At 43.2% G+C, this 71,722-nt stretch overlaps 1 protein-coding gene and 1 non-coding gene across 8 annotated transcripts; one reads left to right on the forward strand and one right to left on the reverse strand.

The window, feature by feature from the left end:
* Positions 1-8,288: 8,288 nt before the first annotated feature.
* On the forward strand, positions 8,289-52,826 carry LOC126063051 (asialoglycoprotein receptor 2-like). Of its 7 annotated transcripts, XM_049861159.1 has the most exons (9): positions 48,180-48,385; positions 49,153-49,253; positions 49,959-50,075; positions 50,847-50,942; positions 51,029-51,100; positions 51,433-51,519; positions 51,777-51,928; positions 52,186-52,292; positions 52,411-52,826. In XM_049861159.1, exons 2-9 carry the CDS (start codon positions 49,187-49,189, stop codon positions 52,565-52,567), a joined length of 855 nt encoding a protein of 284 aa, XP_049717116.1. In that variant the 5' UTR covers positions 48,180-48,385; positions 49,153-49,186; the 3' UTR covers positions 52,568-52,826. The 7 variants fall into 7 exon arrangements, with proteins under 7 accessions (XP_049717121.1, XP_049717115.1, XP_049717118.1 ...); XM_049861164.1 differs by lacking the exons at positions 48,180-48,385; positions 49,153-49,253; positions 49,959-50,075; ... (2 more) ...; positions 51,433-51,519; positions 51,777-51,928 and adding exons at positions 8,289-8,355; positions 12,737-12,853; positions 13,489-13,584; ... (1 more) ...; positions 14,455-14,547; positions 14,627-14,772; XM_049861158.1 differs by lacking the exons at positions 48,180-48,385; positions 49,153-49,253; positions 49,959-50,075; ... (4 more) ...; positions 52,186-52,292; positions 52,411-52,826 and adding exons at positions 8,289-8,412; positions 12,737-12,877; positions 13,489-13,584; ... (3 more) ...; positions 20,106-20,212; positions 20,485-20,793.
* A 6,246-nt stretch (positions 52,827-59,072) lies between these two features.
* Positions 59,073-59,197, reverse strand: LOC126063367 (U6atac minor spliceosomal RNA). The gene has a single exon (XR_007514307.1). It is a non-coding gene; the product is annotated as a U6atac minor spliceosomal RNA (small nuclear RNA).
* Positions 59,198-71,722: the final 12,525 nt, after the last annotated feature.

Genomic DNA, 71,722 nt, shown 5'->3' on the forward strand with positions numbered 1-71,722 from the left:
AAGTCCACCCAGAAGAACCTCGGTAGGAAGTCCTGGTGATCTATTTCTGAAAAACCAACCATTGAAAACCCTGCGGAGCACAATTTTACTCTGACACACATGGGGTCGTCATGAGTCCTTGTCAACTCCATGAAAACTGGTCTGGGTCTAGGTAATGAGCAAGGTACATTCAGAAAACCCAGTAAACAAGTGGGTAAAGGATATGAAAAAGCAATTCATACAAGGGGAAATCTGAATGGCTAACAAATAGATATAGTCAAATTCAACATTGACCAGTGTTAAAAAATAATCAAAACTCAAAGAAATTGAAACATAAAGTTTATCCTAGCAGTCGTTCTATATTCATGCTGGGAGATCATTTTGCTTCTAACAAGTGGCTTAAAATAGGCCAGTTACGGCTGTTAAAAATAAATCTTTGCATCAGCTCAAAGCAATAATACACGATTGTTTTGTAAATTAGTAAGCAATCTACTAATTGGAGGAGCACAACTCCCTACGTGAAGGAAAAAATGAAAAAGAAACATTCCCTAAGACTGGAGAATTCCCAGAAACTTAAAAAAATTAATTTTTTTCTTATTCAATACAAGTTTCCATGGTGACCACATACTTAGTGGTTACCGAGTTAGCATTGAAAATGTATCTCCTGAAGATTTGGTCCTCCACCTACCTGCAGCCATGAGACCCCCACCATCTTTTTCATTAAATCACGATGTAATTTTTTTTTTTTTTTCCTAGCTGGAAAAGATCAATTTTCAGTGCTGCAGAACAGTTTCTGGTGGAAAACAAGTCAATGCTCTTGCAGTTTGAGTCAGGCTTTTCTGTGGATAATTTTTGGTTTCGTGGGTGAGAAAAAAAAACCCTAAAATCAAAGTAAAGATGTCTGTCATTATTTTCTTTCTTTCACACCAAAAATGCAAAATAAAAGAACAATGAGATGCCATCAGATTGAGAAGTTAAATAATGCCACGTACCAGTAAGGATACAGTGAAAAGCCTTCCTATACTGCTGGTGGGAGGGTCAACTGTCACAGCCATTCTGGAAAACAGTCTGGCAGTACTTAATGAAATTAAGTATGAGAGTACCCTGTGACCTAGAAATTTCACTCCTGGATATACTTTCCAGAGAAATTCTTGCCTAGGTACATGCAGGAACATGACGAAGCATTAATAGCAGAGATAAAACAGTAAGGTAATTCCTAGGTTATTACCCTTAACAGATGAGACAGGGATGGAAGGGTGGAGTTGGAGGAGGGAGGGTGAAGAAAGTTGTGGGGTGAAGAATTAACTTTACCCGAATAATTTGGCTTTTGTCCCCAGTTCCTGGAAGATAACCTCTAAATCCATAGAATTTCCCCAGTGATTGGAGTGGCTTTGTTATTCATGGCCAGCCTCAGGTCACAGCTGATAGTTTAGGCTAATGAGGTGACTCAAGATGGGTGCTGGAGATCAAATTCAATCATGCGGCCAATGATTCAATCAGTCATGGCTACCTAGAGAAACCCCAATAAAAACTCTGGACACTGAAGCTCCAGTGAGTTTCCCTGACCGGCAATATATTGATGTGCCTGGAGGGTGACACTTCCTGACTCCATGGGGAGAAGACATGGAAGTTTCCCGTTTGGGGCTCTGAAGACATCAGCTTATGTGTCTCTTCTGGCCAATTCTAATTTGTGTCCTTTTTTTGATAGAACAAAACGGTGAGAAACAGTTTTAATTTTCCTGGAATCCAGATCTCTGGGGTCCGTGGAGGTTAGGGTAACCCACCTAGGCCACTGCTTTTGACTTTTTTGGGGCCTTGAGTCTTGAGAAAACTGGTTTCCTAAGGTCACCTTAGTCAGACAATAGTCTAGTAAGCATCTTAGGGAAGACCGTGTTGCCTTCGGCATTAGGCTCTTTCGAAGAATTGTCTGTGCGCAGTCAGTTCTGAGAAACAGACTTCAAAGCTCAGACTAGAGTTACGTTTTAGGGTAAATCAGTAATTATTTTAATTGCTCTTCAAGACAATGCTGTTCGAAATTCTTTCTGAACGGAAATTGTTTTATCAGTTTTGTTCCGGCCTTTTTCAATGGCAATGTCGATAAGACGGTGTATAAGAAGCATTGGAGGTTCTCATCTTTGCAACATTTTTGACTCCCTGGTTGAAATGTTACCTTGGTTTGCAAATTGTATGTTGCGGTGCAATGAATCGCTTTTATATGGCCTTTCTAGCTGAGGTCTCCCATTAAATGATTGGCTGGGACTATGCAAATAAGGTACGTCGAACCCTTATACGGGATTGGTTAGTTCGTGGTCTTGATGGGGCGGTGGGGTGCTGGTGTGTACACGCCTTGAAATTGGAAAGGAGCTTGCTATAAAACCAACATCCCTGACAGAGCTGTTAGAAAGAGACGGGGAGGGAGAGAAGGATATGTAACGTTGAAGACAGGGAGAGACAGCGCAGAAGCAAGAGTGATAGGGGCGCCAGACAGCTGTGGTGACGCTTGGTGACTCATGGAGCTGTAACACTTGCTTGAGAAGGTCCTGAGCAGGGCTCAGCGTAGCAGCCAAGAAGCTGTCCTGATAGAACTGTATCCTGAGTTGTTCCTGTTACTTACCAGTTGATCCTTATCCCGAGTTGTAACCTATTACTTCCCTAAAAAGCCTCAAAATCGTAAGCACAGCTCTTGAGTTCCATGAGAAGCTGCAGTGAATTATCAAACCCAAAGATGGGAGGAAGAGTGCTGAGGGAAGGGGGGAGTAGCTGGTGTTAGAGATGGTGGAGTGGGACAGCAGTTTGGTCAAGTTGGACATTTGGGATATCTTTAATCTCCTCCTCGTAGGAACCAGCTTTGTGCTAATTCTTATGAAAGACCTTATTCATTTATATATGCGATAGATTTCAATCAATTTCTATTATTGGATTAATATGATTTTTGTTTTAACAATGGTAATCATAGCACAGTGCTTCCAGGATTCTGTGGGTTGTCCTAGTGAATTATTGAGCCTTAGAGGGTAATGGGAACTCCCAAATTTGTATCCAGTTGGTCAGAAGTGTGAGTGGCCTGGGAATACCTGAAAACACAGCTGGTATGTGAAGTGAGGTCAGCCTTGTGGAGGACTGTGCCTTTAACCTGTGAAGTTTGCCCTAACTCTGGATAGTTACAGTCAGAATTGCATTGTGCAAACAAAAACAAAATGAACAAAGGCTGTACTAAAAAGGAATACTGTAGATGTGATCTCTTCAGTGTAAAACTGTGTATGTGCAAAACTCAGTGTGAGAATATTCTGTGACCCAGCAATTTCATTCTTGCATATACCCTATTTTTACACAAATAACGTGCACCTTCTACATTTGTTTGCCAGACACGACCTCCCCTCCCCCTGTGAGATATTTTTGTAAGCACGTCTGCTAATTTTTTTTACAGCAACTTGTAAAAAAAAAATTGGCATAGCAGCGTCTATGAAAATACCTCATGGGGAGAGGGCATAGTTGGCAGACAAATGTAGAAGGCGTGCATGAAAATATGGTATTTCCAAGAGACATTCTCATCTGGGTCCGTATGAGAACGCTAATCACAGTGTTAATTGTGGTAGTTGGGTGTTGGCAACGACCCAGGGTTCATTATTAGGGAAATGGAATCCACACACCACTGAATTCTATAGCAGCAGTTTATAGAAACAAACCAGATATACATATTGCAACATGGATCACTCTTAAAGAATTATTATTAGGCAGAAAAAGTAAGAAACAAATGGGATTAATAAGACTTCCATTTATACAGCTATATGTAAAGAACATATATGTACACAAACCACACTACTTATTTTATTTATTTTTGGTAGCTGTCTTAGTTATCTTGTACTGTTATAACAGAAGGTTCTTGTCTCTTCAGCTTCTGCTTCCTAGTTCCTTGGAGATCTCCATGTGGCTTGGCATCTATCTTCCCCTATCTCTGCTTACGTAATCTACTCCTTTTATATCTTGCAAAAGATTGACTCAAAACACACCTTACACTCATCTTGTCTCATTAACATAACAAAGACGATCCATTCCCAAATGGGATTATAACCACAGGAGTAGAGGTTAGGATTTACAGCACATATTTTGGGGGGACACAATTCAATCCAAAACAGCAGCTCCTAAAAAAAATATATTGTTGTTGAATATATACACAGCAAAACATACACCAATTAAACAGTTTCTACACGTACAATTCAGTGACATTGATTACATTCTTCAAGTTGTGCGACCATTCTTACCTTCCTTTTCTGAATTGTTCCTCCCCCAATGACATTAACTCACTGTCCACTAAGCTTTCTATCTAACATTCAAATTTCTGTTGTCAATTTGATCCCATACAGATAGTTCTTTAGAAGAGCACAATGCTCAAGGCAGACGTTCTTTACTAATTAAGTTAGAGTCTTATTTGGTTTAAAGAAAACTTCAGGGATATTTTTGGTTTAAGGTATAAGATTTAAAGATTATCTCAGAGCAATACTTAAAGGGGTTCATCCAGCCTCAATGGCTTCAGAAAGTCTGAATTCCATGAGAATTTGAAATTCTGCTCTGAAATTTCCCTGTTTTGATCAGGATTTTTCTATTGAAACTTTAATCAAAATGTTCAGTAATGGTACCTGGGCACCATCCATTTCTTCTGGTCTCATGGCAAAGGAGGCAGTTGTTCATGGAGGCAATAAGCTACACATTCTATTTCCTCCTCCTGTTCCTGACTCTCCTTCTTCCTCTGTTGCTCCAGGTAAATAGAGACCAATTGTTGTAACTTGGATGGCCACCCGCAAGCTTTTAAGACTCCAGGCAACAAACTAGGAGGTAGAACAAAGCATTAAACATGATATTAGGCCAACTAACTGGGATGTCCCATGGAACCATGGCCCTAAACCTCCAAACCAAGAAACTAAATTCCATGAGGTGTTTGGTTATACATAAGTAGCCTTAGCAACTATTCTTCTCTCACTCTCTCTCTCTTTTTTTAAAATATGTATCACACAACATTTGCCAATCAACTTTTTACAGGTATACAACTTAGTGACATCAATTACACCAATTGGCTGTACAACTATTATCCTTAATCAACGTGAGTTTTCCACCACTGTAAACCAAAACTCAGTGCTCCATAAGCAATGACTTCCCCTTTCCCTCTCCCTCCTGTCCCTGGGAACCACTAATAAACTTTGGTCTCTATACATTTGCCTGTTCTTGTCTTTTTATATAAGTGAGGTGTCTTAGTTGTCTAGTGCTGCTATAACAGAAATACCACAAGTGGGTGGCTTTAACAAACAGAAATTCGTTCTTTCATAGTTTAGGAGGCTAGAAGTCTGAATTCAGGGTGCCAGCTCCAGGGGAAGCCTTTCTCTGTTGGCTCTGGGGAAAGGTCCTTGAAATCAATCTTCCCCTGGTCTAGGAGCTTCTCAGTGCAGGGACCACAAGTCCAAAGGACACCCTCTGCTTCTGGCTCTTTTTGCTTGGTGTTATGAGGTCTCTTTCCTCTCTGCTCAATTCTCTCTTTTATATCTCAAAAGAGATTGACTCAAGATACAACCTAATCCTGTAGATTGAGTCATGCCTCATTAACGTAACTGCCTCTAATCATGCCCATTAACATCATAGAGGTTAGGTTTATAACACATAGGATAATCATGTCAGATCACAAAATGGTGGACTACTGCACAGTACTAGGAATCATGGCCTAGCCAAGTAGACACATATTTTTGGAGGGCACAATTCAATCCATGACATAGGATCATACAATATTTGTCCCTTTGTGATTGACTGATTTAACTCAGCATAATATCTTCAAGCTCCATTCATGTTGTAGCATATATCAGCACTTCATTTCTCTTTGCAACGGAGTAGTGTTGCATTGTGTGTATGTACAACGTTGTGTTTATCCATTCATTTGTTGATGGGCATTTAGGTTGTTTCACCTTTTGGCTATTGAGAATAGTGCTGCAATGAACGTTGGTGTACAAGTCTGTTCGTGTCACTGCTTTCAAGTCCCCTTGCACCCCATATTTTATAAGGATACATATTTATGGGCAGATATTGTTTCACTTACTTATTGATGGAAAACAAAGCACCCCAGACCTTAAGAGATGTCTTAGTTACCTAGTTCTATTGTAACACAGCCTTCAGTATGGATTATACCTCAACATAAAGAAAACAAAAACCCTCACAACTGGACCAATAAGCAACATCATGATAAATGGAGAAAAGATTGAAGTTTTCAAGGATTTCATTTTCCTCGGATCCACAATCAACACCCACGGAAGCAGCAGTCAAGAAATCAAAAAACACATTGCATTGGGTAAAGCTGCTGCAAAAGACCTCTTTAAAGTGTTGAAAAACAAAGATGTCACCTTGAAGACTAAGGTGTGCCTGACCCAAGCCATGGTATTTTCAATGGCATCATTTGCATGTGAAAGCTGGACAATGAATAAGGAAGACTGAAGAAGAATTGACACCTTTGAATTGTGGTGTTGAAGAAGAATATTGAACATATCATGGACTGCCAAAAGAACGAACAAATCTGTCTTGGAAATACAACCAGAATGCTCCTTAGAAGCAAGGATGGCGAGACTGAGTCTTATACACTTTGGACGTGTTGTCAGGAGGGATCAGTCCCTGGAGAAGGACATCACGCTTGGTAAAGTACAGGGTCAGTGGAAAAGAGGAAGACCCTCAATGAGATGGATTGACACAGCGGCTGCAACAACGGGCTTAAGCAAAACAAGATTGTAAGGATGGCGCAGGACTGGGCAGTGTTTTGTTCTGTTGTGCATAGGGTCGCTATGAGTTGGAACCGACTTGACTGCACTTAACAACAATGATCGTCTCTTTCCACAAATGTGTTTAATTCGATTCCTGTGTATTCCATCTGGCAAGGTCCATATGTATAGTCACCACTTATGTTGTTGAAAAAGGTATTTACAGTGAAAAAGTTGTTGGTCTTGCAAATTACGTATGTACGTGTGTGTATATGGAAACCCTAGTGGCATAGTGGTTAAGTGCTATGGCTGCTAACCAAGAGGTCAGCAGTTTGAATCCACCAGGCACTCCTTGGAAATTCTATGGGGCTGTTCTACTCTGTTCTATAGGGTCACTATGAGTCGGAATCGACTTGACAGCAGTGGGTTTATATGTATGTATATATATATGTGTTTTATATATATATATATGTATGACTATTGCTTAGCCATAAAGTGAATGAAATCTTGATGCATTTCACAACATGGATGAACCTTGAAAACATCATTCATGCGGAGCGAAATAAGTCAGTGACAAAAGGACAAATATTGCATGATCTCACTTACATGAAATAAGCAAAGATACAGAACTCAAAGATTATTAGTGTTTGCCAGGGTGCTAGGGAGGGGGAAAGTGGGCTTTTTTTGCTTAGGGGGGACATGTGAGTTTACATTAATGGTCCTTTGATCCTGGTAGGGGTGTTTGGAGACACTAGGCAATTCTGGGAAATTTGGAGGCAGGAAGTGAGGGAGGGGAGGGAGGGGGCAGAGGAGAAAAAGCAAAACCATACCCCAGTCTCCTGGCCTGGCCCCCCGCCCCAAATCACATAATGAGAGCATATCAACTGGCATGGGGGGGGTGGCAAGACGGTCTAGGAGACCCCCTTCTCTGTGGATGAGGACAGAGAAGTCCCTATTCCCCACCCCCATGGCCCTTTGCCTGAGTTCCAACTCCATTTCCATTTCTGTTTACTGTCCAAAGTCCTAGGGGCAGGAGATGCCAGGTGAGAAAACGCCTGAACACTCAGACACACTGGGCTCAAGGCCCTGCATGGGCCAGCCCCCTCCTCTCCTGTCTAGCACCACCTATTCCAGTCCTCCAGGCTTTAACCCCCTTCATCCTGGAGCCTGGGCTGCCTGAGGGATCAAGGAGTCAGACTTCCACACCTTTAGCAGGTAATCAAGTGTGGGGAGGCAGGTCGGGCTGGAGATACTTGTGATTAAGTAAGCTGGTTCAGGGACAGTGGGGGCTGAACAGGAAGATATGGGTGGTTTGGCTCATGAGAATAACGGGGAAAGGCTCAAGGCTCCAGTCAAAGCCCCAATACCCTGAGAGGGGAATAGGCCCCAGCTGTATTTCAAGCCTCAGCCACAAATGAAGTCACCTCCAAAGTCAGATCCAAACCAAACCATCATCTCAACCTAGATTTGACCTTATCGCCAGCCTCCACAAGCACCACAAGTGCCAGCCTCAATCTCAGCCCCAGTTCACCCCTAAAAGCAATCTCAACACAGTGCAGGTCCGGCTCCAGTCCTGGGCCCATCATGGTGAAGGACTTTCAAGACATCCAGCAGCTGGACTCTGAGGAAAATGATCACCAGCTGGATAGAAGTGAGGGGCCACGCCCTCGCAGACACAATCTCAGAAGAGAAAATCCATTTTGGGAAGGCAAGTGTCCAGTGTCTGGGGCTTTGCACCACCTCTGCCTTAGCTCCTGCTGGTGCTCTGCTCTCTCGAGGTCTTTGTCAGTCACTCTGTGAACACGGACCAACTCTCTCCAGGTGTGAGGTGCCTGAGGCCTCTGCTTGCCCCAACCCTACTTTCTTCTCCACCCCAGGACCCCAGGAAAGGGAATGTACTCAGGGGTGTTGGAATAATAGGAAACTGAGGATGGTTTTCTCCCCTCTTGCTTCCGTGTATGCTGTGTATATATATATATGTGTGTGTCTGTGTGTGTAAGGAATGCAGATTAAACAAGAAGTGTGCATGTAAGGGTGAATGGGCACAGAGAGATCCAGAAAGATTCCTGGTCCCTCCCCCCTCCTTTCTCTAACAAATCTTGTTTGAAGGCCCAAGTGTCTGGGCAAAAGTTTTTCAGGGTGAGAGAGGCCTGAGTGGTTCTAGAAGGAAGGGCAGGAGCCAGTAGGGTGTCAGGGCTTGTGAGTGCTGGTAAGGGAGCAAGGTTCTGTGGAGACAGGAGGGGTTGGGGCTCGGAGCTCAGGGAGGGGGATTGGTTAGCCCAGGGCCAGAAGAGGCTGGCAGTCCAAGGGAGGGCTGGTGCTGCTGCAGGTGAGGGTGGGAGCTGGGGAAGGCAGGAGGGTCAGGCATCTTCTCTCCCTGTGTAGTGGGCTGTCAGGCCTTCCACCAGGCACTAGCCTCCACAGGACAGAGGCCACACTTATCTTGCTCTGCTCTGTGTCCCCAGTGCCCACATGATGCCTGGTACCTAGTGAACACTCAAAAATAATTTCGGATATTGCTGGCTCTTCTGAAGATGAGAGATTCAGAGTTTGAGCTGGAAGCTTAGTGAGAGTCCAGAAGCTTTGGCTTTAATGGGAGACGGAGCTTACCTAAAAGGACTGATGGACAACATTGAGGGGCAAGTCCAAGGTGGTGCAACCCATCAGTGCATTTCTCTCCAGCAGCCTCTGTGGACTAGTAACCAACTAGTAAACCAGTTGCTGTTGAGTTCATTCTGACTCATGGTGACCCTGTGTGTGTCAGAACAGAACTGTGCTCCATAGGGTTTTCAATGGCTGACTTTTCAGAAGTAGACCATCGACCGTTTCTTCTGAGTGGACTCGAACCTCCAACCTTCAAGTTAGCAGCTGAGTCCTTAACTGTTTGTACCACCCATTTATCAACTGCTTACCAGTATCATACTCTAATCTTCCTAGCACTTTACGTATTTATAGTTTCCATCAAATTTGGAAATGTTTTGGCCATTGTTCTTCAAATATTTTTCTCTTGACCTCTTTCCTTTGGAGACTCCAGTTACTTCAAGTGGTTCACAGCTCACCGATGCTCTCTCCATTTTTGGATTCTTTTTTCACTCAGTGCTTCATTTTGTAGTTATTATTGCTATGTCTTTAAGTTCACTAATCTTCTCTTACACACGTCTACTTTGCTATTATTCCTACTCAGTGTATTTTCATTGCAGACATTGTAGTTTTTATCTCTAGACATTTGATTTGGTACCTTTTAATATCTTCCATGTCTCTACTTAACTTTTTGAACTTATTGAATACAGGTATATCTGTTTTGATGTCCTTGTCTGCTAATTCTAACACTTGTGTCAGTTCTGCACCAGGTTTGATTGATTTATTAATCTCCCCATGTGAGTTACATTTTCCTGTTTCTTTGTGTGCCTGGTAATCTTTGATTGGATGCCAGACATTGTATATTTTATCCTGTTGGCTGCTGCGCATTTTTTTTTTTTTTCCTCCAGGTATTCTTGAGCTTTGTTCTGGGATGAGTTAACTTACTTGGAATCAGATGAATCCTTTTGGGTCTCTAGAGCAGTGCTCAGTCTATGGCTACTTTTACTCCACTACTGAGGCAAGACCTTCTTGGGATACTTTACCCCAATTTTTTTTTTCTCAGGATTATGAGTTTTTCCAGTCTGGCTGGTGGGAATAGGCACTATTCCTAGCTCTGTATGATTGCCAGCCACTGTTTCCTCATCTTTTCAGATTGTTTTTTTCTTGGCCTTTGGTAATTTCCTTATGTGTAGTACTCAGTACTCAGCTGATTGTGAGAGTGGAACTCTCTACAGATCTCCAAGGTTCTCTCTCTGTGCAGCTTTTTCCTCTTTTGTGCTCTGTCCTGTGAACTCTAGCCATGTTCATCTCCCCAGACTCTCAGCTCTGTCTCCTCAACCCAGGGAGTCTGCTGGGCTCTGCCTGGATCCCCCCTCCCTGAAAATTTTCTCAAAGCAGTAAGCTGGGACAATCATAGGGCTCACCTTGTTTGTTCCCCAGCTCTCAGAAATCATTGTCCTTTGTTGACTGATGTCCAATATCTTGACAACTGTTGTTTCTTATGTTTTGGTTGTTTTGGGTGGGAGGGAAAGCCTGGTCCCTGTTTCTCTATCTGGGACAGATTCTTTTACTTTCAAACTTAAGCAGCACTTCACATGTTTTAACTCATTTAGTTCTCAGAACAACAAATGAGGTAAGAACTCTTGTTGTCCCCATTCTCACATGAGAAAATTGAGGCACTAAGAAGTTGAATGACTCCTGCATTGTCTCAGAGCTAGCTGGTGGCAAGCTGGAATACACCTGTGGGCTGTCTGGTTTCAGGGTAGAAACACAGAGGCCTGTTGCTGGGCTGATCTAGAGCTGGGGGTTATAGGTCAGACTGGGCAGCAGGACAAGGGCCTGCTGAGTGGACAGGACTAGAAAGAGCAGTCAGGGCCTCAGCCATGGAGTCCTGCCTGGGTGAGGAAGACTGTGGTTGGGGAGCTGCCAGGGGTGGGGGGTTGTTTGCAAGTGGTGCGGTGGTGGTGGTGGGGCTGTGCTCAGAGTGGGCAGTCAGGGCATCAGAGGCGGGGCTTCTGGGGCCAAGGTGGGGGCCTGAGTGAGGCTCAAGTGGGGGCAGTTGACAGTCATTGGAGTGAGGAAGTCAGGGTTATGGGTGGCCACTTTCAGTGATGGTGTCCAACCCAGGATGTGACAGGAGATGAACTGAGGAGGATTCTGGGCCCCTGCCTCACCTGTGGGGGTGTCTGAGTGTGACAGCGATGAGGAGGGAGAGAAGTCCATGGAATCAGAGGAAGCGTTCCATCTGTAGGTGGATAGTGCAAATGCAGGAGCTCAGGGCCGGGAGCATGGTCCTTCCTCTGGGCCTGAAGGGAAGGCAGGAGGGATGAGGCAGGTCTGTTGTGATGACGTGGGTGTAAGTGTGTGTGGGTGTGTGGGGGAATGTGTGTGTTAGGGTGTGTATGTGTGTGTGTGAGAGAATATATGAATGTGTGCAATCGTATGTGTGTGAGTGCACACGAGAGAATGTATGTGTTAACGCAGGTGTGAGTGTGAGGAGGGTGTGTTGATGTGTTGAGAACATGAGAATGTGTATGTGTTTTTGTGAGATAGTATGAAAAATGTGTGTAAGATTGTGTATGAATGTGTGTGTGTGTGTGTGGCCAGGGTTCAAGCTGATCAAGGGGAAGAGGAGATTTCTATGTCATGGCTGAAGGTTAAAGGGAAAGGGAGAGTTTACAGTGGAATTAGGGTTGCCCGGGGAGCAAGGGCAGAGGGAGCTGGGGAGAGGAGGCCCTGAGTGGTGGGAGATATGGAGGATGGAGTCTGGGGGGTGGCCCTTGGGGAGCGGTCTAAGGTGAAATGACCTGGACTTGAGGATCCCGGTGGACTTTGAGGCGGAGGGGCTGTTCCAGTCCTGGCCTTGTTTGAGGAGCCCAGGCGTGGAGCCCAAGAGGAATCCAGGGGCCAGCCTCTAGGGACCCCAGTCAAGGGCTCAGAAGAGCAGAGGCCAAGAAGCCCTGAGGTGATCTGGAGCCCCTCCTGCTGGCTGGGCAGGAGGGGAAACCCACTCATAGACCTCCTTTCTCAGGACATATGTCCATAAGGGCCAGACTTGCTCCCTGGCCACCTCTGTGTGTCCCTGTCCCCCAGCTCTAGAAGCAGGGCTTTGCACGTAAGGGATGTGGATATCGTGTGTCCACGTGCATGTGTGTTGTGTGCACCTGTGTAGGTACCTGTGCATGCTTGTACATGTTCATGTGGGTGCAAGTGTGTAAATGTGTGTGTGTGTGCAAGGGTGTCTAGGCATGTATGTGTGTACAAAGCCCGGATGCTGGGGGTCAAAGCCCACTGAATCTTCCAACAACCCTCCCCCCAGTGAGAGTCCTTCCCCTGCCACGGGTCATGCTTCCTCAGACTTCTGTTCCCTCTCTGCTTCTGCTGTGCTTCACTCTCCAACTCCCTTGTCCTTTGGACACCCCTTCCTTCTCCTGACACCCCTTCTTCTGCAGGGACACCTCCCCCCCAGCCCTTCCTGCAGCGTTTCTGCTCCCGACCCCGCCTCAGTCTGCTCGCCCTGGGCTTCAATGTCCTGCTGCTGGTGGTCATCTGTATGATTGGGTCCCAAAGTGAGTATGACAGTGGGGGCAGCGGTGGGGTAGTGGTGAGAGCAGTGGGAACAATGGCAGGGGAAGAGATGGGGGCAACGTGATGGGGTGCGATGGGGCAGTGATATTGGCAGAAATAACTGAGGGAAGTGACTGGGCAGGGGTGGAGGACAATGCCAGGGGAAGCAGTGGGGGTGGTGATGAGGGTGGTTATAGGGCAGCGGTGGAGGTGTCAGTGATGGAGGAGGGGACATTGATGGTTCAGTGGTAGAATTCTCACCTTCCATGCGGGAGTGCTGGGTTTAACTCCTGGACAATGTATCTCATGTGAAGCCACCACCTGTCTGTGGAGGCTTGCGTCCTGCCATGATGCTAAACTGGTTTCAGTGGAGCTTCCAGACTAAGATTGACTAGGAAGAAAGGCCTGGTGATCTACTTTCAAAAACTACCCAGTGAAAACCCTGTGGAGCACAACAGCCCCATCCCGTAGTGTATGGGGTCACCGTGAGCCAGGGGTTGACTCAATGCAGCTAACAGCAACAGTGATAAAGACAGTGATGGGATGGGGAGGGGGACAGTTGCATTGACAGTGGTGGGGTTGTCGTAGGGACACAGCCCCCTCCACCTTGTCCTGGTCCCCATTGTCTCCCGACAAGGCACACAGCTGCAGATGGAGTTGCGGGCCCTCAAAGAAACTTTCAACAACTTCTCAGTGACCACCCTGACAGAGGTCCGGGCTCTCAATTTCCATGGTGAGTGGGTGCTGTCTCAAGAGCAGTGGGGCAGGGGTGGTTAGATGGTTCAGGCATTTGTTTATCCACGCAGATCTACTCGGCACAGTGTGGGTGCCTGATATGGGGTCTGCAATAGAGGCATGTTCAGGGAACGGGGGTGCAGACTGGGGCAGAGAACCCAGCCCGAGAAACTGAGCAAGTCTTCCAGGGATGCAGATTCCTGAGTTGAGGGGTCTTGGAGGATGAATAGGAGTTGGGCAAGTGAAGAAGATGGGGCTTAAGTGCCAGGTTGGACAGAATACAATCTCACTGGCCAGGAGGTTTGAAAAACCCCTGCCCATATTGTGAGCTGTCAATTCTGGCGTGGCCGGAGCTGATAATTGGTGGGGAGGGTGGTAAGGGGTGGGCCAGAGAGGTGTGTAGGGGCCAGGCCATGCGAGAAAGCCATGCTATTTAAGTAAGGCTTTTGTTTTGTTTTGAGAAAATGGGGATCCACTGGAGGGACTTAATCAGGGGAGTGAGCTGATCCGGTCTGTGCTTCAGAAAAACCACTTTGGAGACGTAGAGAAAATGGATGGAGTCAGGGAGGCCGGGGGGTAGACCCTCCAAACGTCTCAGGAGAAGGTGATGGCGAGGGATGTTAAGGAAGCAGAATCTAGGGAAAACCATTTAGCTTTTTTCTCTTTCAGGAGTCAACGTAAGTGACAGGGTGACATTTCTGGAAGCCAACCTGGAGAAACAGAACGAGGACCTGAAATCAGGTCAGAGACCCCTCCCTAGATAGTGTATGCGTGTCCTCAGCCAAAGGCTGGGCTCCTATGCACGGTCTTGGTGGGTGGGAACCCACGCTGTCTGTCCACTTCACCGTCTGTCCATCTGTCCTCCTAGATCATGCCAACTTGCTCCTTCACCTGAAGCAGTTCCCGGTTGATCTGCGCATCCTGGAGTGTCATATAACATTCTTCCAGAGCAATGGTAGGGGTGGGGGATGTGGGTCTCCAGCACTGTTGCGCATGCCGCCTCTGAGGGATCTCATGGCCCCCTGCCCCCTCACCCTCAGGCACAAAATGCTGCCCCGTTAACTGGATGGAGCATGACGGCAGCTGCTACTGGTTCTCTCGCTCTGGAAAAACCTGGTCTGAGGCTGACAAGTACTGCCAGCTGGAGGACGCCCACTTGGTCGTCATCAACTCCAAGGAGGAACAGGTGAGCCCATAGCCTTCCCAGCCAAAACCGAAAACCAAACCCGTTGCCAGTGAGTCAGTTCTGACTCAGGGCGACCCCATGTGTTACAGAGTAGAACTGCTCCATAGAGTTTTCTTGGCTGTAATCATTTCAGAAGCATCAGCAGGCCTTTCTTCCATGTGCCTCTGTGTGGGCTCAAACTGCCAACCTCTAGGTTAATAGCCAATTACAAACCGCTTGCACAAAGGCAGGAAGAAACCCTTGGGCAAGCAGGCTCTAGGGGGCTGGACCAGGCTTGCTTTAAATTTCACCTAAGGAAGAGTCCAGAGTAGAAGTCTAGTGAAGCTCTAGGAGGTTCATCGTGGAGCAGCCATTGATTCTAAAAGGTGGGAGATTGCAGCCAGGAGCTTTTACAAAGGACAGGCCCGGTGACCTGGTAATGAGAAGTAGGCCAGGAGGCCGAACGTGAGACAGGATGAATGGAAAGGACTTAGGTAGAGAGCGAAGTTGAGGCACAGAGAGTTCCTTGTTGGTGTGTGCTTGCCTTATAATGTGGTCATCAGTTGGGTGAAAGGAACAGGGTGGGCCAGGAATCGGGGACAGATTACCCAATAAGCAAGCTATGCACGGGCTTACTTGGCTTACTAATCTGTAGTGCACAATTTCACCTGTTTATCGCCACATCAGTGATAAAGAAAGGTAAGCCCATGCGCACCTTGCTTACTAGTTAATCCATCCCTGGCGAGGATTACCAGTGACATGCCCACATCAAGCTCTTGGGTCCTTCCAAACCCGTTGAACTATCCCATACGGTTTCCAAGGAGCGGCTGGTGGATTCAAATTGCCAACCTTTTGGTTAGTAGCCGAGCTCTTAATCACTGTACCACCAGGGGTCCAGAATAGGTAAGACATTTGTGATGAAAGAAGGTAATAATGGTAACATCTACCGAGTACTTACCGTGTACCAGACACTTCCATATATTCACTTATTTAGTCCTCACAACAGTTCTAGGTGGTTGGCATTCTTATTATCCTTACCTTGTTGTTGTTAGTTGCCGTGGAGTTGTTGGTTGACTCCAACTCATGACGACTCTATGTGGTACAGAGTAGAACTGCTCCATAGGGTTTTCTTGGCTAGAACCTTAACAGAAACGGATGGCCAGGTCTTTTCTCCCTTGGAGCTGCTAGGTGGGTTTGAACCGCCAACCTTTAGGTTAGCAGTTGAGTACAAACCATTTGCACCACCCAGTGACCTTATCCCTACTTTAGACAAAACTGAAAACCAAACCCATTGCCATCGAATTGATTCCGACCCATAGTGACTCTACAAGACAGAGTAGAACTGCCTCATAGGGTTTCTAAGGAGCGGCTGGTGGATTTGAACTACTGACCTTTAAGCAGCCTGAGATCTTAACCACTGCACCACCAGGGCTTCTATCCCTACTTTAGAGATGAGGAAATTAAAGGGCCATGCAGCTAGTAAGTCATGGTGGAGCTAGACTTCAGATCCACTCTGCCACTTTAGCTGGTGCTTTTAACTGCTACATGCTGCCTCGGAACTGTGGGGGCTATGAGACCGTTGTTATACATGAACTTAAAAGTATTATAATGTCACAGTAAATAAACCATGTCATCAGAGGCCAGAATCTATTTATCAACTGTTTACTATGCATCAGTCCTGGTAGGGGGATTTGTTGTTGTCAAGTCAGCGCCTACTCATGGTGACCTTTATACAACAGAACAAAGCATTGCCTGGTCCTTTGCCATCTTCAGCTCACTGGTGTGTTTGAGTCCATTGTTGTGGCTATTGTTTAATGCCTTCCAATGCAGGGGTTCATCTTCCAGCACTATATTGGCCAATGGTCTGTTGTGATGCATAAGGTTTTCATTGGCTGATTTCAGAAGTAGATCCCCAAACCTTTCTTCCCAGTCTGTCTTAGTCTGGAACCTATGCTGAAACCTGTCCACCACAAGTGACCCTGCTGGTATTTGAAATACCAGTGGCATAGGTTCTAGCATCATAGCAACACTCAAGCCACCACAGCATGACAAACTCACAGAGGAGTAGTGGGATAGAGTGATTACAAACATATTTTGCTTTACCTATAAAAAATTTTTTTTTTTATAAGATAAAGATGACCTTTTAAGGACTAAGGCATACCTGACCCAAGCCATGGTGTTTTCAATTGCCTCATATGCATGCAAAAGCTGGACAATGAATACAGAAGACGGAAGAAGAACTAACACCTTTGAATTATGGTGTTGGCAAAGAATATTGAATATACCATTGACTGCTAGAAGAAGGAACAAATCTGTCTTGGAAGAAGTACAGCCAGAGTGCTCCTTAGAAGCAAGGATGGTGAGATTTCATCTCACATACTTTGGACAGGGAGGGAACAGTCTCCGGAGAAGGATATCATGTTTGGTAAAGTAGAAGGTCAGCAAAAAAGAGGAAGACCCTCAACGAGATGGATTGACACAGTGGCTGCAACAACGGGCTCAAACATAACAATTGTGAGAATGGTGCAGGATGGGGCAATGTTTGTTCTGTTGTACACGGGGTCGCTATGAGTTGGAACTGGCTGGACGGCACCTGCCTTAGCCTGGGTTCTCTAGAGAAACAAAACCAGTGTCTTAGTCATCTAATGCCGCTGTAACAGAGGTACCACAAGTGGATGGCTTTAACGAGGAGAAACTTATTCTCTAAGTCTAGTAGGTTACAAGTCCAAATTCAGGGTGTCAGCTCCAGGGGAAGGCTTTCTCTTTGTCAGCTTTGGAGGGAGATCTTTGTCCTCAATCTTGCCCTGGTCGAGGAGCTTCTCAAATGCAAGGACCCTGCGTCCAAAGATGCATTCTGCTCCTGGTGCTGCTTTCTTGGTGGAATATGGTCACCAATACTCTGCTTGCTTCTCTTTCCTTTTATCTCTTAAGAGAGAGGTGCAGACCACACCCCAGGGAAACTCCATTTACATTGGATCAGGGAGGTGATCTGAGTAAGGGTGGTGTTACAGTCCCACCCTAATCCTCTTAACATAAAATTACAATCACAAAATGGAGGACAACCATAGAACACTGGGAATCATGGCCTAACCAAGTTGATACACACATTTTGGGGGGGGGGGACACAATTCAATCCATGACAACCAGTAAAGTGTATAAATATAAATATATATTTATGTTTAAACAAAGTGTATAAATATATACAGAGATTTATGTAAAGGAAATGGCTCATGTGATTGTAGAGGCTGGAATGTCCCAAGTCCATAGGTCAGGCTGGAGGCTTCTCCTGATTCGTGTAGCTGCATGGGCTGGCCAACCCAAGATCATTAGGTCAGAGAGCAGGGCTCTTGCTCACAGGCTGTGAAGACTGATGAATCCCCAGATCGGCAACCAAGATAGCAGGTAAGCTGTTAGCTCAAGTCCTAAGAGCCGGAAGCCAGATGAACAGGAGCTAGATGCAGGATCCAGAGGGAGAAAATCCCCTGAACCTTGCCAGAAAGTCCACTTATATTTGATGTGGGCTACACCCCCAAGGAAACTCCCTTTCAACTGACTGGCTACTCACAGTAGATTCCATCATGGAGGTGATCGCATTATATCAAATCTCATCATGGACATGATTACATCATCATACAACTGCCAACAACATCAAAACTGCCAAACCACTGAGAATCATGGCCCAGCCAAGTTGACACACACCTAACAGCACCTAACAACAACACCATAAGGTTGAAATTGCCAATATTCTATATCCTTATCTGATATAAATAGCATGGTTCTTGTGTTCTCTGCAGTTGCGTTTGCTTGATCTATCTCTGTCCATCCTTTGATTTCCAACCTTTTTAAGTCCCTTTATTGTAGATTTAAAAAAGTGGCAAAGCAGTTAAGTATTTGGCTGCTAACCAAAGGTCGAATTTTGAATCTACCAGCTACTCCTTGGAAACCCTATGGGACAATTCTACTCTGTCCTATAGGGTCGCTATGAGTCGGAATTGACTCGACAGCAACGGGTAACAGATGAAGTTGTGAACTGTAATCTTAGTTGTGTCTCTAGGGGTTGAAAGTAGAATTAGGCAATTTCTCTCCAAATGCAATTGGAAACCCTTAACATGCTGTCAAAGGGAATTGCTAAGTGTACACATTGGGTAACCCATCCCTCTGCTTCCTCTACAAAACTAGGTGACTCACCTTCTCACTACCTTCCCAAACCATGGGGCTTAAGTCTCTAGAAATAGCCACATCTGTTGAGAAAGCCACTTTGAGGGGCTCTTGTACTAGGGGGTGTGCATAAGTCCTGGGAGCTGTCTGTACGCTCAGAGACCACTTTGACCCCAGCCCCTGCCCCCTGAGAACCAGGGCATCCTCCTACTTTCAGCACAGATTGCCAGACGCCTTGTCATCAAATTGGGGCCTGGGCAGTGGGTCCAAGCCTGGAAGCTCCTGGGCGGGGCAAACCTCAGGAAATGATAGCTACACACAGAAACAGAAGCAACTGGGGCAGATGTCCCTGAGAGACAACTGAAATTGAGATCCTTTAGAGGGATGTGAGTCTGTGGGGCAGCAAAGGCAGGAACCGGGGCCAGGATTCCAAGAATTTGAAGTTGTGGGCAGAAGACCAGAGTTGGGGTGGCTGCTGTGAGTTGGGAATGAAGCAGGGAGTGGGGTTAGGGCCGTGAACAGAGTGCATTCAGGAGCTTAGGAACTGGGCTTGGCTCTGTTGCTCTACCAGCGTCATGAGTTAATGTCTTAACCTCTCTTGTAAAGTGTAACTCATTACAGCATCCAATTTCAAGGGCATGATGTGGATTAAATGAGACAATCCTTGTCAAGCACTTAGCACAAGGCCTAAAAGCAAAACAAAAACCAGTGTGTCAGAGTAGAACGGTGAGCCATGGGGCCTTGAATGGCGGATCTTTTGGAAGTAAATCACCAGGCTTTTCTTCTGAGGTGCCTGTGAGTGTGTTTGTACTTCCAGACTTTCATTTGGTTGTGATAACTGTTTACACCACCCAGGAGTCATTGTTGTTAGTTGCCACCAAGTTGATTCTGACTCACGGTGACCCCATGCGTCGAGTAGAACTGTGTTGCATAGGGTTTTAAAGGCACCTCTGGCTGCGTTCAAGCTGCCAACCTTTCTGCTAGCAGTCAAATGGTTATCAGTTTGTGCCAGCCAGAGACTCCTAGTCCAAGTAAAGGTTCACTAAACAATAGTTACATTACACAAGGAAAACTAGTTGTGTTGGGAGTTGCTGCTTCAGCTTAGGGGCAGATCAGGCTGGTGAAAGCTGAGGCGGCCACAGCTGAAGGATAAGGGTGGAAAGCACTAGAAACTTCCCTCCTGCCTGTTTTCCCAGCAATTCATTCTACAACACGCAAGCCCCTTTCATACGTGGTTAGGACTCACCAGCACCGGGGGCTCCTGGAAGTGGGTAGATGGCACCGACTATGAGAATGGCTACAAGTAAGTGCTCCTCCCCCTGTATCTGCTGTTAGTCAGACCTGGGGACAAGGACAGCCACCTGGACTTTTGCCCCACCTGACTCCCACCCTGTCCCTCAGGGACCAAAATGCCCAACCCTCTTCTCCAGAAACCCCCAAACTTTAAGGCTGCAGCTGCTGCTCCCTGGGCCCCTCCCAAGCTGTGCTTTTCTGGGGTGGGGGTGAGGGTGGGGGCTGGCGGTCAGTCAGGGATGGGTGGGGGATCAGAACTGGAGCTCCATCCTGTCTTCTTAGGAACTGGGCTTACACTCAGCCGGACAACTGGCAGGGGCGTGAGGTGGGAGGAAGTGAAGACTGTGTCGAAATCCAGTCAAATGGCCAATGGAACGACGATTTGTGCCTGCAGATGCACCGCTGGGTGTGTGAGACCAGGAAGAACCACACCACTGGGAGCCTCTGACCACAAGTCTGGAACCTGTACCGCCCACTTTACCCTATAGCCCCTGCCCACTTCTCTACTGAGAGTTTGGAAGGAAGAAGAATAGATTCAGGGGAATGGGGAGGGTCTGGGGGAAGATGGGAGGTGGTGGTTAAGACCTCAGACCCTGGGGAGACTGTGACCCATGTCCTTCCACAGTTTGTTGTAATTATGAAAATTTTCAGCCCCTGCAATGGAGTAGAAAAAGAAAACCAAATCTTGAAACATTGTACGGCCTGGTTATTTGGGACTGGGAGATGTAGCTGCAGAAAACTGGGGAGGAGAGGGTCAGGAGAGACAAGGTTTGCGTCCAGACATTGAATGCCCTTGACGCAGCGTGCTGGGAAGGAGCCGTCTGGGTGGGGCTAGAGGATGGTCCAGACCCGAGGATTCTTGAGAGAAGCAGCTGTCCCTGTAGTGGGGTTACCTCCAGAAGAGGTGGCAAGAAGCACCCTGGCTCCAGTCCTTCACTCCCAGCCTGGGAACTACAGGCAGGGTTGACAAAGTTCCCCTTGGCAAGGCCAGTGGGAAATGTTTGCTAAGAGGAGGATTGGTAAGACAGCCGCTTTCCCCCATTTTCAGCCTCCTTTTGACCCAAAACGGTTATCTTCAACATAGAATGTCTCCAACAATTTCTGCATCGGGTAAACTCCACATTCCCAAATCGTTCTGAAACCGACCTTAGAAAAAGATCTTTAAGGAATTAGAATTTTTATTTTTTTATTACAAAAGTAATGCGTTTGTTGTTGTTACTTGCTGTTGAATTGCCCCCCACTACAGTGACCTTATGTATAACAGAATGAACTGATGCCCAGTCCTGTGCCATCTTCATTAGTAAAAGAAATTTCAAATCTCACACACATGCGTACACACACATGAGGGTCCCGGCTTCACCACTCCCGCTTCTCCCCGGAGTTCACCATTTCACGGTTACCCTGTCAGAACCTTTCTTGTGCACATGAGTTTCTGCAGTGGTATATGTGCATCATTATAGTACTTGCTTTTTTCACTTTACAAGGTCATGTGGACATCGTTCTAATCAATGTCATTACTTGACATTGAATTTAGCAGCTGTAGAGAATTCCACACTGTGGATGTACCGTACATTACTTAACCATTCTCTATAGTGGACAAGTAGTTGCCATTTTAGTTTGTTTTTACATATATTATTGATTATTTCGTTATCCAACATTTCCCATTTATGACAGTAGTAAAAAATCTACTATCCAACTATTTTGAGAATTAATAATGTATGTCTGCCAGTAACCAATGCCAAGGTGTGAGGCGAGAATAACACTGGCTGTGATGGTTATCTGTCACCTTGGCTGGGCCATGATTCTCAGTGGTTCGGCAGTTACATAACGATCGAATTTGATGGTTATGTAATGATGTAATTATCCTCCATTTTGTAATCTGACGTGGTCATCCTCCACTTTTGTGTAACACCATTTTTCACAGAATGACCTGGTCTTTGGGACCTAACCACATCAAGAGGAGTGAGTGTATAATGTTTCAAGCAATTTTTGCTTGTAAGCTTGCGCTAGGTCAAGACTTCCTGATTTTCAGCTGCAAAATTTTCTAGAACTACTCCTTCAAAATGTGTATGACTCCCTTCAGCCAAAGATTAGACAAGCCCATAAAAGAAATAGTAGTACATGTAACTCAACCATGTATATAAGACTAAATGGACACACCAGCCCAGGGGCAAGAATGAGAAGGCAGGAGGGAACAGGAAAGCTGGAAGAATGAAAACGGGGAGCCCAAGGTCAAGAAGGGGAGAGCGTTGACACATCACAGGATTGGCAACCAATGTCACAAAACAACGTATATTAATTGTTTAATGAGAAACTAGTTTGCTCTGTAAACAAACCTTCGCCTAAAGCACAATTAAAAGAAAAATTAACAACAACAACAAAAAAGTACATTACTGGCATTAAATAAAAAGAACTGTTATGAGAGTAATAATAATACATGGAATTTAAAGTTTTATAGGGCAAGAAGCTATCACTTGGCTGGCTCCCGTCAACAGCTGGTTTATAACTAACCGGTGTTTCAGCTGTTTATTCCAGTATTGGCATCCATATTTCTAAATAATACACACAGGCTGGTATCTACTTATTAATTGTAGACATTATTTACTCACTTCCTCTTATGTACATTAGGTAAAATCTTCCAATTTAGTCCACACCGATTTTTATTTAAATCCTAATTCATAATTTTTGTTCCTCATAGCTGTGTATGTATTGTTACTGCTGAGCCAGGTAGTGCAATCTGATTACATTTCCTTTCTTGCACAACTTTTGCTTCTTCTGAAGTTAATAATTGCTTCATTTAAAAAGTTTCTTCATATTCTTTGATGTTCCGCTAAGTCTTCTTTAACTGTAAAACGTCTGACAATATAATTTTCCACACATACATACTGGTCATATCATCAGTCTTTTTGTTGTACTTTTTTCCTAGAGCCAAAGGGGTGAATCCAAGTTATATGGGCTGAAAATGTGCACAATTTTAGGGAGGCCTCCTTGGGAAAAAATGCAAAATTATGAATATACAATTAGGTGTAATTTTAAATTCTATATATAATTTAAATTGTAATAAAATAATTAAAATATTATAATTTATATAAATACAATTTTAAATTAGAAAAAGCCACAAATTTAAAAAGCTGAAAGCTACCATGAACATCATAAAATCCAGGGAAATGATACATTTTAATTAATTTTCTAACATATTCTGGAAACCCTGGTGGCATAGTGGTTAAGTGCTACAGCTTCTAATCAAAAGGTCAGCAGTTCAAATCCATCAGCACTCCTAGGAAACTCTATGGGGCAGTTCCACTCTGTCCTATACGGTCACTCTGAGTTGAATCAACTCGATGGCAATGCGTGTTTTTTTGTTTGTTTGTTTGTTTAACATATTCTAAAATATATTTTCCCCTCATTTTTTCTGACTGCATATTCTTTGTTTGCTTCTTCATGACAAAGATTTTGTAAAGTCACTTCCTATAGAGAGAAAACTTGTTGCCGTCGCGTGGATTCTGACTCATAAAGACCCTATAGGAGGAGAAGAGCTGCTCCAAAGGGCTCTAAAGAGAGAAGAGAAGGTTAATTCCATTTTGCTTCTAGTATTTTTCGTCTTTATTACTGGCCCTTGGACGGCTAGACTAGTAACCTAAAAGTTGGTGGTTCCAACTCACCCAGCAGTACCATGGAAGAAAGTCCTGGCATTCTGCTTCTATAAAGATTACAGCCAAGAAAACCCTATGGAGAACACTTCTACTCTGTAACACATGAGTCCGCATTTACAGCATGGGCTTGGGTTTTTTTTTTTTTTTTTTTTTGGTGCTTCAAGACATGCTCGTGTCCCACCTTGGTGTCAACCCCAGTGAGCCTGGACAGTGGGTGGCAGGAGTACCCCTGGAAGCCATTCCCGTACTGGGCTGGTGAGCAATAAGGATACACGGGTGTGACCATGAATCACATATTGATATTCCTCTCAACTCAAAACAAATATGTTTCCAACCTAACTTCTTATTTTTTAGTCACATTTAAAAAAGCCCCCATGCAAAAGGAAATATGAAGGAGGGGAAATTGGAATAGAAAGAGGCAGTAATGGTCTTAACTGATTGTGGCTAAAATAACTTCTGCTTTCAAACTGGATGCCCATCTGTGACAAAAAGAAACAGGACCCATACCTCACACCATGCACAAAAGCTAATTCAAAATGGATCAAAGACCGAAACAGAAAACCAAAAACAATAAAGATCATGGAAGAAAAAATAGGATCAACGCTAGAGGCCCCAACGCACAGTGTAAATAGGATATGAACTATAACCAACAATATACAAACACCAGAAGATAAGCTAGATAACTGGGATCTTCTAAAAATTAAACACTTATGCTCATCAAAAGACTTCACTAAAAGAGCAAGAAGAGAGCCTATAGACAGTGAAAAAAAATTTGGCTGTGACAAACCTGACAAAGTTCTAATCTCTAAAATCTATAGAAAAATCCAAAACCTCTACAACAAAAAGGCAAATAATCCAATTAAAAAATGGGCAAAGGAATAATGATTAAAGGGACAATCCATCATGAAGACATAACCATAATAAATATGTACGCACCCAATGACAGGACTCCAAAATATATAAAACAAACTCTAACAGCACGGAAAAGAGAAATTGACAGTTTCACAATAACAGTAGGAGACTTCAACACACCACTCTTGGTAAAGGACAGAACATCTAGAAAGAAACTCAACAAAGATGAATAAGATCTAAAGGCCATAATCAACCAACTTGACCTCATAGACGTATACAGAACACTCCACCCAACAGCTGCAAAGTACACATTCTTTTCCAATACACATGGAACTTTTTCAAGAGTAGGCCACATTTTAGGCCACAAAGCAACCCTCAACAAAATCCAAAACATTGAGATAATATAAAGTATCTTTCTGATCACGATGCCATCAAATTAACAACAGGAATAGCAAGGAAAAAAAAAATCAAATACATGGAAACTGAATAACACCCTGCTTCAAAACCACTGGATAATAGAAGATATCAAAGATGGAATATAAAAAATTCCTAGACTCAAACAAGAATGAAAATACAACATACCAAAACCTTCAGGGCACAGCAAAGGCAGTGCTCAGAGGTCAGTTTAAAGCAATAGATGCACACATCAAAAATGGACAAAGGATATGAACAGACACTTCACCAAAGAACACATTAGGTGGCTAACAGACACAGGAGGAAATGCTCCTGATCACTAGCCATTGAAGAAATGCAAATCAAAACTACAACGAGATACCATCTCACCTGAACATTACTGGCATGCATTAAAAAAAAAAAAAAAAATGTTGGAGAGGGTGTGGGGAGCTTGCAACTCTTATGCAGTGCTAGTGGGAAAGCAAAATGGCATGATCATTTTGGAAAACAATATTGCGCTAGCTTAAAAAGCTAGAAGTAGAAATACCATACTATCCAGCAATCCGACTACTAGGATTTCCAGTGAAATAAGAGCCATCTCATGAATAGACATATACACACCCATGTTCATTGCAGCATTATTCACAATAGCAAAAAAGACAGAAATAACCCAAGTGCCCATCAGCAGATGAAAGGATAAACAAACTATGGCACATAAACACAACAGAATACTAAGCAACGATGAAGAACAGTGACGAATATGTGAAACATGTTACAACATGGATGAATCTGAATGGCATTATGCTGAATGAAATAAGTCAATTGCAAATGGACAAATACTATATGAGACCACTATTATAAAAACTTGTGAAAAGGTTTACACACAGAAAAAAGGAACAATCTTTGATGGTTACGAGGTAGGGAAGGTGTCATGGATTGAATTATGTCCCTCCAAAAATACGTGTATCCAATACTGTGGAAGCCAGCACAATTTGTACAAGGCAAGGTCATGGAAGCTCCGTAGACACATCCAAACTCCCTGAGGGACCGAATTGCTGGGCTGGGGGTGGGGACTATGGTCTCGGGGAACATCTAGCTCAGTTGGCATAACATAGTTTATCAAGAAAATGTTCTACATTCTACTGTGATGCGTAGCACCTGGGGTCTTTAAAAGCCTATGAGGGGCTGTCTAGGTTACTCCACTGGTCTCACCCGTTCTGGAGCAAGAGAGAATGAAGAAAATGAAAGATACAAGGGAAAGATTAGTCCAAAGGACCAATGGACCACATCTACCACAGCCTCCCCTAGACTGAGTCCAGTACAACTAGATGGTGCCTGGCTACCACCACTGACTGCTCTAACGGGGATCACAATAGAGGGTCCCAGACAGAGCTAGAGCAAAATGTAGAACAAAATTCTAACTCAAAAAGAAAGACCAGACTTGCTGGCCTGACAGAGACTGCAGAAACCCTGAGAGTATGGCCCCTGGACACTGTTTCAGCTCAGTAATGTAGTTACTCCTGAGGTTCACACCCTTCAGCCAAAGATCGGACAGACCCATAAAACAAAACGAGACTAAAGGGGCACACCAGCCAAGGGCAAGGACCAGAAGGCAGGAGGGAACAGGAAAGTTGGTAACAGGGAACACAAGGTTGAGAAGGGAGAGTGTTGACATGTTGTGAGGTTGTTAACCAGTGTCATAAAACAATATGTGTACTAACTGTTTAATGAGAAACTAGTTTGTTCTGTAAAACTTCATCTAAGTACAATTAAAAAAGAAAAAAATATGTGTATCAATTTGGCTGGGCCATGATTCCCAGTATTGTGTGAAATTCCTATATGCTGTAAATCCTGCCTTTATGATGTTAATGAGGGAAGATGGGTGGCAGTTGTGTTAGTGGGGCAGGACTCAATCTACAAGTTTGGATTGTGTTTTGAGGCAATCTCTTAAGATATAAGACAGAGAAGCAAGCAGAGAGACGGGGGACCTCATACCACCAAGAAAGCTGTGCTGGAAGTAGAGTGAGTCCTTTGGACCCAGGGTCCCTGCGCAGGGAAGCTCCTAGTTGGGGGAAAAGATTGATGAGACGGTTGACAGAGAGAGAAAGCCTTCCCCTGGAGCTGATGCCCTGAATTTGAACTTTTACCCTACTTTAGTCTGTGGAAATAAATTTCTCTTTGTTAAAGACAACCACTTGTGGTATTTCTGTTATAACAGTACTTGATGGGAAAACACTAAATAGACTTTGGTGAAGGGTAAGATAGTACGCAATACCGGGGAAGTCAGCATAACTTGACCAAGGCAAGGTCATGGAAGCTTCAAAGACACATCCAAACACCCTGAGGGACTAAATTACTGGGCTGAGGGCTGGGGATCATGGTCTCAGGGAACATCTATCTCAATTGGCATAACATAGTTTATAAAGAAAATTTTCTACATCCTACTTTGGTGAATAGCTTCTGGGGTCTTGCAAGCTTGTGAGCGGCCATCTAAGACATTCCACTGGTCCCACCCCGCCTGGAGCAAGGGAGGATGAAGAAAACCAAGCACACAAGGGAAAGATTAGTCCAAAGGACTAATGGACCACAACTACCACAACCTCCACCAGACTGAGTCCAGCGCAACTAGATGGTGCCCAGCTACCACCACCGACAGCTCTGACAGGGATCACAATCGAGGGTCCTGGACAGAGCTGGAGAAAAATGTAGAACAAAATTCTAACTCACAAAAAAAGACCAAACTTACTAGTCTAACAGAAACTGGAGAAACCCCCAGAGATGCCTTTTTAACTCAGTACTGAAGTCACTCCTGAGGTTCACCCTTCAGCCAAAGATTAGACAGGCCCATAAACAAAACAAGATTAAATAGGCACACCAGCCTAGGGGCAAGGACGAGAAGGCAGGAGGGGACGGGAAAGCTGGTAATGGGGAACCCAAGGTCGAGAAGTAGAGAATGTTGACATATCATTCGGTTGGCAACCAATGTCACAAAACAATATATGTGTTAATTGTTTAATGAGAAGATAGCTTGCTCTGTAAAAACTTCAACTAAATATGATTAAAAAAAAAACTTTTGCTTTTGTAATATACAAAAGCTATTGATCATGGGAGAAGTTGCTAGGCACCCCGCCCCTACCTGTGGCCTGTGCCCATGAGGGGCCCTTGCGTTCAAACTCCATTAACCAGTTGCATCCAGTCTATTCCGACTCATGGCAACCTCGATTCATGGCGATCCCAAGTGTGTCAGCTCCTGGCAAGCACCAACCTGCTTTCTGTCTCTATGCATGTAAGCGAAATCATAAAATATGTGGCTTTTGTGTCTGACTTATTTCACTTAGCCTAATGTTTCCAACCACAATCTGTCCGTCAGTCTGTCATACTATGGTGGCTTGTGTGTTTCTATGATTCTGGAAATTATGTCACCGTTATTTCAAATACCAGCAGGGTCACCCATAGCGGACAGTTTTCAGTGGAGCTTCCAGACTAAGACTGATTAGAAAGAAAGGCCTGGAGATCTTTTTCTGAAAATTTGCCAGTGAAATCCCTATGGATCACAGCAGAATATTGTCCAATATAGTGCTAGAAGATGAGCCCCCTGGATTGGCAGGCACTCAGAATACACAATGGCAACCATTAATCTGTTCTTTATTTCTATAGTTTTTATGATTTCAAGAATGTTATATGAATAAAATCATACAGGAATTGAACTTTTTTACTCAGCATAATTCCCTGGAGAGTCATTCAAACAGTTCTATGTATCAATAGTTTGTTCTTTTTAATTGCTCAGTAGTATTCCACAGTATGAAGGTACCACAGTTTGTTTAACCAGCCACCCATTGAAGGACATCAGCGTTGTCTCCAGTTTTTCAATATTATGAATAAAGCTGCTGTGAACATTGATGTACCCGTTTTTGTGTGACCATGAGTTTTCGTTTCTCCGGGATAAATGCTCAAGAGTGCGATCGCTGGATCATATGGTAGTTACATGTTTAGTTTTAGAAGGAACTGCCAAATTGCTTTCCCGAGTGGCGTGTCATCTTATATTCCCATTGACAGTGTGTGAATGATCCAGTTTGTCCACATCCTCACCTGCATTTGGCCATTGTTACTATTTTTTTACTTCAGCTATTCTGCTAGCAGCGTGGTGATATATCATTGTGGTTTTAATTTGCATTTCCCTCATGACTGATGATAATGTACCTCTTTTCATATGGTTATTTTCCATCTGCATATCCTCTTTGCTAAAATGGCTCCTTATGTCTTTTGCCCATTTTCTAATTGGATTTTTTTTTTTCTCAAAATGGATGAGTTTTGAAAAGAATTTCAAATCCTCATGGAATCCAGAGTTTCTGGAGCCATGGAGGCTGAATGAACCCCTGAAATGATTGCCCTGAGATAATCTTTAAACCTTAAACCAAAAACATCCCCTGAAGTCTACTCAAAACCAAACAATAGTTTAGTTTAAATAGCAAAGAATGTCTGCCTTGAGCATGGTGCTCTTTTTTGTTGTTGTTGCTGTATGTGTGCCTATATATATATATATTTTTTTTTTACTTGTGCTTTAAGTGAAAGTTTACAGTTCAAGTTAGTTTCTCATACAAAAATTTATACACACATTGTAATGTGACCCCAGTTGCTATCCCTATGTCAGCACATTCCTCCTTTCCACCCCAGATTCCCCATGTCCGTTCAATCAGCTCCTGTCCCTTTCCGCCATCTCATTTCGCCTCCGGACAGAAGCTGCCCATTTAGTCTCATGTATCTACTTGAAGTAAGAAGCACACTCTTTACGAGTATCATTTTATGTCTTATAGTCCAGTCTAATCTTTGTCTGAAGAGTTGGCTTGGGGAATGGTTTTAGTTCTGGGTTAACGGAGAGTCCGGGGGCCATGTCTCCTGGGGTTCCCCCAGTCTCAGTCAGACTACTAAGTCTTGTCTTTTTACTAGAATTTGAGATCTGCACCCTACTTTTTTCCTACTCCATCAGGGACTTTCTGTTGTGTTCGCTTCAGGGTGGTCATTGGTAGCAACTGGGCACCATCTAGTCCTTCTGGTCTCAGGCTAATGGAGTCTCTGGTTTATGTGGCCCTTTTTGTTTCTAGTGGTAATATTTTCCTGGTGTCTTTGGTGTTGTTCATTCTCCTTTGCTCCAGGTGAGTTGGGACCAATTGATACATCAAAGAATGTTCTGTTCTGTGTTTAAGCCTTTTCCTGAGTTCTTGTAATAGTGGTCTCATGCAATATTTGTCCTTTCGCAACTGACTAATTTCACTCAGCATAATGCCTTCCAGATTCATCCATGTTATGAGATGTTTTGCAGATTCATTGTTGTTCTTTATTGTTACGTAGTATTCCATTGTGTGAATATACCGTAATTTGTTTATCCATTCATCTGTTGATGTGCACCTAGGTTGTTTCCATCTTTTTGCTGTTGTGAACACTGCTGTAAGGAACATGTGTGTACATATATCTGTTTGTGTGACAGCTCTTAAATCTCTAGGGTATATTACAAGGAGTGGAATTGCTGGATGGTATGGTACTCCTTATGGTACTTCTATTTCTAGTTTTTTAAGGAAGTGTTAAATCAATTTCCAAAGTGGATGTACCATTTTACATTCCTACCAGCAGTGTGTAAATGTTACAGTCTCTCTACAACCTCTCCAAAATTTATTATTTTGTGTTTTTTGGATTAACGCTAGCCTTGTTAGGGTGAGATGGTATCTCATTGTAGTTTTGGTTTACATTTCTCTAATGGCTGATGATTGTGAGCATTTCCTCACGTATCTGTTAGCTGCCTGAATGTCTTCTTTGGTGAAGTGCCTATTCATATCCTTTGCCCATTTTTTAATTGGGTTGTCTTTTTGTTGTTGAGGTTTTGCAGTATCTTGTAGATTTTAGAGATTAGGCCCTGATTGGATATGTCATAGCCAAAATTTTTTTCCCCAGTGCGTAGGTTTTCTCTTTACTCTTCTGGTCAAGTCTTTTGATGAGCATAAGTGTTTGATTTTTAGGAGCTCCTAGTTAGCTGACTCGACAGCACTGGGTTTGAACTGGGTTAGTTAGCTAGTTTCTCTTTTGGTGTTTGTGCATTGTTAGTAATGTTACATATTCTGTTTATACCATGTATTAGGGCTCCTAGTGTTGTCTGTATTTTTTCTTCCATGATCTTTATCATTTTACATTTTATATTTAGATCTTTGATCCATTTTGAGTTAGTTTTTGTGCATGGTGTGAGGAATGGGTCTTGTTTCATTTTTTTGCACGTGGATATCTAGTTATGCCAGCACCATTTGTTAAGAAGACTGTCTGTTCCCCATTTAACAGACTTTAGGCCTTTGTCAAATATCAGCTGCTCATAGGTGGATGAATTTACATCCGGATTCTCAATTCTGTCCCATTGGCCTATATATCTGTTGTGGTACCAGTACCAGGCTGTTTTGACTACTGTGGCTGTATAATATGTTCTAAAATCAGGTAGAGTGAGGCCTCCCACTTTCTTCTTCTTTTTCAGTAATGCTTTACTTACCCGGGGCTTCTTTCCCTTCCATATGAAGTTGGTGATTTGTTTCTCCATCACATTAAAAAATGTCATTGGAATTTGGATCGGAAGTGCATTGTATGTATAGATGGCTTTTGGTAGAATAGGCCTCTTCACAATGTTGAGTCTTCCTATCCATGAGCAAGGTATGTTTTTCCACTTATGTAGGTCTCTTCTGGTTTCTTGCAGTGGTGTTTTGTAGTTTTCTTTGTATAGGTCTTTTACATCTCTGGTTAGGCTTATTCCTAAGTATTTTATCTTCTTGGGGGCTATTGTAAATGGTATGGATTTGATGATTTTCTCTTTGAAGTTCTCTTTGTTGGTGTGGAGGAACCCAACTGCTTTTTGTGTTTTTATCTTGTATCCTGATACTTTGCTGAAATCTTCTATTAGTTCCAGTAGTTTTCTTGTGGATTCTTTGGGCTTTTCTGTGTATAAGATCATATCATCTGAAAATAGGGACACTTTTTTTTTTTTTTTTTAATACTCCTTTCTTACCAATTTGGATAGCTTTTATTTCTTTTTCTAGCCTAATTGCTATGGCTAGGACCTCCAGCACAATGTTGAATAAGAGTGGTGATAAAGGGCATCCTTGTGTGGTTCCTGTTCTCAAGGGGAATGCTTTCAGTCTCTGTCTATTTAGGATGATGTTGGCTATTGGCTTTGTATAAATGCCCTTTATTATGCTGAGGAATTTCCCTTCTATTCCCAGTTTGCTAAGAGTTTTTATTACGAATGGGTGTTGGACTTTGTCAAATGCCTTTTCTGCATCAATTGATAAGATCATGTGGTTCTTGTCTTTTATTTACGTGATGGACTACATTGATTGTTTTTCTAATGTTGAACCATCCCTGCATACCTGGTACGAATCCCACTTGGTCATGGTGAATTATTTTTTAAATATGTTGAATTTTATTGGGTAGAATTTTGATGATGATTTTCACATCTACATTCAAGAGGGATATTGGTCTCTAGGTTTTTTTTTGTGTGTGTGTGTGTGTGTGTGGTGTCTTTACCTGGTTTTAGTATCTGGGTTATGCAGGCTTCATAGAACGAGTTTGGGAATATTCCATCCTTTTCTATGCTCTGAAATAACTTTAGTAGTAGTGGTGTTAAATCTTCTCCGAAAGTTTTGTAGAATTCTCCAGTGAAGTCGTCAGGGCCAGGGCTTTTTTTTGTCATTGGAAGTTTTTTAATTACCTTTTCGATCTCTTCTTTTGCTATAGGTTTATTTAGTTGTTCTGCCTCTGTTTGCGTTAGTTTAGGCAGGTAGTATGTTCCCAGAAATTTTTCCTTTTTTTCTAGGTTTTCCAATTTGTTGGAGTAGAGTTTTTCATAGTATTCTGTTATGATTCTTTTAATTTCAGTTGGGTCTGTTGTGATATTGCACATCCCATTTCTTATTCGGGTTATTTGCTTCCTCTTCTGTTTTTCTTTTGTCAGTTTGGCCAATGATTTATTGATTTTGTTAATCTTTTCGAAGAGCCATCTTTTGGTCTTGTTAACTCTTTCAATAGTTTTTCTATTCTCTATTTCATTTGATTCTCCTGTAATTTTTAAATTTTCCTTTCTTCTGGTGCCCAAGGGCTTCTTTTACTGATCTCTTTCAATTTGTTTGAGTTGTTGGGTTAAAGGTTTGATTGTGGCCTTTTCTTCTTTTTGGATATGTGCATTTATTGCTCTGAATTGACCTCTGAGTGCTGCCTTTGCTGCGTCCCAAAGGTTCCGGGAGGATGTGTTTTCATTCTCATTTGATACTGTGAATGTCTTTATTCTGTCCTTAATTTCTTCTATAACCCTGTAGTTTCTGAGTAAGGTGTTGTTCAGCTTCCATGTATTCGATTTTCTTTTTTCCTTGCTTTTTCTATTATTGACTTTTTTTTCTTTTATGGCTTTATGGTCAGAAAAGATGCTTTGTAAAATTTCTATGCTTTGGATTCTGTTAAGGCTTGCTTTGTGGGCTAATATGTTGTCTATTTTCCAAGTCTGGAGAATGTCCCACGCGAGTTGGAAAAGAAAGTATACTTGTCTGCTGTTGGGTGGAGTGTTCTGTATATCTATGAGATTGTGGCATTTAGATCTTCGTGTCTGTATTGAGCTTCTTTCTGAATAGTCTGTCCAGTGGTGTGTTGAAATCTCCTACTATTATTGTGGAGCTGTCTATTTCTCTTTTCAACGCTGTTAGAGTTTGTTTTATGTATTTTGGAGCCCTGTCGTTGGATGCGTAAATATTTATTATGATTATCTCCTCCTGTTGTATATAGTGTCCTTCCTTATCCTTTGTGGTAGATTTTGCTTTAAAGTCTATTTTGTCAGAGATTAATATTGCTACTTCTGCTCTTTTTTGATTGTTGTTTGCTTGATGTATTTTTTTCCAACCTTTGAGTTTTAGTTTTTTTGTGCCTTTAAGTCTAAGGTGTGTCTCTTGTGGGCAGCGTATAGATGAATAGTGTTTTTTTTTTTTTTTTATCCATTCTGCCATTCTCTGTCTCTTTATTGGTGCATTTAGTCCATTTACATTCAGCGTAATTATTGATAGGTATGAGTTTAGCGCTATCGTTTTCATGTATTTTTTTTGTGTTGTTGACAGTTTCTTTGTTCCACTTAGTTTTCTGTGTACAGTCGCTTTTCTTTATGTATTTTCTTTTCATCTTTTTCATTGTTGATTTTGTATTGCTGAGTCTGTTTTTCTTGTTTTTTATTTCGATATGTAGGGTTGTTAGTTTCCTTTATGGTTACCTTAATATTTACCCCAATTTTTCCAAGTTTAAACCAATCTTTTATTATCTTTATATCACCTTGACTATGACTCCATTATTTAGTTCCTCTTTTTTGTTTTAGTGTTGTCATCTCTTGCATATTGATGTCTCTGTTTTGCTATTTTCAGTGTTTTAGCTTTGATTTATTTTTGCAACTTCCCTATCTGGGTTGATATCTGGTTGTTCTGTCCTGTTCTAGTCTTAGGTTGTTATCTGATGTTATTGATTTTCTAACAGGAGGATTCCTTTTATTATTTATTATAATTTTGGTTTGGTTTTTACAAATTCCCTAAACTTCTGTTTATCTGGAAATGCCCTAATTTTGCCATCATATTTAAGAGACGATTTTGCTGGATATATAATTCTTGGTTGGCAATTTTTTTTCCTTCAAGGCTTTATACATGTCATCCAATTGCCTTCTTGCCTGCATGGTTTCTGCTGAGTACTCCAAGCTTAGTCTTATTGACTCTCCTTTGTAAATGACTTTTTGTTTATCCCTAGTGGTCTTAAAATTCTGTCTTTGTCTTTGGTTTGGCAAGTTTGATTGTCATATGTCTTGGTAATTTTCTTTTGGGGTCTACCTTGCGTGGGATTCAATGAGCTTCTTGGATAGATATCTTCTTGTCTTTCCTGGTATCAGAGAAGTTTTCTCCCAACAAATCTTCAACAATTCTCTCTGAATTTTCTGTTATCCCCCCTGTTCTGGTACTCCAATCACTCATAGATAATATCTCTTGATAGGGTCCCACATAATTCTGAGGGTTTCTTCATTTTTTTCTTAAATTTTTTTATCTGATTTTTCCTCAGATAAGTTGGTGTCAAGTGCTTTATCTTCAGTCTCACTAATTCTGCCTTCCATTGCCTCAATTCTGCTCCTATGACTTTCTATTGAGTTGTCTAACTCTGAAATTTTATTGTCAATCTTTTGGATTTCTGTTTGCTCTCTCTCTACAGATTCTTGCAGCCTGTTAAATTTGTCATGGTCTCGTATAACCTTAAGTTCCTCTATTGCTTTATCTGTGTGTTCCTTGGATTGTTCTGTGTTTTGCCTCGTCTCCTTCCTGATCTCTTGAAGAGCTTTTTATATTAATTTTTTGACTTCTACCTTCAGTGTTTCCTAAAGGTTCTCTTCCTCTGGGAGGTTTCTTTATCTTTTGTTTTGTGCACTTGCTGAAGCTCTCATGGTCTGACTCTTTACATGATTTTATGTTGACTGTTGTCTCTGAGTCATCAATAAGTTATTATATTTATTTATTTATTATTTGGTTATTGTGTCCTAGCTTCTTGTTTTGTTTTGATATGCCCAAATAGGCTGGTCGTGTGAGCTAGTTTGATTATTGGTGTCTTTGAAGTGCTCACATCCTGATACCAGGTATTTAGAGCTGTTACTAGGTATGTGAGCCCAGGAATCCATTTACTTTCCTTGTGTGGATTCAGTTCAGGTGTTCAGGTAGTTGATCACCAAGTGCTTGGTGCAGGCTCCCACCTACAGTTCTAGATGGGCAGGGGTGATTGGAGTAGGCACAGGTATCTGGCTGCAATGGGGGGGTCATGCACTGAGTAATGCAGGGGCTGATGGCTGCCCCTGAGTGTCTGGGAGGAAAGTATATTCCTGTTCCCTATAGCACATAGGTGGGTGGGTTTTGCAGCCAATCTATGGTCACCCAGTGCTGTTGGCTGTAAGGATTGGGAGGCACCACTTATTCTTGGATCCCAGTCATGGGTGGCTAGGTGACATGGTTGGAGCCCCCAGTCCTCAGGCCCCTGATGTGGGTAGGTGAGGACCCTGCTTAATGGACAGGGTGCTGTCACATGTCAAGAATCTGCAATTCCCCCTTAGAAATGATATAGTTGAAAATCCGAACAAAAAAACCCAGTGCCAAAAATAAGCTTCAGGTATATACCCAGTTGTACTGTGCTAATGAGGGTCTACACTGTTGATATGGGCCCACACAGGTCTATGCAGGGGTGAAAGGCATTCAAAGTCTGTGGACCACTTACGCCTGTGCCTAGGCGAAGGTGCTGTGCCTTCTCTGAGTTCCTGGCTTAGGGGAGCTGACAGATAATTTTTTCCTGTTTCCTAAGAATTATCTCTATGGGATCAAATTGGCAACAGCAACCCAGAAGACCAGATAGGAAACTTAGGGGCAGTAAGTTTGTGTTAACAGGAAGGAACAATTCAGAAAAGGAGGATGAGAATGGTTGTATAACTTGAAGAATGTGATCAATGTCACTGAATTGTACATGCAAAAATTGTTGAATTGGTGTACATTCTGCTGTGTATATTCTCAACAACAAAAATAAATTATGTAAAAAACTGCCGAGTTTTGAAAGTTCTTTGTGTATTCTTTACATAGTCTAGATATTAGTCCTTTGCTAGGTATGTAATTTGCAAATATATCCTCCAAGTCTGTATCTTCCCTTTGTATCCTCTTAACAAAAAACCATTTTCAAAAAGATTAATATGATAGATAAAATCTTGGCAAGCCCAATTAAGGAACTGAGAAAAGTGACATGACCACATGAAACAGGAAGTTAACAGGTACTTTTCCTGTTTTTATGGAAATGCAACTGGATTCCCCAAACTGAGAATGATTATTGATACATACTCACAAGTTTAAAACATAGAGGAGCTGGACACATCTAGCAGAACTCACTAAGAGGTGGCAAAACCAGTAACCACCACTAACTCTATGAAACAGAACAGAAATTTAGGAAATTATTTCAAGGTATAGAAAGGGTTTCAACTCTTTTTCTCTCCATAACAGGGAGGGGAATGCTTCCCCCCAACCCTACCAGCCAGATAAAGGGAACTACTTGTAGAAATTGGGGTTGTTTACAAGGGGGAAAGACAGGCATCTAACTACCAGGTCAGACAGTAGCTAAGAGGGTAAGGCAGGCATCTAACAACCAGGTCAGACAGTGGCTAAGGGGTAAGATAGGCATCTAACTACCAGGTCAGACAGTAGCTAAGCTGCAGATACTATTGAGGTCACATTGGACTACTATTTGAGAGCAGCAAGGAGGGTTTTGGGAGAGTCTCTGGATGTGTCCTCAGGAGTTTTAGGGAAATCATGAAGAAATACACTCATCCCTGATTCTCTTTTTTGAAAATTTTATTTTATTTTTCTCTGTTGTTATTGAGACTATACACAGCAGAGTATACACCAGTTCAACAATTTCTACATGTACAATTTAGTAACATTGATTACATTCTTTGAGTGTGCAATGATTCTCACCCTCCTTTTCTGAATTGTTCCTCCTCCATTAGCACAAATTCATTGCTCCCTAAGTTCCCTATCAAATATTTTGAGTTGCTATTGTCATTTTGATCCCATGTAGACAGTTCTTAAAAGAGCACCATGCTCAAGGCAGGCATTCTTCACTAATTAAGCTAAACTACTGTTTAGTTTAAAGAAGACCTCAGGGGATATTTTTGGTTTAAGGCTTAAAGATTATGTCAGGGCAATGGATTCAGAGGTTCATCCAGCCTCCATGGCTCCAGAAACTCTGGATTCCACAAGGACTTGAAATTCGGTTCTTCATATTCCCCCATTTGATTAAGGTTCTTCTATAGAATCTTGGTCAAAACGTTCAGTAATGGTAGCTGGGCATCATCCAGTTCTGGTCTCATGGCAAAGGAGGCAGTTGTTCACCGGGGCAATTAGCTTCGCATTCCATTTCCTCCACCTATTCCTGATTCTCTTTCTTCCTCTGTTGCTCCAGGCAAGTAGAGACCAATTATTGCACCTTGGATGGCTGCTTGCAAGTTTTTAAGACCCCAGGCACTATACAAGGAACTAGGAGAGAACAGAAGCGATAAACACAATATGAGGCTAATTAACTGGGCGTCGAGTGAAACCATGATCATAAACCTCCAAACCAAGAAACCAAATCCCATGAGATGTTTGGTTGTACATAAGCAGTATCAGCAGCTGCTCTTTTTTTTTTTTTGTAAATGTATATGTATCACACAATATTTTCCAATTCAACTTTTTACAAATGTACAATTTATTGACATCAATTAATCAGTTGTACATCTTTTACCTTTAATCAATGCAATTTTCCATCACTGTAAATTGAAACTCAGTGCTCCATAAGCTATAACCTCCCCTTTCTCCTCCCTTCTGCCTCTGGTAACCCCTAATAAGCTTTGGTCTCTATGCTTTTACCTGTTCTTGACTTTTTACTTAAGTGAGGTCATACACTTGTCCTTTTATGATTGACTAATTTTACTCAGCCTAATGTCTTCAAGCTCTATGCATGTTGTAGCATATACTAGCACTTCTTTTCTCTTTGGTTGATCATTCTTGCTTCTTCATGGTAGAAGCCTGTGAGCAAAAACCTGGGGTGGAGCTGCCCCATTCATCAGTTGATCAAGTTGCACTGATTGTCTGACAGAGCAAGGATGTCAGAGAACATGGCAGCCTAGTGGAATCCATGGATGTCAGGCTTGAGCTGTTTTGGAAGGAAGCTGCCCAAGAGAAGTACATGGTAGAGTGAGGCAGAAAGAGGATATGGATCTACAGCCACATTATGGGTCAGGAACCAATGGTGAATATCACAGAGGGTGTTCAGACAGTGTATCATCCTCGTGAGGAGCCGCTGTGGTGCAGAAGATCCCACCAGGGCCTCCAAGGGAGCCTCCAATAGATCTTCATGAAAGGCCAGTGTTTAGATACCTGCAGTGAAGAGCATCTCAACAGCGACAGCTGCAATAACATCAGATCATGGGCCTCTTTTCCTTTAATTCTCCTTTCCTTTCCTCTCCCTTGAAGATTAATACAGGGAGTAGAGGAAAGAAAAAGGAAAAACAGAACAGCCCATGACTCCTTTCCTAGGTTTTCCAGAAGCAGACCCTGAGAGGACAATTCTTGTAGAAGTCATTCATGAGGAAGTGTGTCTTAGTTATCTAAAGCTGCTATAACAGAAATACCACAAGTGGATGCCTTTAACAAACAGAAATTGATTATCTCACAGTCTAGGAAGATAAAAGTCCAAATTCAGGGCACCAGCTCCAGGGGAAGGCTTTCTCTCTGTGTCAGCTCTGGGGGAAGGTCCTTTTCATCAATATTCTCCTGGCCTAGGAGTTTGTCAGCGCAGGGACTCTGAGCATGTGATCTGCCCCGGCTCTTTTTTCTTGTTGGTATGAAGTCCTCTCTGCTCTCCTCTCTGCTCACGTGTCTCTTTTTTATCTCAAAAAGGATTGACTCAAGATACGACCTAATCCTATAGATTGTGTCCTGCCTCATTAACATCATAGAGGTTACAATTTACAACACATAGGCTAAATGCATCAGATCACAAAATGGAGGACAGCTACACAATACCAGGAATCATGGCCTAGCCATGTTGACACAAATTTGGGGAGGACACAATTAAACCCATATCAAAGTGTTTCTAGGAAAAAATGGGCAGGGGAAGGGGAAACAAGATGAAGAAGTCAAACAAGGGTGCAAAAGAAGCTGCGTGGGAGATGAGGATTCTTGTGAAAGTGATTCATTAGGAAAGATTTCCAGGCCATATCAAGTAAAGTCCCCTGGTAGTGTTGGTGTAAACTTTAGCTCAATCCCACAGGTGAGCAACGAAGACAACATAGGTCAGTCATACCTCAGGGTTGTCCTCACCAGGAAAAAGGGGGCTGAAGTATTCTTACCCTTGTACTCAACAACCATTGGTTAAGAGCTGCCTATGGTTGGAGAGAGGTCCCTGGGTGGTGCAAAGGGTTTGCTTCTGGCTACTAACCAAAAGTTGGCCTTTCGAATCTACCCAGAGTTGCCACAGAAAAAACTCCAGATGATCCGCTTCTGTAAAGATTACAGTCAAGAAAACCCTGGGGAGCTAAATTCTCCTCTGTAACACATGGGGTCGCCATGAGTCAGAATTGACTCAATGGCAAGGGGTCTGTTTTGGGTTGGTGGTTAGGAATGAGAAAGAGCACCCTAAAACGAAACTCTTCGGGGCATTTGACATGACTAAAAGAAGGCTACCTCTGGGTCTGAACTTAAGCCCCATTTTGAAAAAGCCTTCTTTACTTTAAGAAATTAATCTTTAAATAGAACTTAATCTGGTATCTAAGGAAATGTTTTCTTTGTAACCAAGCTATGCAAGACATTCCTGGGGACTACATTGTACAAGAAAGCTATGTTAGTGGAAAATAATGTCCTGTGATTATTTCGTAACTGCTGTGTAGGTTTGCAGAGCCTTAGCTCTAAAATACATGTTACATAAGGGACTGGGGTATTATTACCCTTGCAAGAATATTATTTTAAATTTTTATGATAATTATTATCATCATCCCACAGACCCCACCAGTTCAGTCTTATGAGTCACCAAGTGGTAACTAATCAGCAAAGCTCACATATCAGAGGTTCTTAAACCAACCATAACAAAAGCCTTTCTTTCAAATATCCCGCCCTCAACTATCTTACCTCACCAAGCACCATCAGAATGCTGTTAGCTTTTTCCCAAGAAGCCTTAACACAAATAGCTCATCTCTATGGCTTATTCCTGAGGAGCCATAAAATAAAACTCTAAGTCACCAATTCGGCATGCCCACATACATTTGATAACCCTATCAGTGTAAAGCCCCTGCTTTTGTTAACCCACTTTGGACTTTTCCAAACCACTAGTGAGCCAAGCAGAATATTATGTTGTTAGTTCCTGGTATAATAATATCAACACTGCCTGGATGCCTGTAACTCTTTGGAGAACATAGTTTCCCTTTATGGACTCTGTTTATCCCCAGTTTAAACTCTCTCTTGCCTTCAACAAATCTCTCGTTTTAGTTCTTAATAGAGTCAGAGTTTTACTCTATAACAGGGAGAACATAAATTCCAAGGTATTTCCATCTCTCTGTGTGTCCAGACAAAGTAGCTTGAGGGCAGTGCCCTGAGAAAGTGACACAGGTCCTGGCTGGTAAGAATAAAACCACACTGGGAATCATTGTGCATGATCTGAGAGGAAATTCTTCAGGTAGAAGGAATATTACCAGATAGAAACTTTAATCTATATGAAGAAATGAAGAGTGCCAGAAATGGTAAATATATGAGTAGGTATAAAATATCTTGTTTCCCCTAGAGTTAGAAAACGTAATTAATTGATATACCATGTTCATAGATCAAAAGGCTTAATATTATTACAATGACAATTCACCCAAAATTGATTTATATATTCAGAACAGTTTCAATAAAAATCCCAGCAGGCTTTTTTTTTTTCTTTTAGAGAAATTGATAAGCCTATTCTAAAATTTATGTGGAAACATAAAGGACCTAGAATAGACAAAACAATTTTGAAAATGAAAACAAAGTTGGAGGACTTACTACCTGACTTCAAGATTTAGTACAAAGCTACAGTAAACAACGCAATGGTATTTGTGTAAAGATAGACGTATAGATCAATGGAACAGAACAGAGTTCAAAAATAGATTAACATGTTTTTTGACAAAGATGTCAAGATAATTAAATGGGAGAAAGAAGCCTTTTTAACAAACGATGTTTTGAGATAATTATATATATATATTAAAAAACAAACAACTAACTCATAGTGGTCATAGACTTATAGGTAAAAGCTGAACCTATAAAATTCTAGAAAAAACATAGTACAACATCTTTGCACCTTTGTGTAGGCAAATATTTCTTAGCTAGGACACAAAAAGCATGAATCATAATAAAAAAATTGATAAACTGGACTTCATAAAAATAAAAAAAGTCTGCTTCTTTCAGGACAACATTAATAAAACGAAAAGACAAGCCACTGTCTGGTAGAAAATACAGTACTTATATCTGGCAAAGGACTTGTATTAAAAATACACAAAGAATTCTTACAAGTCAGTAATAACACAAGCAATTAAAATATGTGCAAAATTTTGAACGGAAACGTCACAAAAGAAGATATCCAAATGGCCAATGTCTATGAAAAGATGCTCAACATCATTAGTCATCAGGGAAATGCAAATTAAAACTACGAAAAAATACCACTACAGACTTATTAGAATGGAAAAAATTAAAAGTCTGAAAAATATCAACTGTTGGTGAGGATGTGTAGTAGCTGGAGCTTTCATACATTGCTTTTAGGAAGGTATAAATGGTACAAATACTTTGGAAAATCTTTTGTCAGTTTCTTATAAATTTGAACAAACACTTACCATCTCAGTGCCGTCAAGTCAATTCCGACTCATAGCGACCCTATAGGACAGGGTAGAGCTGCCCCAGCCCCACAGAGTTTCCAAACAGCGCCTGGCGGATTCGAACTGCTGACCCTTTGGTTAGCAGCCGTAGCACTTACCATACAGGGCAGCAATTCCTCTTACCATACAGGAGAGCAATTCCCCTTCTAGGTATTTACCCAAAACAAATGAAAATACATGTCCAAATAAAAAATTGTACCAAATGTTTGTAATAGCTCTATTCGTAATAGCCCAAATCTGGAAACAACATAAATGTCTATCAGCAGGTGAATGGGTGAACAAATTGTGACATAGCCTTACAATGGAATATTATGCAGCAATAAAAAGAATGGACTATTGATACCTGCAACAACATGGATGAATCTGAAAAACATTATGGCAAGTGAAAGAAACCAGGCCCCAAAAATGTACATACAATATGATTGCATTTATTTGAACGTCTAGAAAAGGAAAACCTAATATACAACAACAGAATGAAGAACAGTGGTTACCTGGAGCCGAACGTCAGGGATGACTGACTGGGAAATGGCCCAAAGGAACTTTTGTGGTGATGGATATGTTCTTTATCTTGATTGTGGTGGTTATCTGGATGCATAAACTTAATAAGACTTATTGAACTTAAACTGGGTACATTTTATTGTACATAAATTATAACGATAAAGTTGATTAAGAAAACACAACGTGAGACAACTACGTATCCTTCAAAATGGCAAAAATGAAAAAGAGAAAATCAAGTGTTACCCAAAATGAGGTGCAACCGGTACTCTCATACCCTCTTGGTGGAAGTGTGAATTGTTCCAAACACACTGGAAAGGTCTTCGGCCATAAGTACTAAAGCCGAACACACACATGTCCTATGACCCAGCAATTCCATTCCTGGGTGTATACCCAGATGAAGTATTTACATACATTCACCAAAAGGCTAGTACAGGAATATTCATAGCAGTACTATTCAAAATAGTGAAAAACTGAAAGTAAACCAAATGCTCGCCTACAGTGGATTGAAGAAATAAATTGTGGCATGGTTATAAAATGGACTTCCACACAGCACCGAAAATGAACAAACCACAACTACACGCAACAACATGGATGGGTCTACAAACATGATGTTGATGTTCTTTTTCTTTTAATAATATCTTTTTAATAATATATAAAAATGTTATCACTTCAACATGTAATCAATGTAAAAATTATTTTAGATTCTTTTTCATACTAAGTCTTTGAAATCCAGTGTGTACTTTACACGTATAACACGACACGACTTGATCTAGCCACATTTCAAGTGCTCAGTAGCTGCATGTAGCTAGTGGCTACTGTACCGGACAGCACAGGTCTATAGCAGTGTGTCTCGGGGGCTACTTAAAAGACTAGCAGGAAGTTCAATATTGGTTCAGAGGTGAGCGTGCAGAGACAACACAGGTCATCTGTTACTCTTTAATTATAGGACTCACTCCTTAAAAAGTACCTAAAACTGTCAATCTCTTCGATAGACTACCTTCAATCAGGATACATGCCGAAAAACTCCTTTCTAGATTTTACGAGCATAGTAAAGCCATCAGTATCCCAATATCTGTCCCCCCAAAAAAGTAGCTGCCAGGCTAATAACCATGTTGTCCTCCACTTAGAGAATAACAGGCATAGGTGACAAAGTATTTACATATCGTAGTCAGTAAAAGATTGCAATATAATGCAGGCCGAAGACAGTTGTCAAATATACAGAAGTATGAAATGGTTGGAAGTCAGCCATGTGACCACCAGGTGGAGTTCTCAATCTCGTGCTGCAGCGCTCTGGCCTCTGGCCTTGGCAGCCCAGGCACAAGGGCTGGCAGAAGAACCCCGAGTTGGGGACGCTGGGGGACAGCTGCTGATGGGCTTCAGGCTGCTCTGGTGGTGGCTGTTGCTGTTCCCCTGCCATCCCTGCTGGGAGGGTGGAAGGGAAGATGGGGGGCCAGGAAGGGTGAGGGAAGAAGGGGGGCCAGGAAGAGTGAGGGAAGATGGGGGCCAGGAGGGGTGAGGGAAGATGGGGGGCCGGGAAGGGTGAGGGAAGAAGGGGGGCCAGGAAGAGTGAGGGAAGATGGGGGCCAGGAGGGGTGAGGGAAGATGGGGGGCCAGGAACGGTGAGGGAAGATGGAGGCCAGGAAGGGTGAGGGAAGATGGGCCTCTGGAAGGGTGAGGGAAGATGGGGGGCCAGGAAGGGTGAGGGAAGAGGGATGGAAAGCGGAGGATGAAGTGGGGAAAGAAGGAGGAGAGGAAGGGGGAGGGGAAGAAGAGGAGGAGGAGTAGAATAAGGAAGATGGAAGGAGGAGGAAGTGAAAGAAGTCCGATGTAAAAAAAAAAAAAGAGTATGTACTATGTGACAGCATTTCTGTGAAGTCCGAAAAACAACAATAACAACAACAAACCCGGTGCCGTCTAGTCGATTCCAACTCATAGCAACCTTATAGGACAGAGTGGAACTGCCCCATAGGGTTTCCAAGGAGCTCTTGGTGGATTCAAACTGCTGACCTTTTTGTTAGCAACTGTAGTTCCTAATCACTATGCCACCAGGGTTTTCATAAAGTCCCAAGGTAGGCAAAATGATTCTGAGATGTTAGAAGTCTGGATAGCGTTAACTTTGGGGGGCTGTTCATACTGACAGGTGTTGTGAGGGGGTTTCTGAGATGCTGGTAATGTTCCGTTTCTTGAACTTCATGCTGGTTCCACGGATTCACTTTGTGAAGATTAATCGAACAGTAAACGTATGATTTCTGCACTCTTCTTTGTGCATGTTACATTTGAATAAAAGTTACAATAAAATACAATATAAATGAACTAACATAAAAATTCAAGCACAAGACAGATTTCTGCTTTCACCGATAGTATTCAACACTGGAGCATCTAGCTAAAGCCACAGGCAAAAAAAAATTTGTATAAATGTAGGAATTAACCAGAATTAATTAGAACATGCGCTATTGTGGCTGGATAAGATATAAACATAAAAAACAAAGTACTTTATTTACATCAGTAATAACTACCCAGCCACAACAGTTAAATATAGAAGAAACATCTATTAAAAATTCAAACAATGTTAGAGGATGAAAAGACAAGCCACGGATTGGAGACAATATTTGCAAATTACATGCTTAACGAAGGACTTGTATCTAGAATATATAAAGAACTCTTAAAACTCAACAAGAAAACACATCTGGAATGACAGAGTAAGGACTTCCAAAAATTTGCTGTTCAATAAAACAAATGATGATGCTGGCAAAACTTGTCAAAATCAACTTTCTCAGAAATCTGGAATTTAACCAAAGTCTTCCAACAAAGTAAGAAGCGTTTTTTCAAGAAAAGTGACTGAATTTTGGTAATAACAGCAAAAAAATTTTTTTATTCTGATTTAGGTGAAAGTTTACACAGCAAATTAGTTTCTTATTCAAAAATTTATACACAAATTATTTCATGGCGAGGCTGCAATCCTGCATTGTGTCAGCACTCTCCCCCTTTCCCTTTCTACCATCCTGTCCATTCCCCTCCTGCCCTCTTGTCTTTGTACCTGGGCAGGTGTTGCCCATTTGATCTTGTATACTTGATTGGTCTAAGAAGTATGTTCCTCACGTGTGTTATTGTTTGTTACAGGCCTGTCTAATCTTTGGAGCCCTGGTGGCGCAGTGGTTAAGAGCTTGGCTGCTAACCAAAAGGTTGGCAGTTTGAATCCACCAGCCGCTCTTTGGAAACCCTATGGGACAGCTCTACTCTGTCCTACAAGGCCACTATGAGTGGGAATCGACTTGTCATCAGTGGGTTAGTTGGTTGGTTGAATCTTTGGCTGAAAAATGAACTTCAGGAGTGGCTTCAAGTCTGATTTAGAAGGGTCCAAGGGCCATAGTCTTGGGGGTTCCTCCAGTCTCTGTCGCACATGTAAGTCTGGTCTTTTTTTCATAACAGCGAATTTTATAGTGTTTTAACTTGCTGTATTTCCACCCACTACTTCCCAGCTCTGCAGTTACCTTGAAAGCCAACAGCCTTGTAATTACCAAACTAAACTCATTACCGTAAAGTTGATTACGATTCATAGCGAACCTGTAGGACAGAGGAGAACTGCCCCATGGAGTTTCTAAGGCTGTAACCTTTATGGAAGCAGACTGTCACATCTTCCTCCTGCTGAGCAGCTGGTGGATTCAAACCTCCAACCTTCTGGTCAGCAGCCGAGCACCTAAGTGCTGTGCCACCAGGGCTCCTTTTTGCAGCTACAGTAGCCGAGAAAATCAGCAGCCACTGGAGAGGGTGCAATGGGTCTGGAGATTTCTAAAAAGCCTCATTATTAGAGAATTTTTGTCATTATTTGATTTGTCTGACAGCTCCCTGGAAACCCCACTCTCAGAACTCATTTTTATTTGACCTGATTCAAAGCTTGTTCACTGCGAAAAGCCTTTCCCCTGGGGAATTGTCTAAATCAATCATTGGCAATTGTTTGACATCACAGCTGCCTCAGGCTGCAATAATAGTTGGGACAAACAAGAGGCTGACCAAAAAGTTTAAAGGGAAAAGCTGGGTAATGAGATTTCCCTAAGGGGCTTTGAAAATTTCTGACATGTCTAGATTCTAGAAGGCAACGTGATTGTGCCAGGCTGTATGTATGCCCAAGAAAGACCTCAGAAGACCCCAGACTCTCACCTTGGGCTGACCTTGAGGCTCTGCACAGGCAGGAAGCGAAGGCTAAAGCAGAGTTGTAAACTGCTAGTGTTAAAGGCACCCCCCCAACACACACACACAGAGCCCATTAGCAAAGGCTGGGAGACCTATTTGTTCAAGACATAGCTGTTCAATTATTAGCTGACAGCTAATCTAACTGAGGAGCCCTGGTGGTGCAGTGGTTAAGAGATCAGCTACAAACCAAAAGGTTGGCAGTTCAAATCCACCAGTCACTCTATGGAAACATTATGGGGCAGTTCTACTCTGTCTTACAGGGTCATTATAAGGTGGAATCAACTAGATGGCAAAAGTTTTTTTTTTTTAATCTAACTGAGCAGAGACCTCAGTGGTCACACATGACAAATAATATATATTGTACAGAAGAGGCTCAGGAAAATCACTAAACAAACAACCCTGGGGATGAAGAAAATCTGATTTCTAGAATTGCTACATTGTTGTTGTTGTTGTTGTTAACTGTCATCCAGTTGCCTCCGACCTTATGGGCTGGAGGAGCAAGGGCTGAGCCCTCCCCACCACGCACTGAGGAAGCTGGGGCTGGGGCTCAGATGCCAGGAGTCAGGCTGCTATTGAGTAAAACAAACAAACAAAAAATTGGGCTCTGTGGGACCTGGGTGTGCAATGACTGCAGACACCAACAATTATGGGAAATTGAGGCAGGAAGTGAAAGCAGGTCTGGGGTGGAGGGAAAATAACAAACTGCCCTGTGGCCTTTCTGGTCTGGTACTCCTTCTCAAGTGGTAAAAATGAGGAAGCCAGGAGAGCTGGAAGGAAGGGGCGAAGGAAGAAGGCACACCCTGGAGGAGGAGGCAAAGTTGGGCCCAAACCAATCACACACACACACACACACACACACACAAGAAATCTGCCTACATTCCAATTTAAATGCATTCTCATTATTATTCATTGTCCAGAGTCAGGGAAGTGGGATGTTGCTGATTATAGATACCTGGGCTTTCAGATATAAAGACTGCTAGGACACACGGTCACTGGTGTGGATCCTCATTCGGCCACCCCTGACCCCGGTTCTCCAGGGTTTAGTTCTTCCCAGCTCTGGTGACTGTGCTACATGAGGAACCCAGAAATCACAGCTCCAGACTTTCCACAGGTAACTGGCTTGGGGAGACAGATGGGACCAAGGGGGTGAGGAGGATGCAGGAGAAAGCAGAGAGAGGGGAAATTTGGGTCTTGGGTGGAACCAAATGGGAAGAAATATAAGGGGTCAGATTGGGGATTTAATTACTAAGTGGAGATTTGAGATTCCTCCCTCCACTGGATTCTAGATTGAATTATGGCAGCCACTACTCTCAGCTACAAACTAAGACTCAAACTCAGCCCATTTCTGAACCATCCTCAGCCCCAACACTAGCCACAGTCACAATCCCCAACACTAACCCCAACCCCAGGTTCTCCTTTAACTGCAGTGTCAACTTCAACCCCAGAAACAGCCTGAATCTTAACACCAGCCCAATCAAAAGTTGAGCTTTGACCCTATTCTATTTCCAACTTCAGTGCGAAGCTTAGGCCCAGTTCCATCTATGGCCCAACATGAGTAATGGCCTCAGTCCTAGCATGAGACACAACCTCAATTCCAGCCCCCCAAATCAGATTAGGTTATAGCAACAAATTTAGTTCCAATCTTATCTTCCATTCCAAACTCAACTCCACCCCAAACCCTGGTCCCAAGCCCACTCCCCACCTCAGCTTCAAACTCAGGTCCACTCCCATTCCTAGCCCTAGCTCTGGGCTCATTCTCAACCTGAACCTCATCTCTTACCTCAACTAGGCCTTGACCTCAGTCCCAAAGCCAGTCCCAGCTGGCCTCTTGGCCTACCTCCTGCCCCAGCCTGGCCACTGTCCCTGCCTTCCTTTCAGCTCGGCAAGCCTCAGAGGTTGTGTGGGTCCAAGTATGTCAGTGAAGTATGAAGACCTTCAGCCCCTGGAGAGTGAGGAGAAAAGCCAGACGTTTAGGAATGGTAAGAGGAAAGAAGCCCCAAAGAAGCAGTCTTTCCTAAAACACCTTCTCCATGTGTCTAGGAGAGTTTCTGCTGTCAGATCATGTCTGTATCTTCCATGAGTACTGGTGGGGGTCCCTGCTCTGGAGGGGGTCAGGGCCCAGGCTCTGGTGGTTTTCATCTGAAGAGGATCTGAGGCTCTCACAACAGACACAGGGAGGATTACAGTTGGCCTGGCTTCCTGGGCTCTGTGGGGGAGGGGATGAGAGGTTAGAGTGGGGTGGGGGAGGGGATGAGAGGTTAGAGTGGGATGGGGGAGGGTGACGAGTAGTTGAGTTTGGAAGGGAAATTCATTCCTTAACTTGATATTACAGATGAATGTGAGCCTGATAGGGTCCAGAATGCCCCTGACTCTCTCTGTGTCCTTCTGTCACCTCCCCGAGCTCTGATGATAGGACTTTACACATCACCATTGTCCCCTACCTGTGTGCACATATGCCTATGTGTGTTCCCGAGGTGGGAGGGGGCTGTGTGCCTGAGAATTTTGCTGGCCCACAATTGGAAGGTCAAAGCCTGGGATCCCCTATCCCACAATCCACCCAGTCCAGCCCTTCCCCTAGTTTACCTGTGCCCAGCCTTCACTCCTAGACAGCTTCCTCCAGCCCTCTTCTCCTGTTCCTCTCTTGTCCTGGCCCCTCCTCCTTTTGACACCCTCTCCTCCTGCAGGGCCATGTTCTCCTCAGTCCTTGCTGCGGCATCTCTGGTCTGGACCCCACCTCTACCTGCTCACCCTGGGCCTCAGCCTCCTTTTGCTGGTCATCATCTGTGTGATCGGATCTCAAAGTGAGGGATGGGGCAGTAATGGGGTGTAGGGGTGGCAGGGATGGGTCAATAACGGGGTACAGTGGTGAGGCAGTGATGGGGGCAGTGATGAGGACCATAGCAGGAGCAATGATGGGGCACAGTGACCATAGCAGGGCAGTCATGGGGACGACAGTGAGGGTTAGTGACAATGGCAGTGCCATCAACAGTCATTGGGGCCTTAACGGGGCCACTGTGTGATGCAATGATGGAGGCATTTATGGGGCGATGGATGAGCAGTGGTGGGGGCAGCCATGGGGGTAATGATGGAGACAGTGATGGGTCCATGACAAGGATGGTTGTAGAAGCACTGGAGTTAGACAAAAAGGGTTGAATCCTGTTTCTGTCACTTATTAACTGGGTAATGTAGATAAATTAAGGACCCTGGGTGGCCCAAATTGTTTGCACTCAAATACTAACCTAAAGATTGGCACTGGGACCCCGCCCAGAGGCTCTGAGGAAGAAAGGCCTGGTGATCTGCTTCTGTAAAGAAAGCCTTATGGAGCAGCTCTATTCTGCACACATAGGGTCACCACGTATGGAAATCAACTTGATGGCAATGGGTAGACAAATTACTTCACCTCTCTAAGCCTCAGTTTCCTCAACTGCAATATGGGATAACAATAGTGTCTGCCCCTTTGGGTCATCATGAGGACTGAATGAGATAATGCATGTAAGGTGCCTTGCTCGGTGCCTGGCACAGGGCAAGGAGGCCATCAATCTAGGCTCTGATTGGCCCATCCTACTAATCAGTTCCCAAGCTTCAGTGGGACCTGGTGACCCTGAGAACAACTTCCCACAACTTCACATCAAGCATCATGGCTGAGGTCCAGGCACTGAACTCCCACAGTAAGCTTGGGGGTGGGGGTGGGGCTGGCTGGGGGAGAGGGTGGGAGCTGACTCTCCCTGGCACTGAGCTCACCCCTGTGCTCCAGGTGGCACCTTGCAAGAAATGATAACATCTCTGCGAGCTGAGGTGGAGGAACACACACAGGAGCTGCAAGCAGGTGAGAGACCCTCCAAGAGTGTATATGGAAGGGTGGGAGCCCGGGAGCTCAGGACAAAGAGGGGTGCAGCCTAGTGGGTGCTGAGCTACAGTCCTCTCCAGCCCGCAACTTGAAGGACAAGGTGTTTACTCTGCAGAGCAAGCTGGGTAAACGGGTGTTGGAACTCAGAGCAGGTCAGAGACCACTGGTCCCCTCCATCTTGGGAAGGTGTGTGGGAGGGCGTGATGGCTCCTAGGCTGGGATCTGTGCATGGTCACCTGACCTCCAGGGACTGGTTGAGCAGGCACCACACCCAGGCCACTGCCCCCACTGTCCATCTGTCTGTGTTCCAGTTCATTCCAGTATATTCCAGCAAGTCCAGCAGCTGGCCAAGGACCTGAAATCCCTGACTTGCCAGATGGCTGCTCTCAAGAGCAACAGTGAGTAGAGGCGGGGGGGGGGGCACCTAGAAGGGGGACTGGGGGCATTTTTCCCTGGGCTCAAGTTCAAGGGGCTGCTAGACAAGGCCGGACAGCAAATCACCCCCCTCCCTGTTGACGAATCACCACTTCCCTGGGTGCTCATTACCCCTCATTCCTCTGATGGTGAGGACTGTGTGTAGGAGAACCTGGCCCCACATTCCTGTCCACAATTCCCTGGGCAGCATCTCAGACACACACCCACTCTGCCTCCTCAGGCTCTGGGAATACCCACTGTTGCACCTACTGGGTGGAGCATGAAGGCAGCTGCTACTGGTTCTCTCATTCTAAGAAGTCCTGGTCTGAGGCTGAGGGCTACTGCCAGCTGAGTGGCGCCCACCTGGTTGTCATCAACTCCTTGGAGGAGCAGGTGAGGGCTTCTTGCACCCATGTCCCCAGAGGGCCTAGATTTAGGGCAATGGTTCTTAACCTTGGCTGCACAGCGGTGTCACCAGGGAGCTTTAAAAATTGCTGATGTCTGTGTTGCACCCAGAGACTTTGTTGGCTTGGGCATTGGATGTTTGAATGCTCCAGAACTGATTTAATAGATAGCAAAATTTTAGAACCGCTAGTCCAAGGAGTTGACTGGGGTCAGGAGAAGTCATCATTGCCCTTCTGTCCTCCCAGAATTTTGTCCAGGATTATATAGGCTCCTTCGAATCCTGGATTGGCCTCAATGATCCTGAAGGAGTTTGGAAATGGGTGGATGGGACAGACTATGACACCAACTTCAAGTGAGTATGTCTTCCATCAGCTGGGCCCTCAAGGAGCTGACCCTCAGCCCCTCTTCCCCACACCTGAATTCTGCTCCATCTGACACCTTCCTAACTTGATGTTCTCCTCTCCCCTCAGGAACTGGGATGAGAACCAGCCGGACGACTGGGATGGGCATGGCCTGGGTGGAGGTGAGGACTGTGCCCACATCCAGACCAGTGGCAAATGGAATGACAATGTCTGCCAGAGACCTTTCCACTGGGTCTGCGAGACCGGCTTGGGCAAGGCCAGCTAGGAAAATCATTGAGTTGCTTCCTGTTGACCCCTCAGCCCTGGAAATGGTGGGGGGAAAAAAAAAATCTTTCCTAGAAATTACCCCTCCGAGGGAGAGAAATAAGCCCTGGAAGATTGGAAACACTGCCATTATTTTGCTTTTTTTCCTCCTTAACTTTAAAAAGTCTATTTAGAGTTTGTGAGTTTTTATTTTTACCTTTAAAAATCAACTTTGTTGCGGTATAATTATCGCACAATAAAAAGCACCTATTTGAAGTATAGAGGTGAGTTTTTTCTTCTTTTATTGTGGTGATAATATGCATAACAAAACATATAGTAATTCAACTTGTACATGTACAGTCAGTGACATGGATTACGTTCTTCAAGTTGTACTACCATTCTTGCTATCTTTTTCCAAATTATCCCACCACCAATAACATAAGTTCAATGGGCTGTAAGCAAAAACTCCCTCTTTTCCCCTCCCTCCTACCCCTGGTAACCGTTAATAATTTTTAGTGTCTATATATTTGCTTATTTTATACAAGTGAGGTCATACGGTATTTGTCCTTTTGTGACTGACTTATTCCACTCTAGAGATGAGCTTTGACAAATGTCAATACCAAGGCAACTATCACCCGAATCAAGATACAGAATATTTCCATCACCCCAAAAAGTTCCTTCATGCCCCTTTGCAGTCTAACCCACCTCCCTGTCTCCAGGTAACTAGTGAGCTCCTTTCTTCAATAACCAATAGTATTGATTAGCTTTGCCTGTTTTAGAATTTCATATAATGAAATCATACAGTATAGACTTGTGAGATCTTATGTATTTTGTGTTGCCTATTGTTTTGGCAATCTTAAAATGGCAGAGTAAAGAAGCTCTGCGAGGCCTTGGAAGATCCTATATTATTGTGAAAAGAACGTTGAGTTCTTTCGTATGGATTGGAGTTCAAAATTTTCTGTCACTCAAAAGCTGTGTAAACTTAGGGTGATCAGGAAAGGCAGTTCTTTAATTTCTCTGAAGTTGTCAGAGTTGTTGGGAGAAGCAGATAAGATCCTCAAGTGTATTGGTTAACTGTTGCTGTGTAACAAACAACCCCCAAACTGGAGTAGCTTAAAACAAAAGCATTTATTATAGCTCATGAGTCAACTGGTCAGTTGGGTGGTTTTCTGATGTGGCCAAACATGACTGATCTTGCTGGACGCATTCAGGCATCTGTGGTCAGCTGGTGGGTTCATTGTAGGCTGGCTGATCTAGGATAGCCTCGCACCCACATTTGACTGTTGGGTAGTGTCTTAGTTATCTAGTTCTGCTGTAAGAGTAACACCGCAAGCGGATGGCTTTAACAAACAGGAATCTATTCTCTCACAGTTTAGGAGGCTAGAAGTCTGAATGCAGGGTGCCAGCTCCAAGGGAAAATTTTCTTTCTCTGTCAGTCCTAGGGGAAGGTCCTTGTCATCAATCTTCCCCTGGGTCTAGGATTTTCTAAGCAAAGGGACCCCGGGTCCAAAGGACATGCTTTTCTCCTGGCTCTTTTTTCGTGGTGGTAGGAGGTCCCCTTCCTCTCTGCTCACTTCTCTCTTTCACATCTCAAAACAGACTGACTCAAGATACAACCTAATCCTATAGATTGTGTCCTGCCTCATTAACATAACTGCCTCTAATCCTGCCTCATCAACATAATAGAGGTAGAATTTACAACACATAGGATAATGGAGGACAACTACACAATACTGGGAATCATGGCCTAGCCAAGTTGACACACATTTTGTGGGGGGACACAATTCAATCCAAAACAGGTAGCTATCGACTAGAACAATGGGGATGACTAAGCCACGTTAGGCTAGCCTGAGCTTGTTCATATGGTGGCTGGGCAGGGTTCCAAGAGAGTAACTGAAAGAGCGTAAGGACACTGGAGTCTTAGGCTTGGAACTAAAACACTACTTTTGCCCTGGTGGCACAGTGGTTAAGAGCTATAGCTGCTAACCAAACGGTTGTCAATTTGAATCCACTGCCGCTCCTTGGAAACCCTAGGGGGGAAGTTCTACTCTGTCCTATAGAGTCGCGGTGAGTCAGAATCGACTTGGCAGCAAAGGGTTTGGTTTTTGGTTTTTTATTGGCTAAAGCAGGTCACAAGGCAGCTCAGATTCAAGGACAGGGAAATTGACTCCGACTTTGACGAGAAGAACTACAAAGTCATATTGCGTAGAGAATGTATATCAGGAGATATCTGTAAATTTCTGTTGTTGCAAGCAATCTAGCATACCAGGGGAAGCATCCCAGCCATAAAAAACCAGCTCACAGCTAAGGGAGTTCACTAAGGAAGAGCAGGGCCTCACTCCTCACTATATTTCTTGCACCCAGAAAACAGTCTGGCATATGGGAGAGTCTCAATGAATATTAGTTAAAAATAAAGAGGATGAGATCAGAAAGAAAGTATGGGAAAGACAGGATTTAGCTCCCAGGGAGGCAACACCCCCTCACCCCTTCCTGCCCACCAGCATCACATGAAAGTCATGGGACTGGAGAAGAGAGAGGTTTTGGCAGAAAGTTCTCAGAGGAGACCCAGCACTAACAGGGGACCCAGTGTGTGAGAGATTCCACAAGAAGCAGCTTCACCCTGTGGTTCGATGGGCACCAAATACTATGCAGAGGGTCCATGAGTCTTCAAGTGATTCTTGATTTCTCTTTCATAGTTCTCTTCATTGGTGTATAGGAATCCAACTGATTTTTGTATCTTGTATCCTGCTACTCTGCTGAATCTATTAGTTCCAGTAGTTTTCTTGTGGAGGCTTTAAGGTTGTGTAGGTATAGTATCATATCATCCCCAAAAAGGGATAGTTTTACCTCTTCCTTACCAATTTGAGCGCTCTTTATTTCTTTTTCTTGCCTTATTGCTCTGGCTACGATTCCCAGCACAACGTTAAATAAAAACCACCAAACCAAACCCGTTGCCATCAAGTCAATCCCAACTCATAGCGACCCTATAGGACAGAGTAGAACTGCCCACAGAGTTTCCAAGGAGTGCCTGGTGTATTCGAACTGCTGGTCTTTTGGTTAGCACTTAACCACTACGCCACCAGGGTTTCCTAACGTTAAATAGGAGTGGTGATAAAGGATATCTTTGTCTTGTTCCTGTTCTCAGGAGGAATGTTTTCAGCCCCTCTCTGTTGAGAATGATGTCCACTGTTGGTTTTGTATAGATGCTCTTTATCATATTGAGGAATTTCCTTTCTATTCCTATCTTATTGAGAGTTTTTATCAGTAATCGGTGTTGGACTTTATCCCATGCCTTTTGTGTGTCAATTGAGATGGTCATGAGATTCTTTTGGCCTCAGGTGTGTCAAGGGCACCACAACTGAATCCAGAGATTATGGAGAAACTTCGTTCTCATTGCGGTCAGTAGTCTGTGGTCAAGGTTGGGCTGAGGGCTGTGAAGAAGAGGAAGAACATCAGGAAACGTTCCCAGCCTGGAGATCTGATATGTCAGGTGACAAGGGGAGTCACCTCTCTAGTAGCGATGTGGCTCCCTCTGCTCAGGCTGTGCTTGACAGGATCATCACAAGGTGCTCTTGTGGTTCTTAAGGTGGACAGTGGGTGATAGTGACCCAGCAATGGAACCCACAGTCAGAAAGATATAGGCTATGAAAAGGTGGAAACAACCTAAATGTCCATCAACGAATGAGTGGATAAATAAATTGTGGTATATCCATTCAATGGAATATTAACCCAGTGATAAAGAGAACTGAAGCCCTGATACATGCTACAACATGGATGAACCTGAAAACATTCTGTTGAGTGAAGTCAGTCAGTCACAAAAGGACCAATATTGCATGATCCCACTTATATGAAATAACAAGAATAGGCAAATGTATAGAGACCAAGGAGGCCGTGGGTGGCGCAAACAGTTGAGTACTTGACTACTAACCGAAAGACCGCCAGTTCAAATCCACCCAGCAGCGCCTCAGAAGGAAGTCCTGATGATTTGGTTCCGAAGGTCACAGCCTAGAAAACTCTATCGAGTGCAGTTTTATTCTGCAGCACATGGGGCCACATAGGGTTACCGTGAGTCGGAATCCACTCACGGCAACAGGTGTTGTTTGGTATAAAGATCAAAGTTTCTTAGCAGTTACCAGGGGCAGAAGGGACAGGGAAAGGGGAAGCCATTGTCTAGAAATCAGTGAGTTTCTATTTATGGTGATAGAAAATTTGGCAATGACTATGGGTGATGGTCACATAGCATAATTAATGTAATCGATATCCCTATATTGTACAACTGGAAAATACTGATATGGGAAATGATGTTGTTATATATATTTTCACAACAATTACAAAAAAAAAAAAAGACCTGGGCTGGAACACTCTGGCCTATGGCAAGTTACTTATCCCCTCTGAGCCTCAGTTTTCTCCTCTCAGAAATGGGAATAATCATGCCTGAATACACACGTACTCTCTCTCATCTCTGGTTAGATGGCTTTTCTTCCATTGCCCCCTCTTCCGCTTGTTTAAAATCTACTCATTCTTCAAATATTGGTTTGAATATGACTTCTTTAGGGCAGGCTGTCCTCTCCCTGGTAGAATGATGAACTCCTCCAGCTCTAAAGCCTTCTGTAGCTCCGTGCTTCCCCCCTTGGGGCTATCATCCACTCAAAATTACTAATCGAAATGTCTGTCCTGTGAGCTGGACAGACCCAGAAGGGAGGGACCCCACCTGCTTCTTCACTGATGTCCTCTCACCTCTTGGTCTGGGTCAAGGGAAGGAGGTTTCCCAAGGAGTAGACCTGGTCCCCCCAGTCCTGGGGCTCAGTGCTCCATAATGGAATTTCACTTCTTCTCTGTAACTCATCCTGCAATACCCTGGAGCACACCTTGTTTCTGTGGGCAGAAAACCATCCTGCCACTTCAGAATAAAGCCATCACTCTGAATTTTTGTCCGGGGACAATTCTATTCTCTCCTGTTCATTGGGGGTGAATTACTCTACTGAAGTGGCTTTCACATTTTCCCCACAGCGCTGAGGTGTCCACACCCCACTCTGTTCTCCAGGGTCCAGGTCCACACAGATTACCCCTCACTTTCCCTGCCCCAAACACCAGCTCTCTCTGGGTCTTCTGGCTCTTGCTTAGTCTCCTGCATATCCCCCCCAGGGGACACAGGAATCTTTAAATAACTCTCCTGGTGCTCTTCGGAGAGAGTCAGGGCTTTTCTTAAGGTGCCATCACACACACACATCAGCTGCCATTCCTACTTTCTGTCAATGGGGCCTGTTGAATTAAGGATTTCTTCCTCATGGTAGAATTCTTGCCTTCCATGTGACTCAGGTTCAATTCCCAGCCACTACACCTCATGCGCAGCCATCTGTCAGTGGAGGCTTGTGCATTGCTATAATGCTGAACAGATCTCGGTGGAGCTTCCACACTAAGACAGACTAGAAAGAAAGGCCTGGCAATCTACTTCTGAAAATCAGCCCATGAAAACCCTGTGTATCATAATGGTCCAATCCCCAACTGATCATGGGGATGGCTCAGGGCCAGGCAGCATTTCCTTTAGTTGTGCATGGGGTTGCCTTGAGTTGGGGCACAGGGTAGAGAGGGCAATGTGCAACTTTGGAGCAGCTGACAACACCTGAGAAACAAAGTACACACATCCTTTCTGCTTTGTTGATCCTCCAACCCAATCTGCATGCCATCATCCTTGTCCCCAGGGTTTCAGCCCCAGCAGTGATCAGGACTCTGACCTCTTTTACAGTGACCACACCAGTGACTCACCCTCTGACTCTCCTCTCTCTCTCTGACTCCTCCCCTCTCCCCAGTGGAACCATATATCACTGGCTCACCTCTGGACTCTGGTTTATAAGTAAGCCTTCGAATCCTCATCACCCAGGCTTTGGCTGTTGATTGTTTCTTTTAGTAATTGATACTGAGTCGATTGCCACTCGTGGCGACTGCATGGGTATCAGAGTAGACCTGCTCCACAGGGTTTTTAAGGCTGTGACTTTTCAGAAGCAGATCTCCAGGCCTGTCTTCTGAGGCACCTTTGGGTGAGTTCGAATTGCCAACTTTTCGGGTAGGAGTCAAGCGTTTAACTGTCTCACCCGGGGTGCCTCTGGACTCTGGTTTATGCAGTAAGCCTTACGACCTGCCTCAGGATTTCCATCATCCAGGCTTTGGCTGTTGATATTGAAAGTCAGTATCTTGGAATGCGAAGTTATTTCTCTGCTCCACAACCTGGCTCTTTCAAATCTAGAATCACCTTGACTTTCAGAATGTTGCTTCTGTTATGAGTTTTAAAAATCCTTTCAGAAATTCAATTGACTTTGTCTCGGTTTGTGTTCATACCCACTACCATTGAGTGATTCTGACTCATACTGACCCGAAATGACAGAGTAGAACTGCCCTATAGGGTTTTCAAGGCTGTAATCTTTACAGGAGCAGACCGCCACATCTTTCTCCCATGGAGTGCTTGTGGGTTCGAACCGCTGACCTTTCAATTAGCAGCCGAGTGCTTAACTACTGCACCACCAGAGCTCCTTGAACTTTGGTTAGATGCCACAAAGTTGGTGGCAACGCCTTAACTGTATGTGTGTTTCAAGGGCTGAGGGCCTCGTCCATCCTTGTCAAGGGGAGTGCTAACCTCCTTTCATTTCACTCCCACCCCAGCTTGGGGCAGCGAGCATCCCTGAGGCTGAGTGGTGGGTCAGGGCAATGGTTCTGCAGAGGTTGATGCTGGGGGCAAAGAGGCCTCACTTACTGCTCTAAATATTACCCCCTGCACGCTTGCCATTTCATAGCTGTCTGCACCGCTTGGGTTTTCTGACTGCAAAAAGCGTATCTTTTGAATTAAAAAACAAGTAAATGACCTTGAAAACTCATCTAATTAGGAACTTCTCAAATCACACACACCTTCCCAGTTTGAAATGAAGGCATCAAGGTCATGCTGTAATTGTAACCCCTCCAGCAAAGACAAAATCAAACAGGCCCGGGCAATGTGAGGAACGGGGCGCAGCAGGGTTACAGGTACCAGACGGGGGAGGCTGCCCCAGCTCAGGTTGGAACACTTGCGGGGGGAAGGTTAGATGAAGGTGTGCAATTGGTAAGAGATTCTGGATATTAGGAATATTAATATCAAGGAAGTGGGCCTGGAACCAGGAGACAGCACGACTAACCTGGCATACCTGAGGCACCAGGGTGCTAGCAGACGGGACAGCCAAGTATTATTTAGAACCTACACTTTAAAAAATTAAAGGGGGAAAAAAAGCAACCTTGGATTTTCCTCTGTCTGGCAAGAATACTTTTTTTAAAGAAGATGGTCCCTTAATTTTAGGAATCTTTCGAAAAAGGACTTTGGTTCTAAGGAGATAAAACTGCTCGTGGGTGAGCATGTAAGTTTTTCCAAGTTGCTTCTGGAGACAGTCTTCGGTAAGGACGGAATGATGCCACAGTGGAGACAGTCTTCGGTAAGGACGGAATGATGCCACGGTGGGGTGGGGAGATCCCGTTTACCTGGACAGGGTTTATGATTGATGGGTCACTTTTGTGTGGCCTTTTTTCGCCGTGGTCTTGTAACTCCCATCCAAGGATTAGGTGGGACTGTGCAAATAAGGTAAATGTGGCCTACTAAGGGGATTGGTCAGTTTTGCCTTAAAAGAGAGCCAATTCCAGAGCAGAGAGAGGATCTCACCACTTCCAAGGAAGAAGAGCCAAGAGCAGAGCACGTCCTTTGGACCTGGGATCTCTGTACTTAGAAGCTCCTGGAACCAGGAGACTGAGAGAGAGCTGTAACACTGAAGATAGTGAGAACCAGTGGCAGAGAATGGCGGCAGGAAAGGCTGGAAGGGGACAGCACAGTGGGAAAGCTGAGCACCTTCGGGCAGGAGGCTTGCTGGGGAATAGGGTACCTCTGGGCACTTGGTGGAGCTAGGCTTGCCCACCCACGAAGCTAGAGCTGAGCACCTTTGGTCCTAGGCTTACTGGCAGAGTGGGGAACACCTGTCGGCAGAGCTAAAACAGCTTTGAAATACTTGCCTGAGCAGGGCAGAGGCCTAGGGCCACAGAGGCACGCCAGCAGGCACAGCTGGGATGAGGCTGTCCTGATGGGAGAAGTGCATCCGGAGTGTTCCTGAAACTGAATCGTAATTGGTTACTTCCCTAACAAGCCCCATGATTGTCAGTATGATTTGTGAGTTCTGTGTCACCATTGCAATGAATTATCGGACCCAGCAGGGATGTAGAAAGTGCCATGCGGGGGGGGGGGGCGGGGGGGGAGGGGACAGGTGATGTCAGAATCAGTAAAACATGGTGGAGAGGGGAGGCATGTCTGACCTCCGCCTCATAGCAATCAGTCTTATGCTGTTGATCTTGATTCTTCTTCCCCTTGTGAAGTTAAAGGAGGTCAGACTCTGCCCCCACACCATTTTTACAGTGTTTGAGCCCCCATCAGAGTCCTACGTTAGAAGGGCTCTTCAGGAAATCAGGGGCAGTGGTGGTTTGGTGGTAGCATTCTTGCCTTCCATGTGGGACACCAGGTTTCATTTCAGCCAATGTATCTCATGTGTAGATACCACCCATCTATCAGTGGTAGTTTTGCATGCTGTTATGACGCTGAACAGGTTTCAGCAGACCTTCCAGACTAAGATGGAGTAGAAAGAAAGGCCTGGCAATCTACTTCTGAAAATCAGCCAATGAAAATTCTATGGATCACAACAGATCAGGCAGCATTTTCTTCTGTTGTGCATGGGGTCAGCCTGAGACTGGGCTGATTTGGTAACACCTAGCAATAACAACATTGGTAGAAATGGAAGTTAATGCCAAATTTTCTTATTAATTCTGATAATTTTTAAAACTAGAGCCTCTTGTATCTTTTTACATTGTTTTTTTGTACTTACTAGAACCTCTAGACAATATTAATAATGGTGACAGTGGGCATCCCTGTTTACTCTTTTTAATGAAATAGATTTAGTTTTTTTTCTGTTTATTTGCCTTTCCCTAATAAGGTGAGTAGCGTCTGGGGTCTCAAAAGCTTTTGAGCAGCCATCTAAGATACAACTGTTACCGAACCCTAGAAGGTGGGTCCTTGTCTGGCGTTCAGACTTTCCAATAATCTGGACACTGGTTTTTGAGAAAGAGAAAGTAACTTTATTGCAATGTGCAGAGCAAGGAGCTGGGAGGAAGTTCCTCAGTTCCTACTCCCCGAGCTATGGGGGAAACAGGGCTTATATGTGATTTGGGCAAGAGGGTGGCCAAGCAGACATACTAACCCAACATTAAAGAAATAAAAAAAAAAAGAAATAGAGAGGGCAAATTCTAGAAGGCGGCCAGGAAACAGGAAGTGATGTGGTTCTCGTCAGACCTCTCACTTTGGAATAGGGTCCAAGTGATGGTTTTTCTTCTGATTCATTCCACCTGTTGCTGCTTCCTCTGTTGAGGTCAATTATCGGTCACAGCAGGCCCTTCTGCGCATTCAGGACAGGTCAAATCTAGCTTGGGGTAGTTCAAGGACAAAGGGATATTTACTGGCATTCAAAGGGTCAGGTTACACAACTATTGGCCTCTAGTTACCAGGAGTAAATGAAGGAAACCAAAGTCTCAAAGAAGAAATTAATCTACAGGGCTAAGAGCCTACACAAGCCATGTCCTCATCTACGCTGAGACCAGAAGAACCAGATGGTGCCCGGCTATCACTGCCAACCATTCTGATCAGGTCCACAATGGATGGACCCTGATATAAAAATGTGGAACAGAACTCAGATTCTTAACAAGTCCAGATTTACTGGACCAGTTGTGACTGGAGAGCTTCCTGAGACTATTCCCCTGAGATACTCTTTAAAACCTTGATCCAAAATTATCCTCTGAGGTCACCTTTTAGTGACAAAACAGACTGGCACACAAAATAAAGAATATTACCTGTGCACACGGTGCTCTATTAAAACACCATCTATATGAGACCAAAGGTCAACAAGTACTCTAAAGCAAAGATGAGAAGATAAGAGGGCAGGGAAAAAAGAGTAATGGAAATTGAACAACCAGAACGAAACTAAAGAGAACGTTGACACATTGTGAAAAATGTAGCTAATGTCACTGAATAATTTGTGTAGAAATTGTCAAATGGGAACCTAATTTGCTGTGTAAATTTTCACTGAAAGCACAATATTATTTTAAAAAATATTTGCCTTTTTTGAGAAATAGCCTTTATTAACCTTAAAAAGTTTCCTTATATTCCTATTATAATTTTTATTAAATTAGAAAATGGCTGCTGAAGCTCATCCAATGCCTTCTCAGAATTTACTGGTGTGATGCTACAGCCAAGTTCTAGCCATGTCCTGTCTATTCAAACTTCAGTCATTTACTCCTATAGTGGGGCTGGAGCTGAGGATACAAGAGAGAAATTTGAAGACTTGATTTTCAGGCTTGATCAGATCATAAAGGGCCTGGTGCTCCTGGCTAAGGAGTCTGGGCTTGGTCCTGAGGGCAGTTTTTGTGGGTCAGATTAAATTTAAATTTGGAAAAAATCGCTCTGGTTGCAGTAAGGACAATGGATTGCATGGGGCCAGCTGAAGCAGGGAGACTAGTTACGATGAAGCTGTGGTTATCCAGACTGCAGGAGAGACACATGCATTTATTTATTGCTGTTATGTTGATGCCCACTTCATTGCAGACCTTATTATGCCAGGTTTTCTACAATACCGTAGGTGGTTCTTCCTGCACCGTGTGTGTGTGTGTGTGTGTGTGTGTGTGTGTGTGTGGTGGTGGTGGGTGAATTGGTGGTAAAAATCAGAACAAATCACATTAATAGTAATGAACAATAACAACAAAAAATGAGCGTCCCAGTTATGGGCCCTCCAGAATAACCTTCTGTGTTCCAACCTCCAAGTCCATTCGGGCACCAGTGGGCAGTTCATAGGTGGCTTAGCCAAGACTCTGGTTTCCTACACAACATTGGTTCTACCTTTTCCTTCTTTCCTAAACCCATTGCTGTTGAGTGGATTCTTATTCATGGCAAGCCCGTGTGTTACGGAGTAGAATACTCCATAGGGTTTTCTTGGCAGTAGTCTTTATGGAAGCAGATTGCCAGGACTTTGTTTCAAAGCACCACTGGGTGGGTTTTAACTGCTAACCACTAGATTAGTAGATGAGAGCAAACCATCTGCGCCATCCAGGGACCCTTCTCCTTTCTGTTGTGGTGGTTGTTGTTAGTTGCCGTCGAGTTAATTCCAACTCACGGTGACCTCAAGAAAGCAGAGCAGACCTTCTCCACAGGCTTTTCAAGGCTGTGACCTTTCAGGAGCATATCATCAGGCCTTACTTTCGAGGCACCTCTGTGTGGGTTTGAACTGCCAACCTTTCAATTAGTCGTTCGGAATTTAACCATCTGTATCACCCAGGGACTTCTCCTTCCTAGTGGACCCTAAATGATGTTTAGCAATCCAACCCACTCCAGATAGTGACGTGCTTCAGCTGAGCCATCTCCAGCCCCAGTCCTGGAAGTAGATCCTGGTAGGAGTAGTCAATCATGTGGTTCCACCCCCCTTGTGAGCGAATGGCTTAATCATGGGCTTGTGGTCCAGTTCTGGCCGTGGGTGAGGAGCTCACTGCTGGGGGCTGCAGGAAAAGATTTCCTTACTGCAAAGGGGGCCACACTGGAAGAGATGTGCTCCTTTTCTGCTATCCATTGTTATATCTGGATGCCATATCTGAAATGGCTACAGCCTTGTTGCCACCTGAAGAGGAAAAAGCTGCAACACTGAGGATGACAAGACTGAAAATACAGGAAAACTCGATTTCTTGATGATGTTGCTGAAAATGGATTGTTCGGTCTTTGGAGTACTCCTACTTCTAGTTTTCTTGATAAATGATAAAATGTATTTCCTTATCGGTTAAGCCAAGTTCAGTAGAATCTCTTACCTGCAGCCGGAAACAACTAACAGAGATGATTTGTGCTGCCAATATGTGCGCTGCTCGTGCTCACCTGAAGGGCTTGTGACTCACAGCCGATGACCTTCCCTTCCTTCTGGGGATGTTATGACGGGCTATACTGCCATCCACTGAGCCTTCTCGGTGCTGCCACTTCTTGTCACCATCCTCAATACTGGATGGGATCATGAGAAGTTGGACCCATCTCTGGAGACCAAAATGAAGGTGAAAGTTAGAGTCAGAGACTGGGAGGAAACTGGTGGTATGCATGTTGTGTAAAGTGAAGTGGTCAGCAGAGACAAAGGTTGCTCAAGAGACCAGCAGGCACGTGCTAAAATGCATCATTGAATTCGGGTGGAGTTAGGCAGACAGCTTTCTTAATAAAACCAAACCCAGAAACTCCATGGGTTTGCCCAGGTATAAGGGACACAAAAACTGGCCAGTAACTCTCTGGTCCGTGAGTTTTCCTTCTCTTTGGGGCTCTTTTTGCTGTCCTCTACCTGAAAGGCCCAGGTGTACACAGTTCTTCCTCAAGCACGTTACCGCAATTTCACGAGTTAGAGCCGCCTGCCGCAAATAGCCAATTCTTGAGACGGGGTGAGGTGGGTAGCAAGAGCTTTATTAGATATACTGGTATATGGAGACAGAGGGGAATGATCTCCTCCTAAAGTCATCTGTCCCACCAGACTACTGATCAGCTCAGGTTTTTAAGGGAAAACGGGTCATAAGTTTTAGGGACTTGTGGAATGTGCACTCTCTTTCTTCTGTTTGGTTTCGGTGGTTGTATCTCAAACATGTTGATCTTTTCCTGCCATTATCCCATCAGCTCAGGGGGTAGCTGGCGCCATCCTTCGTCTTATTTGGCAGGCTTAGATCAATATCACTTGTTTTCCACAGTCTTAGAGAAAACATTGGTTAACTCTTAACCATTTGGGGAGCTAACATCAGGATCTTACTTGGAGGCAGGGATGGGCTTGGGGAGGGAAAGGAGAGAAAGAAGAAAGAAGGAAAAAAATTGGCTCGGGTACTGTTCAAGATATGGCTGAGCAGCCTGTTTCAATCCCCCCTTTTTCTTTTAGGTTTCTCAATCTTGGGAAACAGGGCGCCGTGTCTCTCTAGCTGCTTCTTGCTGGATGGGGGCGTAGAGGTCTAAGGGCTAGAGAAGTGGAACTCTTGTGCTGTCTGTGTTAAGCTATTGTATCTATCTTGTATTTATAAAAAAAAAAATAGTGGCCCTTTATTAGGCTGTCGCCTCTCTTCTTGATGGGGGGTGGGTTGAAATCTCTGAGCAACTGTCATTTGAAGCTGGAACTTTTGAATCACCTGAAATGACTCTACCCTTCCGGGGAGAAGGCACCAACTCATTAAGGCATACAGCAAGACACATAAGCTTGTCTGGAGAGAGGAACAAGGCAAGCAAAGGTTAAAATAGAAATTACTAAAAGGGCTAGAGCAAAAACAATTCTTAATATTTCTATAGTACTTATTTTGATGATACTTATTTACCGGTCTTTGTTTTGTCTCTTCAATAGCCACTTCAGTCTTTTTACTGGTTCATATTTTTTAAAACAGCAAAAGTGGGAAGCAATCAAGCGTGTTGCTGGAGTCGTGTCTAAAAAGAATATTACAAAGTATAAAATGAGCAAAACTGTTGAAAGCTTTACCTTTTCACAAATTGGCTAGAAACTGTGATCTCATATCTTGGATTGTCATTCTTAACGATCATTGGTACAGGTTTCAGTAATGACAGTCAGGAGGGTCTTCATTGGTCTAACAAATTCCTATTCATTAGATGTTAATAGAAAAAGATAAGAGTGGACAGTCTTTTGTGTTCTGGCTTATGTGAAAGGCTCTCTAGAAGACATTTTCTGAGGTTATTTTTTGTCTTTATACCTCAGGGCCCAGTTGATGTGTCTTTGTGAGTCCTTGTAAGCCCAGCTCTAGCTGGGTCACATTCTCTATGCTCAAGGACAGGGAGTAATGACTCCAATATTATTTCTTAAATCATTCCCTCTTTTTGATTGGAGATTGGAGATACCACATTGATGATCTATACCTGGACTTAGTCAAGTTCCTAGATGGGGACCACGGCAAGTTCTTTAAAGTCACGGTGCTGGTTTTCCACCAGATACCATCTGGTTCTTCACCGGGCTTGTAAGAGCGATGTTCTCCTCAATCGTATTGTTAAAGTGAGCAAACTCAATGTACAGAACACTTTAGCCCAAAGCCTGCTTTTGTCTTTAGGTATGTAAGGCAATAGAAGGTAAGTTTTATTATGCCTAATGCTATCAGGATGTAGACTAAGAATATTACTTGTAGCCGTGTAAATAAATCTGGTGTTTGTAAGGGTGTTACCGTGTGTAACCAAGTAACTTGTTGTCCAGTTCTATTTGTATATCTTGTTCTTCTCTTGTGTTATTTATCTAAATGTAACAAGTGATATTTGCTACAGCACATGTCACACTTTCTTGGACCAATAAATAAAATTTAAGGCTATTTTGTTATTTCATATCACCTTGGCTTAATGAGGTCAGAGATCACTGTTGTGTTTCCATCTGACTAGCAACTTTGTCTGTCATTTGTCCCATAGTGATTGATAAATTTCTTAAAGATTTCTCTAATTCAAATATACCATAGGTAGGAATTAACGTTACCAACCATACCCTGAGTGTTGGATCAATGGGCTTTCTTCTGACTCTCGTTTTACAAAGGATAACAAATTTATCGTTACCTTTCTAGTATTTACTATGAATATCTAAAGATAATCTTAAAGTTCTCAAAGTGTATTGCCCACGCATTCACCAGGAATCTAAACGAGATTATCCATGTAAATTCACTGTTAGAAAGATATCATTTAAATTAGTATAGTTGGATCCACCACACAAAAACATATTTACAAAGCACACTAAGTTTGTCTAGAGAAAACAGAAGGTATAGAACATCTACTTGTGACGAAACAAGTTTCTACTAAGAACACATGATTAGCAAGATAATAGAGGACAGACTTCTGTTGGAGGTTTTTAGTGAATTTGTGTAAAACATACTAAGTGTTCTCCAAGGCAAGCTCTCTCTTTGGTTTACCTATTAACAGTCATGGGTCACTTTTTTAGAAGCAGAAGTGAAATCTAAGACAGAATGGAGTCTGAGTCATGAGGTCGATCTCTTCCGAGAGCATGTTTTTTTTTTGTTGTTTTTTAAGACACACAATTCTTTGTACAGTAAAAAGGTGAGAGTTTGATTATAAACATTAGACAGGTATTTCATAAGCATTGTCTTGAAGGCTGATAAAACCGATTACTGATTTACCCTAAACATAACTCTGTTTACTGATCTTGGGAGTCAGTTTCTCAAAACAGACTGAATTCTTTAAAAACAAAACAAAACAAAAAAAAAACACAACGCTCAGAGCCAAAATGGTCTTGGCTAGTTTATCTGGACAATTGTTTGACTCAAAGTGGCTTCAGGAATTAGTTTTTTTCCTCAAGATTTGAGTTCAAAAGGATACCCAAAGGCGATGGCCTATGTAGGTTGCGCCAACCTCTATGAAAGCCAGAAGTCTGGATGCCAGGAGAATTATATACACTCTCTTGTGGGTCCCTCCTTTGGATCACGATGTTGTTATAGAATCTTTGATCAAAAATGCTCAATAAATGGTAATTGGGCATCATCTGGTTTTTAAGATCTCAGGCACCACACACCAAATCAGGAGGTAGAACAGAAACGTATTAGACCAATTGTCTGAAATAATGGATGAAACCATGACCCTAAGGTCTTTGAACCAAGGAAACAAATCTCGTGAGGTGTTTGTTTATGTCTAAGCAGCATCAGTAACTGTTTTCCATGTGCCTCTGCAGCACCCACATTCGGTAAAACCTATGACTGTGTGTTAATATAAATACAGCAACATTTATCTATTAAGGCACAAACTACCCCTTGAGAGAACTAACAGAAAATCTAATGCCATTCTAATCTGTAGAATCAATCATAGCTCAAATTTCAGCCACTTTTCTGGTTATGATATTTACAACTTTCTTAAGTTTACCAACAGGAACTTCTAATTCAAGAGTTAATAACTAAACCCATTAGATAATTTAGGAGAAAAGAGGAAAATAGTTTCTTATACCTAGAAAGTAGGACCTTAAAGCATTATTTCCAGAAAGAAAGACCTTAAAACATAAGAAATATTCTCACATAAAACTCATAGTATCGTTTTGTTTACTCAGCCTTATGTAGTTAACTTCTGTTGCAAGTGATCCTGGATCGACCACAGTCTGTAAAACCATCAGCTTCTACATAGAGGTTCTGGAAATCTTGATTGAGTCTAGTCACAGTCTTTTTCCTAAATCCAATATAGTCCATCTCTTTTTGTTGAGATATTCTGGTCAAATGTTTTCAGAAAATCAGTAAAATAAAAACTAACCTGTAGATGACAAAACTTAATATGGTCATGATTAATTTATAGACATGATTCTTTATAGTGAAAGACCTGATAGAAATTAATTACAAGCAATAAGGTAAAGGCCACATAAAATCAGTTAAAAAAAAACTTTAGATAAAAATATTTTCAATAATAACCATGAACCATATTTTTAAAGAACTTTAAATCTAACACATAATAACCTTGAGAGATAATGCCATATAGTCGGGTTATCCCAAGAACATTCTAAGATTATCAAGTTTCTAAATACCAGCATGGTAAGTCTTCATTTAATCTATTGGCTTTGATGTTGCTAGATTCAAAAAAATAAAGTTTTAACCAAGTTAGCAATCATTTGGTGCCTAATATTAGGCAAAAACACAAGAGGAAATACCAACATATAAATTTTAACCCAAAGAGAAAGAATCAGGCACTTCTCATGATTTTAACAATGTTCTATGTAATTTATAACATGTAAAATAAACTTTTTTTTAGCACTTTTTCTTTATAAAATTTTGTGGCTTCCCAACTTGTCAGGAGTTTATTATGTTACTAATAAACAATACTTTATTTAACCAAAAATCTTAAAATAAAAACTTTAGTTTTTTTTTTTTTTAGCCATGTGGTTTGGTTTCTGACTCAGAAATCTTATTATAATGACAGACTGAACACCTTTTCCTCTTTGAAGCAGAATACACAAAGAAGAGATTAACTCTTTAACTGAGTAATCAAAGAAAATTTTGTTATTTTATCAGTGAGAAACTTAATTCTTTGTTTTATGTTATTTAACATTAAAGGTCTTAAAAATCTCATAAATTAAACCATTAACTTTAGTCAAACAGATAAAGCTTTTGACCATTATTAAATAAATTTCTTTTTTCAGTAAACCTCTTAAATGTTTTTGTCGTATGTCTCTTTATCTCTTATAGTAAAAAAACATCCCCTTAATTGGCAAAAATGAACTTGCTCATTAGCAGACCTAAATATACACACACATATTTTTCTTTTTGGCTTCTTAAAGTTCTCTTACAATAGAGAGAACTTGTTTACAGTTTTTTTTTTTTTTGTTTTTTGTTTTTTTTTATGACTGGGATGTACCCAGTTTCTGATAACTATAGTAAAACAGCAATTTTCTTTATTTTTTGTCTTAAAAGAGTTTTTACCTAGTTGAAAGGAATCTTTTAAAAGATTCTCTGGAGCTTTAGGACCCTGGAGACTAGGACTGGGTGCTGAGAAGGCCTGATATTGTTCTGCCCTACCTGCTTTTTAACTCTAGGTAGAAGACAAGATTGGGTCATTTCTGATTCATTCTGATTCACGTTTAAATTGACCTAGGCATTTTGAAAGGCTGTTTACCCAGTAAGTACCAAAGTTCTTTAGCAATTTTGTAAATGAATCCGTCACTTTTTAGTTAGGGGGGCTGGGGGCTGGAGGGAGTCATCCCACTTCATTTATATATGTTTAAGTGCACCTAGGCATTTTGAAGGAAACCCTGGTGGCGTAGTGGTTAAGTGCTACAGCTCCTAACCAAATGATCGGCAGTTCTAATCCTCCAGGCGCTCCTTGGAAACTCTATGGGGCAGTTGTACTCTGTCCTATAGGGTCGCTATGAGTCCGAATCGGCCCTAGGGTCTGGGTAGGCATTTTGAAAGGCAAAAGATAATTTTTTTCTCTTTATCTCAGTTAGAGTAAACTTGGCAGGTCAGTTCTATTAGCTAAGAGATTTTTAACCCTATACTTCTTTCAGTTTTTGAAGCCTTTTTTTTTTTTTTTTTATAAGAAAAGAATTTCAGAATTTCTGATGTTTAAGGATGCACCCTAAGGGTGAATCTCTTAGTACGTTTTCTTGATTTTTCATTCTGTCTAACTATTCTCAAGAACCTGGTTTTTTATTTTTATGGGTAGTTGATACTACCACCTTTTTCTTTTAGTCTAATAGGAATTAATTTGTCCCACACACTGCAGCCAAGTTTTCTGAGTTCTGGGAGAGAGCCTCTTTGTAAAATCTTAACACTCTGCCCTGAGTGTTCTCTGTATTGTGATTCAAATCCCAGTCTAGACTGAAAATCTGACCTCCCCATGCATCTCTCCTTTCTCTTTCAGCCCAATCAACAAATCCTCAGGAGTCTCTATGTATTAATTTACCCTGAATATGTATTTTTTCACCAATCACTTTCTATGCATCACACATAAATTACACGTAAGACACAGACAGGCGATGGAGATAATCTGGCAGTCTCAACCTCTCAGCCAGCCAGGTAACAGAGGTGATCTTGGCAGCCTCAACCTCCCAGACAGCCCCAGTCACACATAAGATTCACCCATAAGATGAACAGACAAACAGAGCGCTGGGACCAGACAATCCAGAAGGGAAAAGGGGAACGAGGCTAATCTTAGTGAGGTCTAACACATTACTAGGAATGTCTCAATCTCCACTTCAATCCTCCAGATACCTCCTATCCCCAGTGCCAGACGGAGGGGCTTCAATCTCCCATCTAAACCGATAGAGATGTCTATACCCACTCCCCAAAGCCAGGGTGCACCAACCAGAGACAGACAACAACCCAAACACAAAAACCCACGGCGGATACACACTCATACGCCTGCCCTGCTCTAGAGTCACCAAGAGTCCCTCCTTGGGATCCTACTCACGGGGACGGTCATCCAAGGCGTCACTCGTCTTAGAAACCAAGGGCCTGGGTCCAGTTCCGAAAGCCACGCTGGTCCGCCCTATCCGCCCTGGCCCTGAGCGCAACAGGGAGAGGGTCACGGACTCACCTCAGGATCCTGGTTAGGTCTTGCCTTCACCCATCTCTTTGGCGCGGTTGGGGACCGGTGGCGCTGCAGGGGAGC

The sequence above is a fragment of the Elephas maximus genome, chromosome 19 (genome assembly GCF_024166365.1).
Source record: "Elephas maximus indicus isolate mEleMax1 chromosome 19, mEleMax1 primary haplotype, whole genome shotgun sequence".
Classification (NCBI taxonomy): Eukaryota; Metazoa; Chordata; class Mammalia; order Proboscidea; family Elephantidae; genus Elephas; species Elephas maximus.

Excerpts from the sequence above, each read along its gene's own strand:
- LOC126063051 (XM_049861158.1), top strand. The coding sequence starts at position 8,289 with ATGGTGAAGGACTTTCAAGACATCCAGCAGCTGGACTCTGAGGAAAAT. Across the intron at positions 8,413-12,736 it reads AGAAAATCCATTTTGGGAAG|GGACACCTCCCCCCCAGCCC; the intron begins GCAAGTGTCCAG and ends CTTCTTCTGCAG. Across the intron at positions 13,585-14,255 it reads CCGGGCTCTCAATTTCCATG|GAGTCAACGTAAGTGACAGG; the intron begins GTGAGTGGGTGC and ends TTTCTCTTTCAG.